This window comes from Cavia porcellus, unplaced genomic scaffold (assembly GCF_034190915.1).
Source record: "Cavia porcellus strain 051 isolate PalLab524CR breed Dunkin Hartley unplaced genomic scaffold, mCavPor4.1 scaffold_14, whole genome shotgun sequence".
NCBI lineage: Eukaryota > Metazoa > Chordata > Mammalia > Rodentia > Caviidae > Cavia > Cavia porcellus.
Window position 1 is genome coordinate 55,684,987 of NW_026947497.1, and position 72,089 is coordinate 55,757,075.

Sequence of the window (72,089 nt, forward strand, 5' to 3'; positions counted from 1 at the left end):
TTTCAAAGTGAATGACAATCAAAGTAAGATAATGAAGGGCTGTGGGATTTATCAATCCTGGATTTGAAAGCCGCCTTTCCTGCTGTTTCAGGGTCTGCAAAGGTGACCCTGTCCTCTGTGCCACCCTGAATGAATTTATAGCAATCACCTCCTCACTGTCTTTACGTCCTTGAGGGCACATGCCTAGCACAGTGGTGGCATACAGAACAGCTGGAAGGTCATCTGTTCACGAGTAAAGAATGAAGAAATGTGTAAATAAATGCAAAGTTTGGTGCACAGTGATCAGGTTCCAGCTGGTGTGGTCACTCAAATTGGATAGACTGGCTGGACTCTTCCTTGTTCTAGTTTATACTATTTCAAGTGTTTATTGTGTTATTCTGGATGCATCACAGCTTGGGAGCTTGGGCCGAGGTTCAGTCTCACTCCTCCAATCTCTTGCCAGCTGAATGTCTCCACCTCTGTGTCCACACCTCGGCTGTCCTGCGGTTTTCCGCTACCTTCTACAGATACTTCTAAAAGTCCAGCACTTGTAATCGTGCATTTCCAAAGTCTGTCTGATTTAAAGCTCCTGTTGCCCAGGCTGCAGTGACCTGTTCTCCCTCTTCGCGCTGTATTTCTTGGCAGGCTGCTTGGATGAGATGACAAATTCTCTCAAATTTCCTTAAGGCCATTCTGCCAGGCCGGGTGGAGATGAGCGCCCAGCCCGAGGGCGATGCAGGTGCCTTCAGGGCCCTCTGAGGGCTGAGAAGCCAGGGCACACAGTCTTGGGGTGTGTGTCAGGTCCAGTGGCTTTCCCTAAAGCAGGAGTTGGTTGATGGACTGGGCTTCCTGGCAGCCAGGTGAACCTGGGTGTGTGGAGCCTCCTGGCTTGTTCCTCCTGAGCACACGCTAGCATGTCTGATTCAGACAGGTGTGGCTGGGCCAACCTCTGGCATCCAAGGAGTCGGCAGCTCCCCAGCAGGCTCAGTGCAGCCCAGTGGTGAGGTCTGTACTCGCAAGGCCCTGCTAGACAGACATCCTGGCTTTGCAGAGTGCTCGGTGCGGCACCCCCCTCTCCCCATCCAGGCTGCTGCCTGCGTCCCCTCGCTGCACTTGGCTCCGTTCATCTCACCAACATCCATTGTGAACGCCTCACTGTCAATGGAGTTAAAACTTGGTACTTCTTTACAGTTTGTGCTCCGATGTTGTTTTAGTCACACTCATGAGCACAGAGCTGACACAGTGGGCCAGCGCAACGGGTTCATCATGGCGGCCGGAAGTGAGCAGCAGGAGGAGGCCAGGAGAAGCATGCTCTTCCGGGTCACAGGCCAGTCCCAGCCTCCAGCTAGGCTCTACCTCCTAAGAGCGGAAGGCTTGAACTCCTAGATGGACGAGTGTATCCTAAGTGCAAACAGTGAGCTCTACGCTGAGGTCTATCTGCAGTCCTTATTTCAAACATTTTAAAACGAGGTTGTGTGTCTAATATTTCTATATGGCCACATAACCATCGACCTAAAAACATTCATTGAGCAACCGGTTTTTCCTGACTTTAAGATGACCTTGGTTGAATATCAAGTGTCCATGTATGAATCAGACTGTTTTCCGCTTATATATTCTTTCTGTTATTCTTTGTGGGTTCTGGTAGCATCACTGCATTGCCATGAATACATGGCTTTATAACTAGCCTTGAAATTTTGTGTGCCAAATTCCTTAGATATCTTCTTAAATTGTTTTAGCTGTTTATTCAGTTTGCATTTTTGAATCAACTTCTCAGGTCCACAAAAATTTATCAAAATTTTTGTTTGGAAATTTATAAACTTTATAGATCAATTAGGGATAATAGGCATTTTCATGTTTCACATGCATTATTTACCAATTAAATTCCTGTTTTTTTGAGTTTCAATAATGTTAAGCTTTTTAACCTCTTGAAATTTTCGTCAGATTTTTTTTTTTTTTAGTATCTTATGGATTGAAGCATGTAATAATCAAATCTTCAATGAGGAAAAGCCATTGGTGGAACCCAGGTTTCTTAACCTTCTAGTCCTCCTACTAGAGCACGGTACTTGTTAGCACATTTGAAGCCTTCAGGGTTCTATAGTTAAATTGAAAATACTCAGAATAGAGAGAGACATTAAGTTTCAATTAATATAGAATTGAATTTATCAGCTACACTGGAAAAATAATTTGGGTTGTATATGCACAGGCTCCCAAAGACCAAAGAAAGAAATTTTGTTAGGCACCGTTTGCTTGGTGTATCTATATATGACTTAATTTAGCAGTGATATATATATATGTGTATATATATATATATATATATATATATATATATGTATATACATTATATATATGAAAGGCAAAAATTTGCAGCCTACGAATACTTTTCTTTATTAAATTAGTTAGTAATTTTGAGAGATATTTTGTTTTCTAATTGGACATAGTTCTCACCTCAGGAAGGCATTGCATGTTTTTGTTTTATCTTTTCAGACTTCTTCAGTAATTATGGCTGAAGAGTGATCAGGCAGGCACTGTTCTAGGTGCTTTGGGTACAAAGGTAACTAAATACAGTTCCTGTCCTTAGTGAACTTACAAGGAGATAAAACATCTAACTGTGTAATGAAGAGGTACTGGGCTGATTGGTACCTGTGGGATGTGGTCAGCATTCCCATGAGAGTGTAATTACTTCTACTAGGGATTACTCAGCCAGTCTGTTTTCCCAGAGAGACGGCTGTGATGAAAGTGGACTAGGAAGGGAAGAGTTATATAAGCAAAGGATGCAACACAAACATGAAGGGCCCTGGGATGTTCAAGAACCTGGCAGTGGTTTTTACAGGATGAGATATAAGAGCATTTCAAATGAATAAATCTAAGTAGGTCAGTGGAGATCAGGTCATGGATGCTTTGTTTCCTAAACTAGGGATATGGATATTGCAGGCTGAAGGAAACCGAAGAAGAAAACTGAGTGCAAAAACCTTCACTCTGACTAGGATTAGACAGCAACAGGGGATGCAGAAGCCTGAGGCATAAAGCCTGATCTGTGCTCTACTTCGAGGACAGGACAAAAATAAACACTACTGGTGGAAACTGAGAGTCAAGGAATGACTGGGGAGGCGTTGGAGACATGCCGAGGTGGTGGAAAGAATAGAATTTTGTTGAATTTGTGTGTGTGTGTGTGTGTGCTGCAATTAGGGAAGGAGGAGCTTTGGATAGCTGTAAACCAGAGAATATCCTTGGGGACCTACTGTAAGAAATGGGGTCAGTTGCAGCTATTTCAGCTCTAGTACTGTGCATTGTAGCTCTTAGAGATGGATGTAAGTGCCAGCACTTGGTGAGCCAGCTGTAAATGGAGTGTAGGTCTGATCTTAAGATGCACATTGTAATACATTTGAGACATTTTGTTTTAGAATTTCTACTTGGAAAAAGGTTCTGCTAGAACAACATTTGTTTAGCAAAGAAGTGCAGTGATTATTTTGCAAGTGTGAAGATTTAAAGGCACAGATCAATATCACCACCATGCTATTCTATCGCAATGGGCTGTCTCTTTCCACACTTGTTACTCAAGTTTGTCCTCTGGACATATTCTACTCATCTTGAGTTCTGGGGGTTTTCTGGCCTGGATGAAAAACTTACCTGACTCAGAGAGCCTGAAGCAACATGTAATCGCTTTTATGTTTTCTTTACTTTCAAAATACTCAAAAGACAGTAAAAAAAGACTTTCATGTTTCCTTGTCAAGCTAAAAAAATTAACACTTTAAAGTAACAAGTAAACCGGATTCTTATACAAAATTCCTCACACACACACACACAGAGAAGGGATAACCAATATTATACCACATACAAATAACCAAGAAAATGCCAGTGGTGCTGGCAGGGCAAAACATTTTTCAGAAAGAAACCTGTAAAAACAACTCTTGAGAATTATTTCAATATAGCTTGTAAATACTTATGTACTGATTAAAATTAAGAAAATCACTGTGAAAACTGGAATTTAAAGTATGTTCTTTTGTTGAAGATATTGATTTACTTATATTGTTTACTTACAAATCATTGTTCCTACTACCTAGATAAGGGGTTAGTATAGATGGGAAGATGACTAACATTTCTGTTTTACTATTGATTAGTTCAATTAACTTGGTAAAACTGCGTGATGAAGGATTTTTAATTTCTTACTTCATTTTTATTTCTATCATCTATATAAACAGATTATTAATTCTCCTTAGTTTTAGTTTTAGTTTTGTTGTGGTTGGATTAATGGTACAACTTTAGTGTTTCATTATTCTCAAAATAGTTGTGATATTATTTTAGAAGTGTTGAAAGGTTTCTACTTTTATAATAGACATTAACTGTATGAACAGCTATTAGACAGACACTTTACTTGGTAGCAATTAGTTGCAATATTCAATTTGCATAGCTTTGAGGAAGAAAGATACATGATAGCCCTTATTTTATGAAGAGAATTATTTCAGGGTTATTAATATCTTGACTTACTGCTGTTTTTCTGTTGCTCAGTTTTAAACTCATCATGCAATTGAAAAAACAGTTGATAAGGACAAGTATTTGAACATTTTGAAACTTGTGAGCTCACTTGAAAAATTAAAGTGAATTAAAAGATTTTCTCCTAATATTATCAGTATTTTGAGTAATAAATAATATTTTCAGAATTTTGTACTATAAGGAGATTACATTTGTATATTGGAATGAATGAGTTAAGAAAGCTGACTCTTAAGAAATTATGTTTTATAAGACATATAGTATCTTCATAAAATGCATCCTCATGGCCTTCCCCCACAGTTCAGTAGTTAATAGAAAACTTCTTAGAAACGAATGGTATGGCAACTATAATCTAATTAAAAATAAATAGAGCTGATTAAAATCTCATGATTGTATTGGTTTAAAATACAACAAAAACGGGTAAGATTTTTTAAATAACCCAGGTAATCTGGTGTACCTATAAGCTACGATTTTTTAAAGATCTGTTTTGGTCTTTCATATTCGCTTAAAATTCACTCTTCCTTTATCAGTGAGTTGAAAAGTATTTTCTTTTTTTATGGTAAAGTTTTGTATTTTTTTGCTTCTATGTTTCAAGCCCCCTCTCCACTTCTTTTTGGTGATTTCAGACCAGCAACAGCTCCATATGTTAGGAGACTATTCTTATATTCCTGCTAATTTATCACCAGACCACCACTTTTTTGTTGTTACGTGAGTGTAATTATTAAGCCAGTTTGCTGTGATAAACCAAGTTTTTCCTGGCTTCATTATTTCTATAGCTTGAATTGTCTGTGGCTATGGCACTTTAAGTTTAAAATACATATATTTGGGCTGCTTGATGTACAAATGTCTATCAGAATCTAAATTGAACTATAGACTTCCTTGCATATTCTTATTTCCTAGCCTCTTTAATTGCTCTCCTTTTGCAGTTAAAATAGCTATTGCTAGATATTTTATATCAAAGATACATGTATATGCATATATGTAACATGTTTTCATAGTGAAGCAAGGGATTTCTTCCATTTTTAGGAGAACAAGGCAGTTTTCTATGTGCGTACACGAAAATGACTTTGGGCAGATTTTTTAGTTTCTGGGCTGAAGAAAATCATAAGATATATTAGTAAGGGAAGAAAAAAGATGTTTTTTACTTTCTGCTTGAGAAGTGACAGAATAAAGAATCCTTGAGAAATGTGTCAGAGAGATCTTTCCCTTCTTGTGGGAGGAAAGAGGTCGAAACTGAACAGAGAAGCTGTCTTTGTGAGTCTCCCTTGCAGGCTGCACCTGCCTGGCAGAGCTCTTTGTTCGCCCTTAGTACACTGAACATCTCAAGGCGCCTGAGAGTGCCGAGAGGGAGAGGAGCAGTGTGCTGTGGGGTGGGCATCGCTCTGATTCCTCGCTTTGAGTGCAACTTCAGTGGAGCATTTCTTGGTGGCTTAATAACTAGTTCAAACTTTGTAATATTTCCAACATTTAAAAAGATTAAAAGTAGATATGGATGTGAAAATGACATTAATCAGTCAAACTCTGGGAGTTCTTACTGGTTGCAGCATCAGCAATGTTGCTTATTTGTAGTATTTGTTGCTGGAAGTGTTCCAAACTGGTCCGGTTTTGCCTGTATCTAGTGAGAAATGTGTTATGATGGACTCACTGACTTCTTCGTGAATCTGTTCATTTCTGTTACTGCATTCTCTCCTTGAATTACCAAAAAAATTAAGATATATTTCACTACCTAAAATGTATCATTCATGTAATCTAATTAAATATAGTCTTAATGACCTATATGCAAAGTATATGATCAATAAATGGGGGCCCCAGGGGAACATGTATGGGAATGAATGCTAATAACCAATTAGCATGTTAAGTATATTAAAATAATGGACAATGTATAATGAATGTCAAGGGTTACAAATTATATATAGAGAAAAAGCTCTGCTTTTTGTTTTGTAATTCAGCCTAGTTTTTATTTCAAACACCTACTTCACAGAAGTGGAAAAACTTAATCTTTGTAATTCCAGAGTTTTCTACCCAAGATAGATACATAGATAAAGGTGAGAATGGTTTAACAGAACAGCTTGAGACTTGGGAATAAGAAAAGCAGGTGCTGCCCATCTCTGTGGCAGTCCAGGGAGAGGTCATTTGCTGCATTTAAACTCTGACCTTTGATCCTTTAGGGTCAGGCTGAGATGTGCCCTGGACCTATATACCCAGTCCCTTTGGGTCACAGTGACATCTTTGTATCTCCTGGGTCTTGTTGGAACACAAAGATGAGCCCACCATTGTCACACCTTGCTGCTGACACAGGGTCCAGCCTTCCTGGAGTCATGATCTGACCACGCCACCTAGGGACGACCCTTCCCACAGAAAACCATGTTTCCCTTCCAATTGCATCTCACATGCTGGTTCCCAGTGTGGCTCTCTCAGCTCTCTGCGTCTCAGGCTGTGGTCATCAGGTTGACATAATTTTCCTCTGTGCCTCTTTCCTTCCTTTTTCTCATCCCATATGTAAAATTTTTATAATTTTATAATGTATAAGCTCCCTTTCAACTCTTGTTTTTGCACTTTTATTTCCAAGTCAGCGATGGTGAATCTGTTAGAGATCAAGTGCCAAACTGCACCCCAAAGCCACTTATTTATCCGTGTGCCAACCCTGCATTTAAACACGAATGCTGAGATTTTAGTTTAGAAAACACTTTATACTAACCTCTTTTGTCTTAAAGAAATACCATAATAACATGTGCCATAGGTTTTCTCCATTGCTCTAAGGAATTTATCTCAAGTAGAAAACTCAGAATGAGTGTTTGATCATTTTTATGCCTACCTCTTATAATCTGAACAACTACTTTGAAGTTAACAATATGCAATATATTAACCAGTGTTAGTCTGCTATTATTTTGTTTTAAAATTCTGTGTAATCATTTTAATTTTTATCATTTTTAAAATAGAAAGAAAACTCAGAATGATATTAACATTTTCCCTTTCTTAGACTACTGCTTTCTTCATACCCTTCCCTGAAGAAATAAGCATAAAACAGCAGTGTTAATAGGAGAGTGGGATGGAGATAGTATAAGAAGCGCAAATTGCACAGATTAATATTTTGGAAATACATTGTTGCATGAAATACAATAATGTTCAGTGAAAGTAAGCATTTGGTAGACTGATGTTATGGAAACAAACTTCCAGGCTTCTATTTGTCTGTGAGCTGTGAATTATTAAATACAATTACTATTTGCAGATACATGGATCATGTGCATTTATGAACACAATACTGGAATAAGAACACATAGTTTTCTGTCCTCAGAATTCCTTGCAGGGGAGTCTAAGTCACAGCGTGTGCTGTGTGGGCCGGCATCCTTCTAGACATGGGAAGAAAGGTTGTGATCTGCTGGGTGTCTGTTGCCCTAGTTGAGGAACTGTCTTTTTGGCGACAGAGGAGTCTCGAGTCTCAGGAACTCTTCTGGAAACACTGTTCCAAAAGAGAACCTTTGAAATATTTCTCTTCAATTCTCAGGCTAGCCTGTCAGTTAATAGGAACTGGGGGTTCACTGCAAGGAAAAGTGGGTTAATTTCTAGAACTCAGAATGTAGAGGTGCTGATGAAAGAATTTGATCAGAAGAGGAGTGACAGCAGTTTCAGAACCTGAGTATGTGTCCCTTTGGCTGAGTGGGCATCAGCTCTTCCATTTGTGACTGCAGGGGCCAGTAGATGACAGAGATAACCTTCACCATCCACAAGTGCATTCACTTTGCTTGATCTATCTCTTTCTTAAATTCATGATGGCATTCAATTTGTAATTGGTGCACAGCCAGGTCAGGGTACTTTAGGGAAAGTGGCAGGGGAACAGAACTCGGAGGGCTTTGAACACCAAGCTAATGACTTTTGGTTTTGTATGAACAGTTGCTGGGTATTTGTCAGCAGGTGGGTGACATGGCTATCTGTGGCCTTGCAAGGTTTGCAGATTAGCAAAATCACTTTGAAAACAATATATGATGTCAAATTTGCAAATATTTCATATCTATTCTTTTTAGAGTTTGTGCTAATTGCCTTACTGATGAATAGTTACACTCTTGGAAGAGGAAAATTAAATAACTTACCCAGTGTTATGCAAAGGGGAAGCAATATTTTGCTTTTTTCTCCACTGAATTAATGGCATCTCTTGCTGGCCATCACTGGCAGTCCAAATGAAAATGCATGAAGTCCAGCACTAAAACATGGAACTAAGTATAGAGAGTTAATGGTAGAATTCATCTAACTTGATGCTTGTTCCATGTCATGGAGAAGAGTGTAGAATCTCTCCTAGACTTTTGATTATGGAAACTGGGTAGGTATCATCACCGTCATTTGAGATTTGAATCATGAGCCAAGGATAATCTTCACTGTGTGTAGTGGAGAGCTGCAGTTCCTGTTGACCCAGTGGGCAGAGTAGGAGATGCTGGAGAGTGGGCCTGGAGATCAGGGGACTGTTTTGTGCAAGAGACAAAGACTTGCAGCTCATAGCTATGTAAGTGGTGGTTGGAAGAAATCATCATAAGAATGATTGTCTAGGAGGTGAGCAGAGAGAGATGAAACCTGAAACAAGAACTTTTAAGCAGAAATTCATTCCTCTGTGTAGAGATTCCACTGAAGGAGCATGGGAAATACATATGTGATCTCCAGGTGTTCTGCTTGGCACTTGGAGCTTTGAATGCCTGGGAGCACTACTTTGAGAAGCGTTCATTGATGAGCGAATGGATGTAGTCTGAGAGGGGTTACTAAAGTAATACAAAGAGTTCCAGGCCAGTTTTCAGTCCTGCAAGGCCAGAGAGGAAATGCTTTGTAGAAGCAAGGCAGAATCCAGGCAATGTGGAGCCAACTGCAAGTCCTAGCTACTGCGGACCAAGGGGCGGGCAATCACTTGAGCTGAGTGAGGGTTTGAAGATAACCTCAAAAAAAAAAAAAAAAAAAAAAAAAAAAAAAAAAAAAAAAAGAAAAGAAAAGAAAAGAAAATAAAGAAGTAGGACAAGGTGGAAGTGGAGGAGTAGGAATAGGAGAACAGGAGCTGGATAATGCCTTCCGGCCTACTGGCTTCCTCAATCTTCTTGTGCTTTAAATAGTCTACTGTGGAAATCAAGAAAAATATTTTAGCAAGAAGTCAGGTTGGCTGTTTTCCACCTTCCCACTAAAAGAAGAGAAACACAGCATGACACCACACAACAAAACAAGAGAGCCCTTTCTCCAAGAGTAGCATGGGCAGGAACACTTGGTTTCATATGCCCTTGTATTCTCATGTCAAGCACTCTACTCTGTCATGCTCAAAATATTTGCTTTGGCCCCGGTGTGAAGGTCCCGTGTTCCACAGCATGAAGTCCCTTGCAGACCTCCTACTCCTCCCTGGTCCCTCATTTTCCAGCCTTGTGGAAGTCACCCCGGGGTCAGAAGTGCTGAAGTGGTCAGCAAGCAAACAGCTACTGGTATTCATAAATCTCTAAGTCAAGCCTGAGCCAGACTCACACAGAACACCAGAAAATGAATCTCAGTTTAAATCAAAACAGGGATCAGGAGCTATAGCTTGGGATTTGGGAATGATTAAGTGCAGGATTCAGTGAAGAGCTTTCGCCTTTCCAGAAGATAGGAGGTAAACAGCATGTGGCTGACCTGTAGCTCTTTGATGTATTAGGCACGTGGAATGACAGATAGGATCGCGTATTGCTTTAACAGACTTTAGGAACCTTCACTGAACTGTCTGCCTCAGAGTGCAGGCAACTCAATTTTGGGCTCAACAACCAAGGTGTATATATATTCATTACTTCTGCATAAAATTGCTAGCAAAAATAAACATGGCTTTTTTCAAATGAAAAACTAGAATTAACCAGAATTTTGGGGTTTAAAGTGCTTTTGTTGTCTTCCTACAGTTTTTCCTAATGGAATATGAATGTGGATATAAAAACAGCATGTCCAAAGCCAGCCATATACCATTTAAAATTTGATTCCCACTGTTTATTTTATAACATGGGCATCACTGCAGTGCAGAAAATTGAGAGTGGCCAATTTATTATACATAACCTGTTAAAAATGCATCCGGGGGTAAAACTGGAAAGTGGATTAGAAGGAAATCCAACCCATGCTTACAGGCACATACCCAGGGGTGCCAGCCCTGGTCTCCTGGGCCATTGCTTCCCCTGGTCCCCCTTGGGGCTTCTCTAAAGGTCCATTAGGCGAGCATTGGTAACTGCACATTCCCTTCCTCTTCACCTGCATATGCACAGCCTTTATGGTTAAAGCCAGGATCCTCTTGTTCTGTCAGTAGTTTATATATTTTACTGAATATCTATTCTTTGAATACAAAATAGCATATATCCCTGAGACAATCCATGCAGAAAATTAAAGTCTTGATGTTTAAATTAACAGGTGTTAAAAATCAGGGTTACAGTTCTCATGTGCTACAGAGAAAAATATCAGCAACATATAGATCTGTCAAGAGCAGGCAGAGAATAAATAGCTGAGTTCTGGCTTACAAAGTAGTGCAGTGACCGCTGCTTTGGACTCATAATGAGATGCATGCAAAGGGCAGGAATAGGGCAGCAGGAAAATGCTTTGCTTAGCAACACACTTGTTCTCCTCTTGTTACAGACTGTGAGATGGACTTCTTCAGTTAGTGTTCCTCTTCCTGTCTCTCCTTCCCAGAGAGTTTTCTAACAAAACTAAATACCCACATCAAAGGAATGTTGGATTTTGGAGATATTTTATGCACCCATCAACAATTGTTCTCTGTGTGATTCTACTAGTTAATGTAATAGAAAGCAATGGTGAAAGCAGGGATATTGCCCATTCATTTGTTTTTAAAATTATATGTATTAAGAAATGTAAAATGACTATGAAGCCTAACTACATACTCCTTCAAAAAGATGTTTATGCATCCTTTCTGGGTAAAATGTGTTGCTTCTTACCTCCTTTACACATAGTTAGTAATGAGGTAGATGAGAAAACCAGCATTCTGGTTTCGAAAGTGACTTTGTCTGGGGAAGAAATGAGTTTATTTTCTGGGCTTCTCTTGAGCTCTCGACTCTTGGATGTGGAGGCCCTGTCACATCTACTCAAGTTTGCTCCTTTGTGCTTAGATTTACCTTTTCTCAAATACGAGGAGGTCAGTAGCTACCGTTTCTCTGAAGCCAGGAAACACTGCTGACTGGAAGGCTCTTGCTGGCTAATGTCACCCTTGATTGGAGGAAGTGGGTTAAGTTTCAGGGCCAGGTGGGGAGATTTGGAGGCAGCGCCGGGAAGACAGAATCTCAGTGATGTAAACCATCAGCACAGCAAGTGTCTGTCAGGTGCAGCTGTCCAGGAGCGTTAAAACCTGGCTACATCGGGAGAGTGAGCTTCACTTTCCAACCCCCTGAACAGTGGCAGCCTTTATTTCTGCACAGGAGAGAAGCTTCCGACAGCCTTCTTCATAATCAGCTCACGTATTTTCCTGTGCTTCTGGGTAAAAAGTTCTCCTCACCAAAACCAGAAGGAAGTGAAGAATGTTTTATTAAAAACTCTCTTTTTTCGTTGAGGATGGTGGGTCAGAGCTGGACTACAGAACCACGGCAAACTTTCATTACAGTTTAATTCAGTACATAGCTTTCTTGTGTGCTCTTCTCAGAGCAACGGGATGGATCAGAGCAAAGCCCTTCCCCTGGAGTAAAGGGGAAGCACAAGCAAGTTGCCTGCGTTTGTGTAGCGACAAATTTTTGTGGTTTTTTGGTGTAGGATTAGATGGCATTACCCATGCAGACTTAATAGTCTGAGAATGAGAGAGAAGAAGAAGAAATCTTTTAACCCCAACTGTCTTAAGTTAATATTAAAGGCACAATTACCATGAGAAAATTCAGTCAATAATTTTGAAGTACAAAGAGACTAAAGTGTGTGGGATTTTGTTTCTCATAAGTCATGTTATTTTGCCAGGATGAGTACCTGTTTTAAGGCACACCTCAAGTTTCAATTAATTTGTTTCTATTCTTTATTTGCAAAAAAGAATCTGATGAAGAAGCAGGACTTTGTGTCATTAAGTCAGATGCAAATTGCTGTTGTGTTGAAGGGTGAGCCTTAGAAGTTCTCGAATCAGAAAAGAAGGCTCGCTCATTTAACAGGAAAGGGCTGGGTTACGGGGTGGGAAAAACAGGGAACCAAATGTGCTAAAACTGAAGTTACCGAAGAGTGGGGGACCTGGGTGTTTTGTGTGTGTGTGTGTGGGGGGGTGTAAAATATTAGGTTATGTATTTAAAACCAATCATGATGGATATTCATTTTAAAAGACTTTAAAGTTAATTACTTAAGTTATTGCCTCTTTCTTCCCGAGAGTATCCACATCATATTCATTAAACATGTGTGACTCTTATGTGAGGAGGTTGACGGACCAGAGCAAGGAACCTCGGAATTCAGCAGAGCCCTTTGACTGCCTTCAACCAACTGTGATATAGGAAACCTGGCTTGATTTTCTTAGGTGCTTCCTCTTTACTAGGACAACACACATGACACACAAAGATTAAAAGCAGGAAGGAGGAAAGGAGGAAAGGTTTCAGTCCATGTCAGCTGGTTCCAAGGCAGGTGTTGTGGCGGAGGGGCTGCTGCCACAGCACCTGCCTTGGAGCCAGCTGACATGCTCCAAGCAGAGCAGACAGGAAGCAGCACAGCAGATCAAAGGAGGAGGGGGACCTATTGATAAAGACACAGGCTTCCAGCCCACAACCAGAGTGACCCCCTCTTCCCAGCAGGGTTCGCCTCTCAACCTCACCTGGCTGTAAATCAGTGTGCTTACCCAGGACACACTCTTGTGATCTGGTATCACAGACCCGTGACCCACTACTGCACAGCCATAGTCCATTCACCCCAAAAATCACACCTATGAGCAAATAAGGCTTTGGGGACATTGAGATTTAAACCATGACACTCAGTAGTGTTCATATTGAGTAGACAGCTCTGAACTGCAACACAAGTAAGAATCACCAAGCAAACAAAAACTAGAAGAGACTTTCAATTGAAGCAGACCTAGTCTTACATTCTAATGTGGTCTTTGCATAGGCTTGTGATCCTTAACGAAGTAACTTGTCAGGAGCCTCAGTTTTGCTTCTTGTTTGTGTTAATTATTTTTACCATTGAATGAGATGGAAGCTCTGTGCTGTTTCTCTCCCTGGGACTGGGGCTCATGAGATGCTCAGGAAGTCTCTCTGGCATTGAACTGAATGCACAGCTTCTGGCATGTGAGTGAGGCTATACCTGAGGAATATACAATAACAGGAGCAGAGGACAAACACAAAGCTCAAGGGATGAAAGGATCAATAACTGCTGGTTTCTGTGTTCTCTATCCGCAAAATAATGGGCGATGGTTCTAGATGACCTTTAAAGTCCTTTTTTAGCTTTTAAAGTTCTACACATTAATAGATTCTGATTCTCTTCATAGGAAAGTGTGGCTCTGTGTGGATTTTTATATAGAAAAATACCCAACTTCAATAGTGCACGCTCTCCAGTTCCACATCAAAGAGGGACTTGAAATGCTTCTCCAAACTGACTTTCTGTTAAAAACAAACACACACAACAAAAACCCTTCTTCTTTTATTCTTCTGATGAAAGCAAAGACTCAGTAGAAGTTGAGAGAAAATGAATGGTGCCAGACTGTGAGGACAGTGAACCTGAGAGTGAGAGGACATGGCGTGATAATTACAGTAACGGATGGAGCCTGCAAAGAAAGCCTTATTGGAATCACATTTGACAGCAGAAAGGAAGGACTGGATGTGAATGGATGCTGGGAAAGAGAAGGTAATAGATTACAGCACAGCAGAGGACAAGAAGAAAGGAGAAAAGGTGAGGAAAAGCATAAGCAGTTTTCTGACTAAAAGGAAGATTTCAAAAGGATAAAGGAAAGGATGATGCAGGTGATTGCATTTTCCTGACTTGACTTTTGTGCACTGTATCAGGTCCTGTGCATGAGGAATATGCTGTCTCTATGAGATTCAGATGTGAATGCCTGCTTATGTCACAGGGCCATGGGCAGAGACTCTGGTTCGTTTGCTTCTGTTGGCTTTGGAACTGGGGTTGGACTAAGGCCTCCTCAGGCTGGGTGTGTGCTGCACCACTGAGCTGCAGCGCTGCAGACTTTGCTCATTTCAGACTTAGTGAAAGACAGGCGTCATGGTAGGAGAAGGGCAGTTAGTGGGAGAGGAGACAGAGAGGAGGCTTTTATGGTGACTTCATTAAAACCCTGAGGGACAATGATGGCTCTCAGAGAGGAAGGCACTTGCACTCAGTTTGTTCTGTTTGAGGTTTTAAAAGACAAAGGCTATTAGGGAACAGGTAAATCCCTAAGAAGTTAGGGCAGCATTACCATATTAAAATTTTATACTGCTTGGTAAATGCACAAATATCAAGCTGTGGTTCTCTAAAAAACAAAATTAAGCTACAACCATATGTCAAATTATAAAATTAAAAGCACATTTGTATCCAGAAAATTTGATACTCTTTACTAGTGTATTTTTTTAGGGAATATGGAATTAATAACAGTATGTTATTCCTTGTAACTTAGTGCAGTGTTTTCTGATCAACCTGCATCTCCTGAGTTAGATGTTTGTCCTTTGTCCTCAGTTTGGTGAGTCTTTCTCTCCAGAACACACTCATGTTAGTTCCTAATTCCTCCTTGATTCTTCTGAGTAATGTCCAGAGCAGAGCTCCCATCTTAGTGAAAGCCTGGAGTGTCCACACAGAAGGTGCACTTTAGGAAGATTAATTTGAAAGATGGGTGTGGTATTTATATTATATGCACATTTCTACAGCTCTGGGAGTCTGCATATGGTCAAACTCTTGTTTTGGGGAGGTTTTTGGATAACTCTCCTCTTCAGGCTTAGAAAGAATCTTCTCATGGCTTCAGGCCAGCTCTCTGTCTTGGCTCATGTGATGGAGCTCAATGCACAGTGAAACCCTGGAAGGAAGCAGCCCACACCTCCCTCTTCAGGCCCAGGGAAGTGACTGTCCACTCAATTTTATGTAGGTTCTCTTCTAGACAGTTAGTGGCCTAAACCTGACAGCCAGTGTGAGAGGAGGGAAAGAAAACAAGTGTAGGGAGATTGGAAGAGAAAGCAGGGCAGGGGCAGAGGCTGTGGGAGCACTGGTGGATGGATCCACTGCTGGCTGTCATCCATCCACCTGCCTCAGTGTTCCTATTATCTACTTATTTACCTTGAAGTCACAGTGGCAGTTATAAAAATTCTACTACCTGGTTTTGAAGTCCTGTAACACTTTTGTTATTTTGTTTCAACTGATTTTATTCTGTTTTGTTTGATTTTATTATATCTGATAGAATGGAAAGCTATCTTGATGAAAACAGGAATTGTGATTAAAAAAATGTTCTGTGTTGACCTATAAACTAATTTTGGAGAAAAAAATGCATTTTATTTTCCCTTTGGCAGATGAGAGGTCCCTTGGGTTTAGAGGGAGGGCAGGTACCAGCACTGCCTGTTGATCAGACTTTGCTGTGCCCAAGCTGCCCATGCCACACCCAAGCTGACCACTGGTCAACACTGAGCCCAGCCTCCCTGCAAGGCACAAAGGCTCCAACCACAGCTCTGTGATGTGATGGCAGGAAGAAGGTGTGTTTTTCTCTTTGCTGGTTCGAGTTTGCTGTTGGCGGCCGCCATGAACTGCAGCCCAGCCATGCCTGCCTGTCTTGGAGCCAACTGAGTGTGTACTGAAACCTCCAAAAACTGTAAGAAATAAACGTTTCCTTTCCCAAATTGGGCATCAGGTATTTTGTCTCTGCGATGAGCCTAAAGTACCTAAGACACCCCACATAGAATCCAGGAATGGGGTAGTGTGAGGAGTCCTAAGCAAGGGGAGTTATACCTTGCTGACCCGGGAAGGAACTAAGCTAAGATAAACCAACTGGAAATGCATTCCCAGTGCTATAACAGGAACAGATAAAATCTCATCATGGAAGCTGGATCCCGCACCATTGGAAGCTGCCATTTGAATTTTCTGCTGCTGCTTCTGCGTCCAAATCGGCACGGCAGGGAGAGAGAAACCTGAAAACTCTGAGAGTGGGAATTGGTGAACGGACTTGAGAATGGGACTGGCAGGGAGCCCTGTATCAACCTGAGGTGAGTGAGCAGAATGGGGACCTTTCCATAGAGTAGGAGGCTCCAAAAGGGGACATTCTGGGACAAGCCAGAACAGGATGCTGCAGTGACTTTAGTTGCACATTCCCCCCTCAAGTGAGATTGGTGGGGAGTGCTTGGCCTGGGTGACACCACTGACTAAGACCTAGTAGGCTAGCCCAAACCAGGTCCCAGTGCCTGGAGTGCACCCTATCAGTGAAACCTTCAGTAGCTTGACCTGGAGGGGCAGGCCCAGTTGAGGCTGCCCAGGTCTGTGTCTCCCTAGTACACTGCAGTGGGCGGGAACACCTAGCTGGTACAATTCAAACAAACTGTAACAGACAAAGAGAAAAATAAAGCTGGACCTCCTATATTCGCTTGTATGGAAGGAACAAAAAGTATGGGAAGAGGAAGTAACAAGAAAGGGTCCTCGGTCCCCAATGCTGAGAACACTGATTCAGGAAAAGTAAATGCAAAAGAGAATGAAGAGAAAACATGCAATATCAGACATGGCACCAATAGACATAAAGCGATATCTCCGGAGTCTCATAGACAAGTTCAAAAGAGAAATATTTAATGAAATAAAGATATAAGTAGAATAGTTAGAGAAACGCTAATAGTTAGTATAAGCAAGATATAAGTAGAATAGTTAGAGAAATGCTAAGCACCACCCAAGAAAAAAACAGATGGTGAAATGGAAGAACAGAAAAAAAGGGGAGAATTGTTTGATGAAGAAAATAGAGAAAACATAGAATATGTGAAGCAGGTTCAAAGAGATTACCAGGAAACTAAAAACTCTATTGAAAGCTGGCATAACAGCTTGCAAGAAACTAAGGATAGGTTAGCTGAAGTGGAGGGCAGATTTGTAATGTGGGAGCATGAAATGAAAAACTTCTTAAAAATAACAAGAAAACAAACAAATAATACAAAGGCTAGAAGATGATAAGAGAATCAATAACTTAAGAATTAAGAACATAAAAGAAGAAGCAGGAACACAAACACGTGGACTACAAAAGCTATTCACAGAAATAATCCAAGAGAATTTCCCTAATTTAGCAAAAGGTAAATATACTCAGATGTATGAGGCATACAGGACCCCAGCCACCTACAACCCAAACAGAGCTACACCTAGGCATATAGTAATCAGAATTCCAGAAATCCAATATAAGAACAGAATATTAAAAGCCATCAGATACAAGAAACAGATCACTTACAAGGGAACACCCATCAGAATTACAGCAGACTTCTGGGCATAAACCATCAAATCACAAAGAGCATGTGGGGGGGAATAATTCAAGCTTTGAAAGATAATAACCTCCATCCAAGATTGATATTTCCTGCACAACTGTCCCTAGAAATTGATGGAAAAACAAGGTGCTTCCAGGATAAAGAGAAACTAGGGGAATTTGCAACCACCAATTCAGTTCTATAGAGAATACTGCGGGATATTCTAAAAAAGGAAAATACCAAGACTTCAGAAACAGTGGCAGAGAAGCCACAATGAATGGAGCAGAAAGTGAAATGAAGAAGACAAACTGACAACAAACAACAGAAAAAGAGCTCAACAGAAATGAGGCAGAGAAGATTGGATGGTAGGAACAGCTATTTTGGAGAAAACAAGACATTATAATAGCTAGTGCTGATTTAGTATCATCTTGTTTTGAAGTCCCATCAAGCTTTTATTCTTCTGTCTCCATCGGTCTTGACAGGTTGTATGTTATTGGATTTTATTATATGTGACAATATAAGCAAAAACTTTTATAGACAAGGAGATTATACAGAAACCATTGTTCATTTTTTGATAGTTGGTTCTAAATACCCTGTAATACTGTCATTATCTTGAATAGTTTTACATTGTCTTGATATGTTTGTTGCTACAGTATACGAAGTTATACTCAAAGATTTCAAGGAAATGGACACTATGGTAACTACTTTTATGTCAGGATATCTTGTGGTGAAACACTAGTTTGCTTAAACGGTTATGCTTTGACTTGTGCTGTTTTGTTGCTTTTCCCTCTTTTATCTCAATCTCCTTTTTTTGATTATTTACTTTTTTATTTTTATCTTTTTAATTATGGGAAAAATAAATAAAAATAGCAGGATACATTATAGTAACCCACTTTGATTTCCTATTAATTTGATTTGAAACCCTGTATTGCCCTCACCATCTTGTTTTGACTGATTTTCCCCTATTCTGCTTGGCTTGATAGTACCACGTTCGAAAGTACAGGCAACAACTGTGAAGACAATAAGATTCATTATGACGTCCATTGTGGTTGACCATTATCTTCTTTTAAAGTACTGTAATGTCTCCAATGTTTTGGTTTTATTCTTTACTGTTTTGCTCAATTTTATTATAACTGATGATACAGGCATTTCTTTTTAAGATATCAGGAAGCAGTATGATAACCATGGTTGATCACCTTGTGTTTTGTTTATCTGTTATCTATTATGTCCATCCTTTTGATTTGACTGACTCTGTTCTGTTATGTCACATTTGGTTTTACTCTCTTCAAAAAAAAAAAAAAAGTAATAAGAACTGTGGGAGTAATAAAACCCAAAATGTGTAATTGTCATTGTACAAAAAAAAAAAAAAAGGAAAAGAAAGTGCTCTAAAGATATAGCTGCATGTATGTTTAAGTGTATAGGATAGATAACCATATTGCTGGGTTTTGTTGTATCATTGAACAGAACTGTTTGTGTTCTCAGTGTTTTAGAGTCCACTTTGTATGCTTTAATTTTGTAACTTGAACAACTGTTTCTAAGTTAACAATATGTAATCTATTAACTGGTGATTTCCCACTGTTTATTGTTTCTGAAGTTCTGTATAACTTGTACCTTTTTTTCTTTTCTTTTTTTTCTTTTTCTCCTTAAATAAAATTTTTAAAACATGTGAAGCTAAGTGTGGATTTTCTGTTCAAAATCATCCATTAAACTTTTCTTCCCTGGGATTAAAATCTTAATTCTTTTCTAAACAGTTTTTCAAATTTATTTTTAACTGGTATATGAAAACAAACATCATGTTTCTGGAGTATGATGTGATGTTTTCACATATATGTACACTATGTAGTGTTTAAATCATGTAAATACATCTGTCTCCTCAAGTGTTTATCATTTATTTATGGTGAAATTAGCCACAATGTTTTCTCCTCGCTTTAAAATGGACACTGCCCTCTGTTACCATCTATAAATCACAAAGCCACGCATCCCACACCAGGACCACTTGCTCGTCACTGAGCTTAGCCCCATTGCTCAGCTTCTCCGCTCCCCACTTCTCTCTTGGAGCTCTAGTGACACAGCTTTTCCTTTGAGATGGCCCTGGGTGCGGTGCTCTGTCCCACACATTCCACCCCTCCCTGGACTCCTCCATGGCCGCTCCACAGCAGCCTGCCCTCGGGCAGCTCCTGGACTCTCTTGGTTTTCTTCTCTCATTCCTCACATTCCTGGGCTATCTGATAATGTATGCAAACAGTAACTTCATTATTTTTTCTGTGTTTTCTTATTGTTTTGGTGGTTTTGTTAGAGAAAGCTGCTGATACTTCTGGAGCTTAAGCAGAGGTTCTGGAATTTTTCATTTTATGATCAGCTGCCAGGCTACGAATGTATGCCATACAAAAGGGGTATGTGTCAATAGAAGGAGGGATGTGGGGCACATGCCATCAACACAGGGTGTGTGTCACGAGGAGGAGTGATGTGCCATACGTGTGGGATGTATGCCATCCACACGGAGTGTGTGTCACAAGAGGAGGGATGTTCCATACATGTAGGACACATGTCATCCACATGGGGTGTGTGTCACGAGAAGGGATGTACCATGCATGTGGGCACATGCCATCCACACTGGTGTGTGTCACGAGGAGGAGGGATGTACCATACAGGTGGGATGCATGCCATGCACATGGGGTATGTGTCATGAGGAGGGGCCATGTATTGTACGTGTGCTACAGTGGGTATGGCATGGGCTGAGCACTGCCTGCTGTGCTCCTGCAGGGCCCTAGGACTGACACTCCTGCTCCGTGAGTAGTTTTGCATGAGTGAGTTTAGCTCCAGAGTCCTTAATGTCTCTGAATTGTGTTTTCCACCATCTGCTTCATTTAACCAACCTGTAAACAGTGTGTGGTTTTGCTCTCCTTCATCTCACCTGGGGTATTTCACAGCACCTTTCTTGTTAACTCTCCTGGGTTTCTTGGAACCCATGTTTAGTGCATGTGTTTGCCCATCACTGTAATATTGTACACCAAACACCTATCATGGCGCCAGGGTCCTTAACATCCTTGGTATGAGAGCATGGTGTGGCATCACTGTCCCTCTCTTTCTGTGTCCTCTGTCAAGTCGTGTTTTGTGTCTCCTTCCCCTCCTCTTCACCTTCTTCTTGTCTGAGAATTCTCAAAACCTAGTGGTCATCGAGGGAACTTTCTGGGCTCATGGATTTGTGTGGCTGGACAGCAGTGACAGGGCAGTGGTGGACCTTGGGGAGCTGTGAACCCCTTGGGTGGAGCAGAGGCAAGGCACCCTCCTGCTTTCCAGTATGGTCCCCCAAAAGCCTCTTGTGCTTTGAAAGGTGGCTGGATGGGCACTCTGCCGGGAGGAGATGAGTTAGCTGGACAGGCAGGCCACCCTCTTAGGGCTCCTGAGTCTCTTCCTCCTGGCGGCCTGGGTTGGGCACTTTTCCATCCACCATGTACCTCTGCTGTCCTGTTTCTGACAAGAACTCATCAAATATACGGTTATGTTCCTAATGTTTTGTTTTTAAATCTTTGCTTACAACATGAGTTGTGTTGCCCCCCGCCAGCTTCACAAGTGAAAACTCAGACGTCAGTGTGAAGGCTGCATATGAATTAGATCATTTCTAGAGTGACCTCAGACCTTTGCGTTTATTTATGAGAATGAATGGAAGCAGATTGTTTTTGGAGCGTATTTAAAGTTTATCCAAGGAGCAAGAAACTATGTACATTTATGCAGACTCTAACATTTTCTTTTGAAGGAAATCAAATATTGTGGCTTATTTGTTGTTGAATAGGGTTTTCTCTGGTCTTCAAAATCAGACATAAAAGAGTAATACCTTCCAAGACGCCAGTGGAGATTTTTGTTTGGGAATGAAAAGAAAATAAATAATTGAAAAAAAATAACTCCATACTCTTCAAATTAGATTTTGGGCAGTAAAAATGAAGTTATTATATAATATTAATGTTTTTATATATGAAGAAGTGAACAAAACTATTCTGTGTGTGGCCTCAATACATTATGCAAGATTGTGACCACTGTAATGAGGATTTTATTATTGTCTGATTTATGGAGTTGGCATTTTCTACTCACTCTTTTGCATTTTCTTGCTCCTCCATCTATCCTTGCTGTAAAAAATAACTTTGACCAAGGACGGCTATATTTCTCAGTTTTATTACAGTATGTTAGGAAACTTATCACCTGGATAACTTTGGTAATACCATATACTTTCTTGTCAAATTCTGGTCAGTTTTATGTGCATCCCATTAATTTTACATGTAAAATATCTGAAATTATTTTCTTTTTGCTTATAGGGTTTCTAATAATGGACTCTCCAAAGATTCCAAAAGCTTGAGAAAAATAACTTGCTGTAAGGAACAGAGTGAAGCTAATAACAGCCTGTGGGAAGTGTGTCACACTGCAGAGGTGAGGGCATGCTGTCTAATTTACTCACTGAGTGAAAAAATGTAGGCACCAACTCACCCTGAGGCTTTGTGGTTCTAGCAGTGAAAATCTTGAACCTTAGGGACTCTGCCTCCATGTAATCAGTAAATAAGACATCAGAGCATAAGGGTGTGAGTCAACTCTCCATCCATAACCACCTGTAAGAGGATCCTTGTCCCCAGCTGTCCTCAGATGTGACCCAGGTATACACTGCCTCAAGCAGGGAGAAAAAGCAAAAAATGGCCTTTCATGCCCACAGGCATAGACTGGAACAGTGCTCTGTGTTTAATGAAACTTCATGTGGCCTGGTGCTGTTTTGTGCAGATTTTATCCTTGTTAACACTGAGGGCTGTGTCAGTTACAGAGCTGATTTCATAGCAATTGCTGGAACGTCTATTTCAGGATTCTCTCCTTACACTAATCTCATCTTTTCCCTTTGTGCCTTAGCTCCAGTATCCACTGTAATAACATGCTTCATACACATTCGCGCATATTTTTGAGAACATATGGAATTGAAGAGGTTTGTGGAATGTAGATTTTAATTTACCCAAGCATGCAGTTTTGCCCTGCTCTGATGCAGTTAATTTATTTTCTGTTTCAGTTGCTGTGATACTCATTGTCTGTGCAGCTGCTGTGCTTTAACATCCACTTCTTTGCTGGCAGATGCTTGCTTTGCCTCCAACCTTTGTACTCCAGATAACAAAGCACTGAAGATTCTCAGGCTTTCCTGAGTATTTGTCTGCATTTCTTGCCTAAGGGTCGGGGTGCTGTGTGGTGGAGCGTGGGTGTCCACTGTTCGGGCTGCGTTCCAGGAGGAGGGAACATGTTTGTTCTCTACATCCTGTGGAATCAGCCTTCTGCCTCCACTTGGCGCTACCCACCTTTCCAACTCAGCGTTTGTATTTGATGCTCTATTTTAAAAGTAAATCACATTGTTACAGGCAGCTAAGTTAGATAAACATTAATACACAGGCACAGAGAATTCGGCTCCCAAGGAAGTCGGCAGGAAATGAAGAAGACATCAGAATGAGGAAGAGCTTTGAGATGAGATAGAGATACCATGGCCTGGCCACAGTGGGGTGCAGGGCTCCTTCTCCCAGTAAACCTTTCCCAGGCTCACCCTCTGCAGGCCTTGGAATTCACTCTTCCACTGCAGGGGACCTGCCCTCCACACATCTGACCTCTAGTGTCTGGGAGTTATCCTTCTCCTGTGTCCATAGTAACAAACCCTGTGGCCAGTGTTTAGTTTTTGCCCCTTATTTATACACAATTTAGCTGCACCTGTACATTTTATTTTATAACCCAAAACACCAGAATTACAGGACGCTGGAGATACAGGTGTGTATATGGGGGAGGCCAGTGTGTCCCAGGCCGCCTGCTTTCTTACTGTTGAGGTGATATTAATTTACTCTGCACTTGAATTCCCGTGGGTCATCTCAGAACACTATACAGTTAAGACTGTGTCTTTGTCACAGCTGGGACCCAGCACCCACGGTTTAAAGGAGAAGAGGTTTATTTTAGCTGCCTGTGTTTAGAGGATCCTAGGCTCTAAGGCAGAAACAGGCAGCAGGGGTTTGGGTGGAGGAGACCTGCTTGCAGTGCAGGGACAGAAAGGGAGACAGGAAAAGGGTGATGGGGAGCCGCCTCCTTCCTCCCGATTCAGCAGGGACTTGGTCACCCAGAAGCCACTGGTGAACCCTGGGTCCCTGTGATACATCGCCCCCCCCCCCCACAGCCTGGCCCCATGAGCTTTCAGAACCCCCGGGCCTGAACTGCAGTGAACACTGCCTGGAGATATCGCTACAGCTTCCTTGCAGATATGCAGGTGGGATTTTGAACAGCAACCCCGGGAGGCCTCATCCAGGGGAGATCTCTTTCCCAAGAACTCGTGACTGGAGCTTTCGAAGCATTTATGACAGTCTGTGACTCATGTCAGCTCCGGACCCAGGTGTGGTGGCCGAGCAGGTGGCGCCCACTGACGCTCATGTGTCCCCTGCTCCCTGGCCTTGTCCAAGACCCACGGTGTCTCCCACTGCTGGCCCAGAGCCCGGCTCTCACCTGCATCTCCATGAGGCCTTGAAGCCCTGCCCTCAGCCGCAGCCCCTGCACCTTGGTTGTGTTTCACTGTGCAGTGCCCATCTCATGCCTGTTCTTGCCCTCAGAATCACACCCGCCACAGCACGGTTTGCAGTCTGCATGAGTGAAAGACTGGTTCACTGGGTCGCACATACTTGCTTAGCATATGCCAAGTGGTCCAGGATGATCTGGAGGCCTTGGCCCTGTGCAACTGAGTGGGGCACCACTTCCAGGCATGGGTCAGTAAGCCGGCAGCGAGGATGTGACCCCGAGCCCTGGAGCCTGGCAGGACAGGCCAGGGCGCTGGCGCCTTCCTGCGGATGCACGGGCCACTATGGCCAGTGCACAATGGGCTGCATGGTGCACAGAGGGATTCTTAACTCTCTGGATGCAGGGAAGTTCTGCTAACGTGCATCTCTCTGGAATAGAGCACCTCCACAATATTTGGGTGTTTCTGGATTTGAGGTCTCTAAAAAGACATGCATATTTCGAAAGCAAAAATTTTCTGCTTCTAATTTTACCACAAGAGAATTTCTGAGGAGATTCTAAATTTATCTTCTTTTTTCTTTAAAAACATGCTAACCAAAATGTCTGAAAAGTATGATGAAAACCTAAGACTATTTTAGCATTTTGGGGTGCTAGGGGAAATACAGTGGGGAAGGATGATTTATAATTTTTTGGGACATGCATTTCTATTTTTTTTCTTGTGTACTCATCACTGGCAGGTGGGCATGAAGATTTTGATTCCATTTCTTCTGGCTCTTGAAACAGTGTACAATTTTATTTTAGTGAAGTTAAATTTCAGTGGGGCAGTTTGCTCCCTGGTACTGGTTTTAAATGTGCTTTTATCCCCTTGTGTTATTCATATGCTGATTCCCTTCAGGTTTCTGTGTATCCTAGGGCTTCAGAAAGCACTTTACAGATGCTTTATTCCTGCTCATCAAAACACAGGCAAATGGGAAAACCTGCTTCATTTTCTAGTCATTTTCTGACTGGCAGCCCATAGCTGCATTTTTGTGAATAGAGCATGGTTATATTAAAGTGCTTTGTCAATTCTTTAATTTGACTTGTATATAAAGCACATCAGCTATGTTTGATTTAAAGGAAGGGAAAATGTTTAACAATGAAACATTAAATAAAACTCCCCCAGGTTATTGTTGAAGAAAAGCAATAGATTCACCATGAACTATTATTAAAAATAGTAACAATAGTTGTGCTGTTTTTATTGTTCATTGTACTTGATATCAAATTCTGTGATATCTTGGGTGCTACACACTTTACAAAAAACACTTGAATTAGTCATTGTACTGTTCTGTATAAATAAAAGGGAATGAGCACAGTGTTGGTCAGCGTTCCATTACTGTGATGAAATATGTGAGAAAAACAGCTTAAAGGAGGAAAGGTTTACATGGCTCATGGCTTCAGTCCAGGTCAGCTGGCTCTAAGACAGAGATGGCATCATGAGAGGATGGCAGAGGGACTTTTCCCACAGTGGCAGCCAGGAGTCAGGGAGAAAGGAAAGGGGCCACAGTGAGAAGGTGAGGGACAGGGCACCAGGATCTCTTGCAAACCGTGCCCGGTGACATACTTCCTCACCCCGCCCCACCTCCCACAGTTCCCACCACCGGGGGACACATAGGATGCAGAACCAAACAGGGATGCATGAAATGCATTTCTTTCCTTTGGCAAGGCTGTTGCTGGCTCCTGGCACTGTGCTTGCTGCCCATGCAGAAAGTAGTGATGTCTGCGAGAGCATTCAGGTCAGCCCCGGCCTGCTGTGGCTCAGAGGAGACCAATGGGACTCCCACAGCTGCTCCATGCCTGGAAGGCCCCGTCCCCGCACATTGGTGCTCACACACAGCTTGCTCATGTGCTGGGGTGCCCAGTGCATCCCCAGCAATGTGGACTTCCTGCCTCTTGGCTTTCCTATTTTCTCATTCCCATTCTGCGTGATTTGTACGACAATGTTCTTTATCTGAATATAACATTTGTTTCAAAATTTTTGAATAACAAATATAAATAGCAAGATTAAATTGCTCCTAATTAATTCCAGTACTCCACAGTAATTGTGGTTAAATTTTATGTGTGTTTGGTGTTGCAATCCTGTGTCATACAATGGTTTTTCATATTTCTTTTTAGAGCCAATGTTCTTTACACTTTTTCCTATGCTTTTAAAATGATTTTTAATTGTGATAAGATGTTTCATTAAAGGAATATTCCTTAGCGAGTTTTATGATTCATGTTTTAGGTGATGCACCTATTTTCCTGGTATTGGAGGTACTTGTTGATATGCATTTTTCAGTGTGATTAGCATATGTTTCTGGAAGGTCTGTTTTAGTCACATGGGTCGCTGTGACAGGAAACTCCACAGCCTGACTGTTTAGCTGAATGACCGCACTGCTCATGTGAACCTCAGCCAGGGCAGTCATAGCTTGGAGTAGGGAAGGGAAGCTGATGGGCGGGAGCTGGTTGGTCCATGGAGCCCCAGGTCAAGGGAGGTGGGGCAGCCCTGTGCCCAGTGCTCTCAGGGACCAGCTTCTAATTTTATTTAAATTTCTTGCTAAGTACTCTAAGAAATATTCACCCAATTCACACTCAAAGCAACTGTGGACAGAAGGCTTGTTTTTCCTGGACAGTGGGGGTCATAGCATAGTTCTCTGATCTGTGAAAAGGTAAGGCTGGCATTACCACTTTACAAAGAAACTTCTTGATCATTGCTGAGGTTCAACAGTTCTTCCATGAGCCTGGGCCATTATTCTATCCTTTCTGAATTACAATCTTAAGAATTCAACTATGGTTTTCTTTTAACCTATGTAGATTTTCCTTAGCAATTTAAAAAAGTTCTTTAATTAAGTTAGTAGTAGGGAGATTTTTGGTGTTAGTTTTAAAATCACTTTGTGCTTGCTTTTTAAATGCATTTAAGACATATTTTTCAAGAGAAGGCTTTCAGTATATGTGACCAAATCTACGGTCCACTGTTTTATGTCTCAGGCCCCCTTTCTACATGCCTCGCTTTCCTGGTGGGTTTTTCTGCTTTTCTCCCTTTGCCTCCATCCTTGGTCCCTCCTGGCTTCTTCCACTCTGACCCTGAGGCTGCGGCTGCCTCTTGGATGGATTTTCATGCTGTGGGATGTCAGAGCTTAAGCTCCTCTGGGTTCTCAGAATCAATGGCTTTGACGATCACCAGCAGAGAAGTTTCCCACACTCCTCTTCAGGGCCCATACTAAAATCCTTCATGTGTGCCACTCCTGAGTGAGTCAGAGACTGGGCTGCATCTCCTCCTAAGGCCCTGTGGGTGCAGTAAGTCAGATGGCTTCCCTAGGTCCTGTCATGAGCAGAGGGAACGGGTTTGCAAGACTGGCGCCTGGGTCCAGCTCCTGGGAGATGATTTTGGTGAGGCTTTTCCAGGGCTGCTTTACCTTTAAAGCTCAGGTTTCTGTCTCAACACAGCGACACCGAGGACTCTCTTGATGCCCAGAGTGAGTGTCTGGTCAAACCCTGAGATACCTGGTCTTTCCATGGCCATTTCTTCACATCCATCCTTGATTCAATGGGAGAGAATCAGCATGTACTCGAACAGAAGACTTGGCAATTCCCATCAAGCAAAATGTCCTACTTTTGCAATCGACTTTTCTTCTTTCCTTCCTACATGAGTCAGGAATTCTTGGCACGGATTAGGATGTTACAAATGATGAAACACCTCCTAGTCCTGGTGTTCCATAGCCACTCATCATTCAGCTGTCTTATCCCCGTGGGATCCCTGGGATGGGACAGAACATGTATGCCCTTCTATTGATTCACTTTCCCTATTTGTCCAACTCTTGTCCATCAAAAGCTTCAGTAAATATAGGAATCCCTTCAATATAGTCTTTTCTTCACAGAACAGTAGATTTTGGGCAAGTGAGACAATAAAGCCAAATACGGTGAATACTCATACCGTGTGGTGAGGGAATTTGTATTTCGGAATGAGGCTGATTCTAGACCTTCTATGGTCCTCAGTTTTATGCTTTAGAGTATCATGCACATGGTCAGTCATAAGAATGATTATCTTCCTACTTGTCAAATAGACACGCTCCTTACAATTCTATTACGTGTGTACTTTTTGCAGGGGGGCGGATACTCAAGATTGATCTCCTGCTATAAATATTATTGTGGGAAAAGAAAAAAAGCAAAATCTTGAGCCAGCCAACAGTTCCTTGAGGAGGTGATTTAGTAGGCACTACTAGAAGGTTTCTGAAACAGAAACATTTGTAATAATTGAAATATCATTTCCTATTTCCTTGTGGGGCACTAACTCCAACAGAACAATGAGAGGTCACTTAGAGTCACTTGTGGCCATACAGTAATAGCATAGTTTTGGCAATTGGATTTGGTATTTTCTCATTACTTTGGAGCCAGATCCAATAATTTTCTTTCTATTGACAAAGCCATTTGTACCCAGTCACAAACAAAGAAAAATTTTATATTTAGAAGACTTCAGAGCAAGAAATCCTCTACCTCTTTTTATAAATAATCTTTATATTAAAAGATCAGTATCGGAAGGTGTTTCTTTAGATTCAGTCCAAATTATGAGAAGCAACAGCATCTACAGCCCAGCATAATAGTAGTCTGTCTGCACACATCTTCAACTTGTTTCACCTTTTGTAGCATTTTCTGTAAAAATAAGAAAATAATGCTTCAAAAAGATACGAGATTTATCTCCTGTGTACAATGATTTTGAAAGTATAAAACAAAAATTTGAAAAAATTTCAAATAATATGTATGATAATTTCAGATAAAGAAGTACAAATAAATATATTCTTTTTGTTGAATATACTGTTCTTTTTAAAGGTTAAAATTCCCCAAGTAGCCATAATTTATGCCACAAAAACTAAATGAAACTCAATTTACTAGCCATTAAATTACAGTGATTTACCTTTCACCAAGGAACTTCATTCTCTGTTTTAGTCTATATAAGGTTACTCATGAAGTACTGTGTGTGTGTGTGTGTATGTATGTGTGTGTGTGTGTGTGTGTGTGTGTGTGTGTAGATATCTATCTATCTATCTATCTATTTATCTATCTATCTATCTATCTTTCTATCTACATCTATACTTTTTGTTATTTGGGAGGTGGCAGAGTTTTAAAACATTAAGTCCAATATTTGTAAGTGGTTTCTATTTTAAAAAAGAAAGATTAACCTTGTTTATTTTTATGTTAAGAATCTTTGCCTATATAAGTAACTTTGAATTCATCTTTTTAGAAACCTTTTTTACACCACTGTATTTTGTTTTTCAGATTTATTCTGTAGTAGACATTGACTGTACTAGCGCGAGTTCATGGTGGTAGGAACGGGATGGAGATGGTGAGGCCTGCACACTTTTCCATGTGACCTGTTACATGGCTCTGTAAGAAAAGGTTGGGGTGTGTAGTGAGTAACATCCCCTGCGGTACACTGGTTCCTGTGAACATGCATTTGATGAAATTCAGATTGAGTCTCTTAGGCTGCCCTTGAAATGTGGCACCATACACGGGAGGACATCAGATATCCGTAGGTCTATGCTTAGTGCTTAGTACTGGACTCTGCCCCTCCCTTTGGGGGCCCAAATGCTCGTATTCCCCATTGTAATTACCTCCTGTAATTACCTCCTGTAATTAACTCCATCAACCCTCCTGAAATTTACTGGACCAAGAAAACAGATTTTCTGTTTCAAGTGCTTTTATAATTCAGCTCTGAGCCTGAATATTTCAATTTTATAGTTTTGGTAAGGTGGAGGATGAATTTTTATAATGTGTTCTCAGCACCATTGTATATCCCGAAAATCCTGTGACTGTGATTCTATTTAATCCCCCAAATCTCGGGAAGATTGTGCATCTCTATCTCCTGCTTTCCCTTTGTGGGAAGTTTTTAGGAGTGTGACAAGGGTGCTTCTCCTTAGAAAAGTGAGCAATATTTGTGCAGAACCTTCTTCAAACTCGAAAACTTTTCCTGCAAAATCAGGATTGTGGGGTGGGGTGAGAAAGAGAGGTTTAAACTTACGGTTAGCCTTTGTTCACAGCTCTTCTGAACCTGATGGACCTTTATGAACTAAAAGTAAAAACTGCAGATCTTTTCACCTTCGCTAATGCTAATACTGTATGTGAGAACTGAGGGCACATTTGTGAACCCCACTGTGTATGTTAAACACAGACTAGTTTGAAATGCTAAGGCTTGGTTATTCAACTTTTTGCCAGAGTCACAGCAACATTCCGTATATGTTAAATTACAATTAAGAAAAAGCAAGGACAGCTGTGGGATATCCTGTCACACTTTCTCCAGTTCTGAGGGTTGCAGGTGCTGGCTCTGCTCTGTTACTTGTTAGTGAGCAGAGCTTTTCGGGAGACTTCTGTGAGAGCTATGGTTTCATCCACATGAGACTCTGGTACTCTGTGGATCTCTGTGAGAACCAAATGGCTTCATCTTCCACAATGTATTGGTTTACAGTTGTGAAACACATTTCATGCATAACCTGCCATGCTCAAGCAATTTTAGTAGATTTAACCAAGTTAGATGAGAAAAACTCAATGGGAGCCAAAGGCAGCATTCGAATGATTTTGTGTGATGCCAAGTTGGAGATGGAACTGAATGATTAGAGCCAGAGTTTAGCTCTTTGCAGAGAACTCAGGGCTTCAGGGGCACAGCCAAGTGGAGGCTGGTGAACACCTCAGGCCTGGAGCGCAGCCCAACCTGACCGTGCACTCCCAGAGGAAGGTCCGGCAAACAAGCTGACCTCCAGCTCAGTTACTTTTCAGCGGTTCCTGGCCCTCAGCGCTCCATCCTGCTAACCAAAACAAAAATGGTTCCAATAATGTATCATTTCCCATGCTTTCAGCCAAACACAGAGACCTGCACCTTCAACCCCATCATGTGTTCTTCTTCTTTTCCTGTGTGTAAATAAAGGTGCTGGGCTCGCGTGACACTGCCACTTCACCATCAGAGGACTGCGACCCAATAGTCCCAGCCTTCCTTTTCCTGCATGTCTGGTCTTTTCTTAATCTCCTGTTGCTCCTCTCAGGATCCCCCTAGCCAGTGCCTGCCCCATGGACCAGGTTTAGGCCACCAGAAGAACCTGCTTCCCATTCTCAGATGAGTGAGGGCACACATGCACTCTAAACCACTGGGCTTATCCCCCTGCCATGGCAATGCAACACCAAAGAAGGGTACAGATACCTGACCATTTGTTTCTCCGGAGTCTTCTTTCCTTTTCTTCAAAATATCTTTGGGCCAGTGGAGCCTTACTTGTATTTTAGTTACTGAATTTTATTAGGCAACAAATATCATCTCACTTCCCTCATTAATCCAGAGTACTTTTTCTGTGTTTTGAGAGTGCTGTGTCATCAGAGCCTCTCAGGCTCAGACTTTACTATTCTGCCAGTGGGGAGGGGCTAATGGCATCTGAGAAACCCTTCTCAAAGTAGCAACCCTGTCTGTAAGGAATTTTCTTCATGTAAACTTCTATTTTGAATGAGAAACAAAACATGAACAGACTGCTCCCCCCACACTATTCCCACTCCCACCCTTCTCATTTTTTGTTTTAGAAATTCTAATCGGATCCCATCAGCAAATGTATGCCTTTGGCTGAATGAGGTAAAGATCAGATACTCACAAAAGTAATCATAAAAACAAAAGGGAGAATCGCATTCACTATGGTCTATGTAGAATTCCTTTTCCTACACATTCATTTTGAACAAAATATTTGGAAGAACAGTGAAATAATTTGGTACTGATGTTACGTTACTTATAAGATCCAGGAGAAAAATATGAGGAAAACTGAAGAGAGAGAGGTTAAGAGGCAGCTCTGAGAGGATGTGTGTGACTTACCCATCTGACAGTCAAGCTGGGTTAGAGCTTAAGGTCACTTTCTGAAGTTTGGGTCCCCATGCCACTTGGCAGGAGAGCATAGATTGGTCTGTTCTGGCTGGCAACATTTAAATTCTAAAGGTGTTGGCTGCTTAATCTTCCCAACCCCGAATTCCTTGCTTCCTGTCCTTGTTTCCTGTCCTGTATAGGTTCCATTGCCTGACCTTGACTTTGCCTGATTTAGTGACCAGTAAGTTCTGCGCAGAAACACTGCACAGTCCACTTAGCAGAGGAAGTGAAATTTGTGGTGATGGCTCTGTGGGTAGATAAACTGTAAGAAAAAATTGCGGTTATTAAAATAAAATCATGATTGCTGGGTGCCTTTGCCAAGAGGTTTATTATAAGGGGATATGGATCTTGTTAATTAACTCAGTAAAAAGCACTAAATCTAGAAGGTCCTCTCTGGAAAATATAGAAGTGACAATTTATGTGCTCTAAAGAGCATTATAAAGTCATCAACTTTTTGCTTAAATATGCATTGTGCCTACAGCTTGCTGAGCATTCTACTGGTGCAGAGCTCCATGGGATGCACCATGGAGACACCGGTATGTAACATTTAAAGTCCAAAGTGAGGACCCCAGCCCCAAAAAGAATTCTTAAAGGAAATATCAAGATATGGTTTTATGACACTTGAAATTTCTGACCTAACGTGAGACCATAAAAATGATTGAATGAAAAGCAAGTAGAGATTTTTCTGCAGTAGGGGTTGGAAATAAAGATGACTAATTTCTGAATCTGTGCTCCAAGAAGCAGTTGAAGCGAGACCACAGGGAAAGGAAAGAGAAGTGAGACCTGGGTGAGCCCCACGGACTCAGGAGGTCAGGACTCCCCATCTCATGTGGCGTCGAAGGGGTTGGGGCTGCTGTGGCCCTTGAAGTAGCTCCCATATCTCAGCAATGATCCTGTGGTAGGGATACTGAACCACTGACCACTGTTTCCTTAGAGGGATTTTACCTTCAAACCTGTCAAAGGGGAGGAAATGCCCACAGAGAGGCCCCCTGCAGTACTGGCCAGCACAGGACAGTTAAGAGGGGAGCCAGTAGAGAAGCAGCTGGGGAAGTGGTGGAGGGTCTCACAGGACAGGACAGGGAGAGTCGATGCTCAGTAACTGCTTTCTGAGGACATTACTAGTCCCTTTGGATATAATACATCCTTTTCTTTTTCTGAATTAAAGTTGTGGAAGACCCCAGTTTGTAAGTGGTATTGGGTGAGGAAGGAGAAAAAAGGAGACAAATTTATTTATACCTTTCCCTTTCTGCCCAGCAATCAGGAAGCTGCTAAATCCAGACCTGTTTGTTAGAAAGGATTTCACCTGGTGATTGTCAAAGTTTTGATCATTGCACATGGTAGGATATTTTAATTAATAAAGTAAAGTTATTCTCATGGAAGTGGGTCTCAAAGTTGCCTGTCCTTCCAGAGTTATGAAAGAGAAATTCTTCCCAAAGGTTGTTTAAAGGAAGATTGGGAAATAAAAGCAAAGCTGTACCATAAAAAAATGCCACCACTTAGTGCATGATGTCTTAGAGAAATCAAGAGTGTGACCTGGTCCTTGCATTCTGCCTTGAGGCTGTAATGCCACCCAGGTAAAGGAGACTCCTGCTGACTTGTTAGGATTGGGTTAAGGTTAGGGTTAGAGTTAGGGTTAGGTCTCAGTAAGAACTCTTGGAAGAGTGTACCCAAGACAAAGAAGGCTATGGTAATATTTCCTGGAGGATGAAGCAGTGTAAATGCCAGCTACTGAGAAAATATGACAGAAGGAATAACATAGGCAACATTACAATTGATTGTTCCAGAGAGGATTTTGCTCCCACGTATCATTCCTTCCTGCTTTGCTGAATTGACCTGAGCAGGAAACAAGCTGGAAAATGGAAACCATGAAGACTGTGTGTTCTTCTCAGCCTTGCACTGGGTATGCTTTATGCTCTTCCTAACGTTCTTCTGCTCTTCACAACAACCTTTTAAATTCCTGGAATAAAGTTTTCTTTAATGCACAGACTCCTTAGCGCAAGATGGAAAATAAAGAGATCCATGATACTGCAGTTCAGGAAGATTCTCCCAGTCTTGTCAAATGAAAGTCCAGTCTACCTTCCACACCTGGTCCCAGTCTTGATATAGGAGGGTCAGTGGCTGGGGAAAAAATTGCTCACCATATGCAACACAGAGTGAATTATTATTCTTTCTTATTTATCCTCTTTCTTATTATTGATTGGGTATATTGTTTCTACTTACTTAGAAGTGTAAAAGGATTTTAAAATCATTAAAATATTAATGTAACAATTAATAGTTTAAGAAGCATTAGTGTTCATTTATGGTATGTATTGTATTCCTACAAAATCTCTATGAAAGGGAAATAATGTGGATCACATAAAGGCAGATGCTAACTAATAACCCTTATGTGCTGGAGGCCTTTGAGATTTTCCAAGAGGATAAATCAAATAGATACAGAAACATTCAGCAAAGTGCCAGGAATGCTATGTGAAGTCACAGTGAAGGAATAAAGTTTGGGCTGTTACAAACACACACAAAAATGCTGTTTTATGCCAGGATTCTGGTCTTTAAACCTTAAGAGATTCAAATTCTTGAATTTGAAATAAAAATGAGACAGAAGAGCTCTGATTTTTCAGTTCTGAATCTCTGCACTTCAGAGCCCCACTAAGAACAGTGGAAGGCTCTGCCGGGAGCCAGCTGGGCTGCCTGGAACTGGATCTACCAAGTGGCAGCCTCATGTGACCAAGAAACCCTTCAGCACAACCTGGGCTCCATTTTGTCATCTTGAAAAGGACCTTTTCCATTTCAAAATGTTGTTTTTCAGAGTCAGAAAAGTTACCACATTCTGCACTGTCAAATACTACTCAAACCCCACAGCTCTAATTATTTTAGCAACAGACCTGTTTTAAAAACCTGCATCTTGTGAGTCCTGGGGTGAAATTTTCACTTCTTACAAGCTGCACACTCTTGGGTAAGTTATTCAGTCTTTTGGGGTGTCTGATTCTATAGGTGTGAATCAAAAGCCATGCTGTCTTCAGAGGTTATTACAAATGTTAGGAGCATTCCACATGTTAAGATTCTGATCGAAGGCCTCACAAAGGCATTCAAAAAGTAACACCAGCTTTTATTGATCTAAGAGTACAGTTATGCATTGCTTAACAGAACTATGTTCTGAGAGATGTGCCATTAGTCTGTCCTTGCATGGACATCATAGATTCTCTTTCTCTTCCTCCCCCCTCCCCATCCACTCCTCTCCCTCTTCTTCCACCTCCTTCTTTTGCTTCTTTTTCTTCTTCCTTAGCCTTTTTGAGACAGTGTCTCACTCTGTGATTCAGGCTGGCCTTGAATTCACTTTGTAGCCCAGGCTGGCCTTGAAATTTAACTTGCAGTGATCCTCCTGCCCCAGCTTCCCTAGTACACCACCACTCCTGGTTTGGATTTTACTTCCTACACAAACTAAGATTATGTCACACTAGGTGACATAATTGTGTGAGACCACTGTCATATACATGATGCTACCAAAACATCAGTGTGTGGTATATGACTAATACTACTACTTATCCTTATTATTACTTGCCCTTCTGTGCTTGCTCTGACTGTTTTGTGCTGGAACTACCAGTAAACCCTGGTAATGGTCTCGAATTTCTGCATCCTGCCCTGTCTCTATCTAGCTAAGTTGGGTGATAGATGGAGTTAGCTGGAAAAGAGCTCGAGGCATCGTGTCAGCTTCATGCCAGAGAGCAGCTCCCAGTTTGTAGTTTCAGGCTTCTGTGGACATGTGTGTTACTGCATTGCTCCCATGGATCACTTCCCTCCAGCTCTTGCTGAGGGACCCCTGAGATCACTTACAAGTCACAGAGAGTAGAAAGTTTGAGTCTTAACTCTGAGAAGGGATTAGAACCTGTTCTCCAGAGAATACAGCAGCAGCTGCCCACCACTTTCTTAGCAGAAGGAAAACCCAGGTCACCAAGTTTCTCCCAGGGTCTGGTCATTGTACCTTGTACCTTGGGGACACAGAAGTCACTTGGTCACTCAGAAGCTGTGATTCTAGGGGTGGCCGTTTTCTCATTAGCAAAAAAAAAAAAAAAAAAAAAAAAAAAAAAAAAAAAAAAGAAAAACTGAGAAAATTAAGATTTGGGGAAGGATCAATAATTAGTCTTTTCATTTCACATCCGTTGTCCATATTTTGGATTCTTTTATTCTACAGTGAAAGAAATCAAAGGAACACACCTCTGGAATTAATTAGTATGACTCCCATTTTCCTGGTTGAGGTGGGTAGGTGATTTAACATTTATTATGATAACCTGCCCTACCTCTGTCTGCAAAACACCATAAAAATAGAAGCAGCACTTTGCTTGTCCTTGGGCAATCAGCAGACTGATTGGTAAAATCCAGTGAATCCTAATGCGAATATTAACACAAGCCCTATTCTTTTATCTGAAATCTTTGGGGGCAGATATGCATCTGGATTCAGAACTTCTAAAATTTGAGAGAGGAGGCAAAGATATTTGTATCACATATTAGAGGTCATTGGTAGAGAGATTGGTGGCAATGAACTATAATTAATACACTTGTATTGCTGAATCATGCAAATAGTCAAGCTGAATGAGATGAAATAAGAGCTATCAGACCGTACCCCACTTTAGGATGGATTTTTGTTAAATCCAATTAGGTTATGTCAAGTTTTGCTGTTTATATGAGTTATAAAAAACAGATTTGGAGGGTTTAAAATTTTTAGATTTTGGAATTCCACACAAAAGACTGTATCTTTTGTCTCATGCAAGCTCCTAAAATGAAAGATATTGACTGAGAGTTTTTACTTGAGCCCAAATTGGAGCAATTCAACTTACATACTTAAAAGGAAGATTTAGTGACATCATAGACCAAGCAGATTTTCTTTACTTGTGCATTTATTGAAAATGTGTTTTCGTGGAGTCCTGGGGGTGAGCTGTGTAACACCAAGACATCAGCAGTTGGTGGAGGTCTCATCCCTGCATCTGAGATGGTGGCAGAGGGGGAGACAGTGTGAGCAGTTTCCCTTTCAGAGACCTTGTCCCGTTCACGGGGCAGACGCCTCCTACCCATAGTCAGTTCTGAAAGATCCCAGGCCCTGACAATGCCTGAATTCTGAGCGTACAAATTCAAAACATAACCTGAGCTATTTCAGAATTTTTGGCCCAGTTTCATCTGTGTACCTTCTTACATGGTGATAAGATAAAATTTCAATCTTAGCTGGTTGCTGCATAAATCCTTGTCTCCGGACCCCACCTCCTGTTTCATCTGGGTGTGCCTAATCAAAAAATGAAACTTTGTAAAATGTTAACATTTTATTTTCATTGTGTGCCAGTTTTGAATTATTCATTGATCTTTTTATGTCACAAAAGTAGATCTCAAATACATTCCACACACAACTAATGCATTTCTTTCCAAATTGTTGGGATATGTCAATCAGCTGCCTATTATTTTCCAGTGACTTGTCGTTGTTCCTTAAAAAGAAACAAAATTCCTCACAAGGCATCCAGGTTCCTGGGGGTTCCGGTCCCTGCCCCTCTTCATGTCACTTCACATCTCCCCTCTGATCGGTTTTCATCCCTGTGTAATTCAGTCAGTCTGCACCATGCGTTACCGTTGGGGTGTTGGGGTGCTTCCAACCATGGTTCTCTCCACTCCTTGTCTACCTCCTGCTCAGGCTTCCTTGAATGCCATCAACACAGAGACATTTCCCCAATGCAAGACGGGCGTCTACTCTACCCTGCTGTTCCCTGGCACCTGATTATGATCTGGTTACACCCTTACTTCCCTTATTTTTTATTAACACTCCCATTAGACTTTGAGGTACACAGGGACAGCATTCATAATTCTGAATCATTTCCATGAGCTCAGTGCTTTGCAGAAAGCTAACAGGGTAGGAACTCAACAGTGGTGGATAAATGAATGCAGGGAAAGGATGGCAATGACTGACAGCTAACAAAGCAGTCACACTCATTATCATACCTAATCTCAATTCAGCTGTGAGGCAAGCAGGGCAGGTATAATTAGCTCTAGGATATAGATAAATATGCTAAGCTTAGAAGATTAAGTGATTTGATTAGACTCACAGGAAGGTGAGAATAATGTCCTGGATTTCTGATTCTTAGCTCATTTAAAAATGTTATTTTCCTCCCAGTACTCTATCTCACCATCTTTGAAAGTGAAAGTAGGTTTTCTTTGCCTGGGGCTCAGGATCTGGCTGCCTGTGGGTCTCATAAGTCCAGCAGAGGTGTGGAAGTCTCCTCTTCACCTGGGGTCCAGGCTCCTCCAGCTCCCTGTTGGTCCAGTAAAACCAGCGGAGGCAGGGAACCCCGCCCTAGGCCAGTGAACAGTTTTCATTGCCTGGGGCCCAGGATCTAGCTTCTGGTCAAAATCAGTGAGTAAGGAGGGAGCAAGGACTTCTGTCCCTGCCTGGCTGACCTCTCTACCTCAGTTGGAACAAAACTTGAAGCTCAAAAATATAGGAAAATGACAAAATGAGAGACCAAAATGCAGTCTCAAACATCCAGCCCATCCCAAGAAAGCCTAGGAGCCATGTGCATAGAAGAAAATATATGCCACATACTTGAAATACCTGAATTAATACTAACTGAAATAATGAAGCAACTCTGGGGAGCCTTAAAGGAAATCAAACTAGAAATAATCTCTCAGGTAAAAGACGAAATGATAAAAGAAATGAAGGAGAAGCTGAACATATCTAAAGAAGACACAGTTAAAAAAACTTGAGGAGATAAACAAAAAGATAGAATCCCTAGATGAATAATATAAGAAACAAACAGAATATATAAAGCAGATGCAAAGAGATATACAGGAAATCAAAACCTCTATCGAAAGTTGTAAAAACCGCCTCAGTGAATGTGAAGATAGAATTTCAGACCTTTAAGACAAGATTGCAGCCAGTGAACAGGAAAGGAAAGATCTTTTAAAAATAACAAGAAATCAGGAAATAACAATTCAACACCTGCAAGATGATGCCAAAAGGAACAACATAAAGTTAATAGGGATAAATGAAAAAGACGGGAACAACATAAAGGATATCAAGAGGATATTTAGAGAAGTAATAGCTGAAAATTTCCCAAACATGAGACTGGAAACCGATATCAAGATCAGTGAAGCATACAGAACTCCAAATAGCATAACCAAAATAAAACTACACCCAGACACATAGTGATGACCATCCCAGAAATCGAACAAAAGAATAGAACATTAAAAGCTGTAAGAGAGAAAAGACAGATCACCTATAAAGGAAAACCTATCAGAATCACAGCAGACTTCTCAGCACAAACAATAAAGTCAAGAAAAGCATGGAGCAAAGTATTTCAGATCCTAAAGGAAAATGATTTCCAACCTAGGCTGATGTATCCTGCAAAACTGTCCTTCAAAATGGATGGAGAAATAAGATACTTCCATAACAAAGAACAGCTGAAAAATACATGATCACCAAGCCAACCCTACAAAGAATGCTGAGAGACAGCCTAGATGCATCTAGGAAAAAAACCAGTAAACAAAGCAGACAATTAAACAGAACCAAAAGACAAAGATGTAATAGCAGAAAGATAACATGTCAACAATAAACCAATATGTAACAGTTATAGCCATTAATGTAAATAGTCTCAATGCACCAATTAAAAGAAACAGACTAGCAGAATGGATCAAGAAACAAAAGCCAGCCATACGTTGTCTACAAGAAACCCATCTAACCCAAAAAGATACTCACAGACTGAAAGTCAAAGGATGGAAAACAATACTTCATGCAACATGAACCCCCCACACACACACAAAAGCAGGGGTGGCTATTCTATTTGCAGACAATGTGAACTTCAAGCCAATAATGATCAGAAGGGATAAAGAAGGTCACTACATACTGGTTAGGGGAAAACTCCAAGAGGAAGAGATAACTATCTTAAATAAATATGCACCAAAATCCAGAGCACACAATAATATAAAAGAAGTACTAACAGAAATGAAAAACCAAGTTAACAGTGACACAATTCTAACAGGAGATCTTAATGTTACATCATTAACACCAATGGACAGATCAACCAGACAGAAAATTGGCAAAGAAATAAAAGAAGTGAATGACACCTGTGAACAAAAGGACTTAATAGGCATATACAGAGTATTCCACCCAACAACAACAGAATACACATTCTTCTCAGCAGTACATGGGTCATTTTCTAAAGTAGACCATATATTAATTCACAAAACATACCTAAATAAATGAAAAAGGGTTGAAATCATCCATTGCATGCTATCTAACCATAGCGCTATGAAATTAGAAATTAATGATAAAAGATACTACAAAATTCCCACAAACACATGGAAACTGAATAATACACTCTTGAGTAATCAGTGAGTAACAGAGGAAATCAAAGAAGAAATTAAAAAATACAAACAAGAAAATGAAAACACAAATACAACTTACCAGAATCTGTGGGATGCAATGAAAGCTATCCTCAGAGGAAAATGTATAGCACTGAGTTCACACATCAGGAAAATAGAATGAAGACAAATAAATAACCTGATGTTATACCTCAAACATCTAGAAAAAGAAGAGCAAGTCAAGCCCAAAGCCAAAAGAAGAGAGGAAATTATAAAAATCAGAGCAGAAATCAATACAATAGAGACTAAAAATCAACCCAAAAAAACAATGAATAAAAGAGTTGGTTCTTTGAAAGAATAAATAAAATGGATAAGCCCCTAGTCAACCTTATTAAAAAAAGGGAAGAATAAGCTCAAATTCATGCAATAAGGAATGAAAGAGGAGAAATCACTAAGACCCTATAGAAATGCAGAAAATCATCAACACCTATTTCGAAAACCTCTAGTCTCAAAGGTTTGATAACACAAAGGAAATGGACATATTCCTAGAAGCATTCAAAGTACCAAATCTAGGTCATGAAGGTGGAAAACTACTGAATAACCCAATTTCTATTAATGAAATAAAAACATGTAATTAAATCCTTACCTATAAAGAAGAATCCAGACCCAGACAGATTCACTGCAGAATTCTACAAGAAATACAAAGAAGACCTAATGCCAACAATCCTCAAACTCTTCAATGAAACTGAAAGAGAAGCAATCCTTCCTAAGTCATTCCTGGAAGCAAATATTACTCTAGTACCAAAACCTGAGAAAGACCCAACTAAAAAAGAGAACTAAAGACCAATCTCCCTAATGAACACAGATGCAAAAATCCTCAAAAAACTATTGGCAAATAGTATGCAGCAAATCATCAAGAAGATCATACACCATGACCAAGTGGGATTCATCCCAGGAATGCAGGGATGGTTCAATATACATAAATCAATAAATGTAATACACCATATCAATAGACCCAAAAGTAAGAACCACATGATCATTTCTATAGATGCAGAAAAAGCTTTTGATAAGGTCCAGCATTCATTCATGATAAGAACCCTGGAGAAAAATTGTAATAGATGGTCTTTACCTCAATATAATAAAGGCCATCTATGACAAACCAAGAGCCAATATCACACTAAATGGCCAAAAATTGAAGGCTTTTACTTTAAAATCAGGCACAAGACAAGGATGTCCCTTATCACTGCTCTTATTTAATATAGTTCTGGGAATATTAGCCAGAGAAATTAGACAAGAGAAAGAAATAAGAGGCGTAAAGATAGGAAAAAAAGAAGTTAAGCTATCATTATTTGCAGATCACATGATACTTTATATATATGATCCCCAAAACTCCATTGAAAGACTGCTAGACATAATAAATAAATTAGTAATGTAGCTGGCTACAAAATCAATACTCAAAAATCAATAGCGTTTCTATACACTAACAACAAAGTCACAGAAAGAGAAATAAGAGAAGCCACACCCTTCACACTAGCAACCAAAAAAAAAGGAATATCTAGGAATTACTCTCACAAAAGAAGTGAAATACCTGTACAGGGAAAATTATATTACACTGAAAAAATGAAACTGAAGATGATCTCAGAAAATGGAAAAACATCCCTTGCTCATGGATAGGAAGAATAAATATTGTGAAAATGGCCATTATCCCAAAACTTTTATACAGATTCAATGCAATCCCGATAAAAATACCATCAACATACCTCATAGAACTCAAGAAATCACTCCTAAAATTCATCTGGAGTGAGAAGAGACCTAGAATAGCAAGGACAGTTCTAAGCAGCAAAGGCAAGTCAGGAGGTATCACAATCCCTGACTTGAAATTATACTACAAAGCAACTGTAGTAAAATCAACATGGTACTGGAAGCAAAACAGAGCTGAAGATCAGTGGAATAGATTAGAAGATACAACCACAACTGCAAACACACTCAACCACCTTATCTTCGATAAAGGGGCCAAACAATTTCACTGGGAGTACGACAGTCCCTTTAATAAATGGTGCTGGAAAAACTGGCTCTCCATATGTCGAAAACTAAAACTAGACCCATGCCTATCACCATGTACTAAAATAAAATCTAAATGGATCAAAGATCTAAATATTAAAACAGAAACACTAAATCTATTGGAAGACAAATTGGGTGAAAACCTTGAAGATATAGGAGAAGGTAGAGAATCCATGAACAGGACTCAAACTGCATGGGAAATTCTTCCCAGAATCAATAACTGGGATCACCTCTAATGAAAAAGTTTCTGCATGTCTAAAGAAGTCTCCAGTGTGGTGAGAAGAAAACCCACAAGCTGGGAAAAAATCTTAGTGAACTGTCCCTCAGACAAAGGACTTCTGTCTAAAACATAGAAGAATTAAAAAAAAATCAGACCCCCAAAATTCAAAGACCCAATCCAAAAATGGGCATCTGAGATGAATAAACAATTCTCAGATGAATAAATACAAATGTCAAATAAATATATGAAAAAATGTTCATCATCATTGGTCATTAGAGAAATGCAAATCAAAACCACACTGAGATTTCATCTCACTCCTGAAAGAATGGCCAAGAATAAGAAAACCACCAACAACAAATGCTGGAGAGGCTGTGGAGAAAAAGGAACTCTCCTGCACTGTTGGTGGAAGTGTAGACTAGTGCAACCATTGTGAAGGTCAGTCTGGAGATTTCTCAGAAAACTAGGACTGGAATCCCCATATGACCCAGCTATACCACTTCTAGGCATATTCCCAGAAGAACTGAAAGCATCATACCACAGTGATATATGTGCACCCATGTTTATATCAGCACAATTTGTAACAGCCAGATCTTGGAAACAACCTAAGTTTCCATTGACTGAAGAATGGATAAAAAAGTTGTGGTATTTTTATACAATGGAGTAGTACTCAGCTATAAAGAATGACCGCATTGAGACAATTATAAATAAATGGATGCAGCTTGAGACCATACTCATAACTGAAATAAATCAAACTCACATGTATAAATACCAAATAGTTTCCCTAGTGCAAGAAATGATAAGAATACATAAAAGTATGTAGTAATCATGACTCCCAATCATATTGGTTTGAAGCCATATAATGTTTTCATTCATTAACCACAAAGGTTTTAACCTGAGTTGTTCGATTTTAGTATCTATGATAGCACGAATAGCTATTTTGAAGAAAGCAACACAACATAAAAGCTAGTGCTGATTTAATATCATCTTGTTTTGAAGTCCCATCAAGCTCTAGTACATCTGTTTCCACTGGTTTTAACATGTTGTATCATACTATATTTCACTATATGCTATAGTATAAACAAAATTCTTTATAGGCAAATAGATAATATAGAAACCATTGTTCGTTCCATATTAGCAGGTTCTAAATAACTTGTAATTCTTGCCTTCTCTTGAAAGGCTTCACACTGTCTAGATATGCTTGATATTATAGCATGCAAAGTTACACTCAAATAATTTAAAGAAAGAGAAACTACGGCGACTACTATTATGTTAGATTATCTGGTGGGGAAACACAATGATGCTTGAATTGCTTGATTCTGCCCTGCATTGTTCTATTCCAGTGTCCTCTCTTATCTCAATCTTCCCCCTATTTTTAAATTAATCTATTTTCTCTCATTTTTTTAATTAGGGAAAACTAAATTAAAGAATAACGGGACATATTATAGTAACTTTTTTGTTGTCCTATTTACCTGACTTGAACCTCAGTATTTCTCTCCCCATCTTGTTCTGTCTGATTATTATATATTCTATTTTGTTTGATAGTATCAAGTTTGAGGACATAGGCAATCACTTTGAAGGCAATAAGATATACTATGATGCCCAATATGGATTGACTATCATTCTTTTTTTTTTTTGAAGTCCTGTAAGGTCCTTAGTGTAGATTCTATTGGTTTTGTTCCATATTGTTTTGATCAATTCTATTATACCTGATGATATAGACAACTCAGTGTAAAAATAACAAGAGGCACAATGGTAACCATTTTTGATCACCTGGTATCACATGCTATGACAACCCTTCTGTTCTAACTGACTCTGTTTTGCTTAGTCACATTTGTTTTTATTCTCTTCAAAAAAGTAGTAAGAACCGTGAGAGTAATAAAACCCTAAAAGTCTAATTGTTAATGTAAAAAAGAGAGGAAAGTAAGGTGGACTAAGGGATATAAACGCAGGTATGTTCGAGAGTGTAGGATGGAAAACCATATAACTGAGCTTTTGTTGGATCATTGAACGGAACTGTCTCCAATTTCACACTGCATGAATGTTCACTTTATATGCTTTAATTTAGTAATATGCACAACTGTTTCTGGGAAGATAATATGTATTAACTGGTGATTTTGTACTGTATATATTTTTTCTAGAAATACTGTATTATTTGTACCCTTTTACTGCATTGTTTTTTATGTCTTTTTTTTCTCTCTTTAAATAAAAAAAAAAAAGAAAGTAAAAGTAGATATTTGAAGTCATATGAGTAGAATGCAAAAGTTCAGAAAGGGATAAAAAAAAAAAGATAACTTACCTGAGAACCCAGAAACACATTTACAAAATGGGGAGACAGACTGTGTGTGGAGAGACAGAGACAGAGACACAGAGAGAGAGAGAGGTAGAGAGATTTAAGACTGAGATGGGTATGCAGCCCAAGGATGGAGAGGGGTTTGCCTAGCATGTGTGAGGTCTGGGTTCAATCCCAAACACCAAAAAATAGTGGGAAAGACCTGCTTTGCATTCAAGAATTTGTTCACGGATTAAAAAAAACCAAGCAATTTGAAAATCTGTCTATTGGACTAAGACAATGCACTTGCTTTGCATTCAAGAACATGTTCAAGGATTAAAAAAAAAAAAACAGTATGAAAGTCTCTCTATTAGAGTAAGACAAGATAATTTGATATTAAACAGAAATAAAAGCACTTTTAATTATTTGCATGAAAAATCTTCATGTGGCCTTTTTTGTTGATTAAAAAAATATTCTTTAAGTTTCCCACATGGTAAAACCCTATAGACACATTTTCTTAAATTACTTAATTTAAGTAATTAAACTATTACCCAATGACTCTAAATGAAAAAAATAAATATAGCTGTATTTTTAATGGAAAAGACCCTCCAAGCTGACCAGCTTGCTCTTGACCTTGCTTTTCTTGTTTATAAAATCGCTGTCTCACTGGAGCTCCGCCCAGCCTGCGGGAACTTTCGCCATGACCTGGGGAGCCAGGCTGGTTCCCCACCAGATCCGGGGGCCAGGCCAGTCCAGAAACTGTAGCAGCTGCGACTGGGAGCTCTGCCCAGCCTGCAGGAACTTTCTCCCTGACCTGGGGACCCAGGCCAGTTCCCCACCGGACCGGGGACCAGGCCAGATCAGAGACTGTGGCAGCGGTGGCTGGGAGCTCTGCCCAGCCTGAGGAGACACTCTTCCGGGCCTGAGGAGCAGGCCTTAGTTCCCTGCTGGGTCCAGTGAGTGGGGCCATCTCAGGGTACCCCATCCCAGTCTGGTGGATCTCTCTCCCACACCTGGAACAACACATGAAGCTCCGAAATACAGGAAAATGACAAAATGAAAGTCCAAAATGCAATCTCAAACATCCAGCCCATCCCAAGAAAGCCCAGGAGCCATGTGCATAGAAGAAAACACGTGCCACATGACTGAAATACCTGAAATAATGGTAACTGAAATAAAGAAGCAAGTATGGGAAGCCTTAAAGGGATTCAAACTAGAAATATTCTCTCAGATGAAAGAAGAATTGATAAAAGAAATGAAGCAGATGCTAAACATAGCTAAAGAAGAGGCAGTTAAAAAATTAGAGGAACTAAACAAAAAGATAGAATCCCTGGATGAACAATATAAGAAACAAACAGAATACATAAAACAGATGCAAAGAGATATACAGGAAATCAAAAACTCGATTGAAAGTTGTAAAAACCACCTTAAGGTTTGACATTTCATAATGTCAAATCAGTCCCTAATATTATTTGATATCAATTCCAGAATAGGAGAGAGCTATTTCTGCTTCATTTCTGCGTTATTTACAATAAGTAAGCTGAGCTATTTTTCACGTACATATAATTCTATTTTAAAAGTTTACAGGTATGCTAAGTAGAGGTAAAATTCTGTTTAAAACTTTGACAATTCTACAAATCAGATTTGGCCATCTGTGCAGTGCTGGGTCACTGAGGAGCACCTGTCTTGGTTAGTTTTCTTGTTGCAGAGACAAAATATCTAACAAGCAAAATTGAAGGAGGAAAGGTCTATTTCAGTTCAGTGTTTGCAGAGACCTCAGCCCACAATCACTGGCTCCAAGGCATGGCAGCGGCATTGCTGAGGAGAACCAGCCCACAGCATGGCAGGCAGGAAGCAGCAGGCAGCAAGTAGCAGGCACCATAGCCACAGAGAGCCTCCCTTCTCTCTGTCCCTTTATATTCCATCTGGAATGCAAGACTATTGACTGATGCACCCACTCCCAGGGCAGGGCTTCCCTTATCCATACCCTTAATCCCAATATCAGGCCAACAATCCACCTAATCCAGCTGCCTTTGAAACTCCCCACCCACACCCACACGAGGCTTTGGGGGGACATCTGGATCCAAGCCATAACAGAATCTCTTAATTGTACCATGCATCAGCAATGGGCTGATAGGAAGAGAATGAAGTATGTGGCAAAGTCAAGCCAGCTGTTTCCAAGAAAAGATATTCCAGTGGATCTTGGTGCACACTCTGATCTCTTCTACAAATGTGGAAAATGTCTTCCAGGGACATGTCTGGAAATCTTATGGAAATCTCCCACAAGACAGGCCTAAGTGGAAAGCAGGTCTAGGCACACACATTGAACTGTGAAGTCTCCTTGTTCCTGATTCATGCTGGAGAGTGATATAGCTAAATATCAGGGCCAGCTTGGAATCTGCTATCCCAGAGGTACAGGTTTGAGTTCCAGCTTTAGAACTTGTACTTTTGGTGATGTTTTGAATGCATTACTCTGCCCATGCTTTAGTCTGTAAAATTATAGAAATCTATCTTTTTAAAAATAGAGGAAGTGATGCTTGGATTTCAAAATGTTACTCTTTCACTCATTCCTTAGTTAAGAAAACTTTTACATACAAACTAGTTAGACTTACAGGTTACAGTTAAATGAAAGAAGAGAGAACTATTTACTGTTCACCAGGTTACTAAGAATGTTTATTTTAAGGCTTGGTTATTTTAAATTGATCTAATAGTGGGTGGTAATACATTTTTTGGAGGTAATAAAGAACTGCCTTAATCAGACAATACCTCTGCGTATTGTCATTTTGTTTACTTAAGCTCCATTTGTGTGACTGCCTAGGGGTGTCCCCAAGGCTCTCTGGGCACTGCCATTTATTCCCTCTGGCCATGGGGTTATCTTTGTCTGCACAGTGTCAAGCACAGTGTGGTGATTGTGCACGCTTGTGTATGCTTTCAACATGTCCACTCTTCTTCCAATTTGTTCCCTGTAAGCGATCTCAGTTTAGTCCTCCGCTTGAACGTACCATGAATATTAACAGGCACTGAGGTTGCTAATGGCTACCACTCTTAATTTCAGAAAGTATTTAAGGCAGTTGCCCATAAATTCCAAGCCAAGCATTTCAGTTACTGAATTCTTTGCATGCTGTTCCCAGGAGAAATCATGTACAGATATTGCTCTTGATTACCTGGATATAATTAGAAGCTTATTGCTGGGGAAATAATGTAAGAATTAGCATCTTACAGCAGGCACAAGTTTGGATGCTTAAGGAGAGAAGGAAGCAAGTATAAGCCCTTTAAACAAACCCTAAATTTCAGGTAGTTTGCAGAGGAAAACAAAGGAAGACATATGATTTTTGAGAGATGCTAATTTTATGACTAAGAATTTGACTAGATTTTTAGGAAGTCTTAATGTGGACATCTATATTTTGTAGCCTACAAATTGGAAAACTAATTTTGAAGTGATCTAGAAGCATGAAGAAATGTGACAGAAACAATAGACCACGTATCAAATTTTACCACTGTGGTCTCTTGGAGCTGAAGGTTTCCAAAGTATGTATCAGAGAACCCAAGCTCTGGAAATTACTCAGGTTTGCCAATTGGTTTCTTAAGTAATTTCCCTAAGATTGTCATTATAGTCCATATGGTCATATTGGAAAATTGGGAGGATCACTAGAGTAACGAATTCCTCTGAATTTTGTTTAATCAGTGATTTCTAAGAATGGTTTGTGTGTATTCTTACTTTCTGGAGTTATAAATGCTATGAAAATGGGTGCTACAAAGATGACAAATTCTGGGTTAAGTGGTAGCTACAGGTGGAAATTCATTGCACATATTTACCTGTTCACTAACAATCGAGATCGCTCAACTTTACAGCATCAGTTTTTCACCTGTCATTACTAATTAATTTTTATATTATAGGGCCTGCCAAGAATAATATCCTAATGCAGTGTGGATAATAAATGCTATACCAGTAAATATTACTTTGGAAAGTTTCTAGACTATCCAGTAATATGCAGCATTTTAAGTATGTTTAATTTTATTTAAACCCCATACCAAATCTAAAAGGCATATAGATATTATTTCTGTCTTCTAGAAAAGAAATGTAAATGTTAAATAACATGAAATGTGATGCCATTAATTGGAGCAGACCTGATGACCCTTTCCATGTTTCCTGCCTGTGAGTTATCTGGGAGAGGGAAGGGGGTTCCCCACAACTTGGAGTCTGTAGGTAGCCAGGGACTGAACTCAGCTGAAAGATCTCTGGCTTCCTGGAGAGGTTTGGCAGGGGGAGATATATTTGGTCCAATTCATAGTTTGTCTATGCTAATACTAATTAACATTAATTTGAGTCCAAGATTTGAGTAATAGAACTCAAATAATTTCCTAATTTTATTTCACATATAGATTTTTTTAAATTTTATTTAAAAGGAAAAAGAGAAATACAAAACAAAACAAAGCAGTGTAAGGGCCCAAGTAATACAGAACTAAAAAACAAGCAAACAAACAAAAAAACAGTAAGAAATCACCAGTTAATAGATTACACATTATCATCTTAGAGATAGTTGCTCAAGTCACAATATCAAAGCATACAAAGTGGACATTCAAACAGTGAGACTGTAAACAGTTGTGTTCAATGATCCAACCAAAATCATTAATATGGTCATATATTTAACACCCCTAAACACACATGCAGTTGTATCCTTTAGAGCACTTTTTTCCCCGCTCTTTTTTACAACAAAATTTATACATTTTGGGTTTTATTACTCATTAGTTCTCATTACTTTTTTTTGGAAGAGAATAAAGTCAAATACGGCAAAACAAAGCTGTCAGTCAAAACCAAGGATAGACATAGCACATGATGTAAAACAGAGTACAAGGTTATCAACAATGGTTACCATAATGGCTCTTGCTTCCTTAAAAAGAATTGTCTATCTCATTAAGTATTATAAAGTTGAAAGAAACAGTAGAGAACAAGACCAATAAAACCTAAACCTTGTAAACATTACAGTACTTCCAAAGAAGATAATAGTCAAACCAGAATGGGTATCATAGTGAATCTTATTGCCTTCAAAGTAGTTGCCTATACCCTCAAAATTGATACTATCATACAGAATGGAACAGAGTCTAATCAGTCAAAACAGATTGTGGGAGTATTACAGGACTTCAAATGAAGTTAATAGGAAATCAAAAAAAGTTACTATAATATATCCTGCTTTTTAAAATTTTTCCCCTTAATTAAAAGTCATAAAAAATAACTAAATAATTTTTAATGAATAAGGGAGAGATTGAGATAAAAGAGGACATAACAACATAACAATACAGGTCAAAGCATGACTGTTTCAGTGACTTAGTGCTTCACCACCAAATAACCCGACTTAATAGTAGTTACATTAGTGTCTGTTGTTTTCCTTGAAATATTTGAATATCACTTCATATACTTCAAATATTTCCATATCAAGCAGCCCAGAATAAAGCCATTCCAATTAATAAGTGAAAACTTTATAAGGCTTCAAGGCCACATAATGGGGAATCATGATTACCACATACTTTTATATATTTGAATCATTACTTACATTAGGGAAACTATTCAGTATTCACATATGTGAGATTGATTTATTTCACTTACGAGTATGGTCTCAAGCTGCTCCCATTTATGGATAAATATCTCAATGTGATCCTTCTTTATAGCTGAGTAATATTCCATTGTATAGAAATACCACAAATTTTTATCCATTCCTCAGTTGTTGGACACTTGGGTTGTTTCCAAGATCTGGCGATTACAAATTGTGCTGCTATAAACATAGGTGCACATATATCACTGTGGTATGATGCTTTCAGTTCTTATGGGAATATGCCTAGAAGTGGAATAGCTGGAACAAATGGGACTTCCAATCCCAGCTTTTTAAGAAATCTCCAGACTGATCTCCACAAATGTTGTACCAGTCTACACTCCCACCAACAGTGTAGGAGAGTTCCTTTTTCCCCAGAGCCTCTCCAGCATTTGTTCTTGTGGGTTTTCTTGATCCTGGCCATTCTTTCAGTAGTGAGATGGAATCTCAGTGTGGTTTTAATTTGCATTTTCTCTGATGACCAATGATGATGAACATTTTTTCATGTATTTATTTGCCATTTGTATTTATTCATCTGAGAAGTACATATTCATCTCAGATGCCCATTTTTGGATTGGATGTTTGAATTTTGGGGGTCTGAGTTTTTTTAATTCTTTATATGTTTTAGACAAATGTCCATTGTCCGAGGGGGATTTCACTAAGATCTTTTCCGAGCTTGTGGGTTTTCTTTTCACTATGCTGGAGATTTTTTTGATATGCAGAAACTTTTTAATAAAATGTGGTCCCAGTTATTGATTCTGGGAAATATTTCCCATGCGGTTTGAGTCCTGTTCAGGAATTCTCTACCTACCCCTATGTCTTCAAATTTCTATCCAATTTGTCTTCCAATAGATTTAGTGTTTCTGTTTTAATATTCAGATCTTTGATCCATTTAGATTTTAATTTAGTACATGGTGATAGGCATGGGTCTAGCTTTAGTTTTCAGCAAATGAAGATCCAGTTTTTCCAGCAACATTTATTAAAGAGATCCTCGTTCTTCCAGTGAACCTGCTTGGCTCCTTTATCAAAGATAAGGTGGTTGAGTGTGTTTGTAGTTGTGGTTTATCTTCTAATCTATTCAATTTATCTTTGGCTCTGTTTTGATTCCAGTACCATGTTGATTTTACTACTGTTGCTTTGTAGTATAACTTCAAGTCAGGTATTGTGATGCCTCCTGCTTTGTCTTTGCTGCTTAGAATTGCTTTTGCTATTCTAGGTCTCTTCTGGTTCCAGATGAATTTTAGGAGTGATTTCTCTAGATTTATAAGGTATGTTGATGGTATTTTTATTGGGATTGCATTGAATCTGTATAACAGTTTTGGGAGAATGGTCATTTTCAAAATGTTTGTTCTTCCTATCCATGAGCAAGGGATGTCTTTTCATTTTCTGAAATCATCTTCAATTTCTTTTTTCAGTGTATTACAATTTTCCCTGTATAGGTCTTTCATTTCCTTTGTAAGAGTAATTCCTAAATATTTCATTTTTTTGCTTTCTAGTGTGAAGAGTGTGGTTTCTCTTATTTCCCTCTCTGTGAATTTGTTGTTAGTGTATATGAATGCTATTGATTTCTGGGTATTGATTTTGTATCCAGCTACATTACTGAATTTATTTATTATATCTAAGAGTTTTTCAATGGAGTTTAGGGGATCTTCTATGTAGAGTATCATGTCATCTGCAAACAATGATAATTTAACTTCTTCTTTTCCTATCTTTACCCCTTTTATTTCTCTCTCTTGTCTAATTGCTCTGGCTAGTACTTCCAGTACTACATTAAATAGGAGTGCTGATAAAGGACATCCTTGTCTTGTGCCTGATTTTAAAGTAAAGGCTTTCAATTTTTGGCCATTTAGTATGATGCTGGCTGTTGGTTTGTCATAAATGACCTTTATTATATTGAGGTAAAGACCATCTGTTCCATTTTTCTGTAAAGTTCTTATCAGGAATGAATATTGGATCTTATCAAAGGCTTTTTCTGCATCTATAGAAATGATCATGTGATTCTTACTTTTGGCTTTATTGATATGGTGGATTACATTTATTGATTTACATATGTTGAACCATTCCTGCATTCCTGGGATGAATCCCACTTGGTCAAGGTGTATAACGTTGTTGATGATTTGCTGCATCCTATTTGCCAATATTTTATTGAGGATTTTTGCATCTGTGTTCATTAGGGAGATTGGTCTATAGTTCTCTTTTTTAGTTGGGTCTTTCTCAGGTTTTGGTACTAGAGTAATGTTTGCTTCCAGGAATGACGTAGGAAGGATTGCTTCCCTTTCAATTTCATTGAATAGTTTGATGAGTGTCAGCATTAGGTCTCCTTTGTGTTTCTAGTAGAATTCTGAGGTGAATCCATCTGGGCCTGGGCTCTTCTTTGTAGGTAAGGACTTAATTACATTTTCAATTTCATTAATAGAGATTGAGTTATTGAGCAGTTTTACACCCTCTTAATCTAGCTTTGGTACTTCATATGTTTCTAAGAATCTGTCTATTTCTTCTTTGTTGTCAAATTTTGGAGAGTAGAGGTTTTCAAAACAGGTGCTGATGATCTGTGTTTCTGTAGAGTCTGTAGTGATTTCACCATTTTCATTTCTTATTGCATGAATTTGAGCTTTTTCTTCCCTTTTTTAAAATAAGGTTGGCTAGGGGCTTATTGATTTTATTTATTCTTTCAGAGAACCAACTCTTTGATTCGTTGATTCTTTGGATTGTTTTCTTAGTCTCTATTTCATTGATTTCTGCTCTTTTTTATAATTTCCTCTCTTCTTTTGGCTTTGGGCTTGACTTGATCTTCTTTTTCTAGATGTTTGAAGTGCATCATCAAGGTATTTATTTGTATTAATTCTGTTTTCCTGATGTGGGAACTCAGTGCAATAAATTTTCTTCTGAGGACAGCTTTCATTGCATCCCACATATTTCAGTAAGTTGTATCTGCATTTTCATTTTCTTGTAGGTATTGTTTAATTTCTTCTGTTACCCACTGATTACTCAAGAGTGTGTTATTCAGAACCCATGTGTTTGTGGGATTTTTGCAGTATCTTTTATTATTAATTTCTAATTTCAGAGCACTATGATTCGATAACATGCAATAGATGATTTCTACTCTTTTGCATTTGTTTAGGTATGTTCTGTGAGCTAATATATGGTCTATTTTAGAGAATGACCCACGTACTGCTGAGACGAATGTGTATTCTGATGTTGTTGGTACGAACATTCTGTATATGTCTATCAAGTCCATTTGTTCGCAGGTTGATTCAGTTCTGGTATTTCTTTTCTCGTTTTCTGTCTGCTTGATCTGTCCCTTGGTGTCAATGGCATATTAATGTCTCCTGTTACAATTGTGTTACTAATAATTTGAGTTTTCATTTCTGTTTTTTATTGATAAAAGTCCAGTTTAATTCACACTAATGAATTTCCACTATCACACTTTGCTTCAAGCAAATTCAAACTTTCAAATAACAAATTTGAATTGACATTAGAAAAAATTACATTATAACCAATGTACTGTCAGTCTTTGAACAAAAATAAGTCACAGCATTGTATGGGTTTTAAAAAATCTGGTACAGGGCACAAGAAACATTTTCCAACAGTTACCTGAAATAGTTTACACAGCTGGGAAATTAAAATAGTGCTTTTTTATTAGAAGGACAGCAGTACACCCTTTAGCCCTTTGTTTTATATAACTGGGTGTTCTGGAGTTTGGTGCATATATATTTAAGATAGTTATCTCTTCCTCTTGGAGTTATCCCCTAATGAGTATGTAGTGACCTTCTTTGTCCTTTATGATCGTTGTTGTTTTAAAGTCACGTTGTCTACAAACAGAATGGCTACTCCTGATTTTTTTTTTTTTTTTTTTTTTGGATTTCTGCTGCATGAAGTATTGTTTTTCATCCTTTGACTTTCAGTCTGTGAGTATTCTTCTGGGTTAGATGGGTTTCCTGTAAACAGCATATGGTTGGATTTTGTTTCTTGATACATTCTGCTAGTTTGTTTCTTTTGATTGGTGCATTGAGACCATTTACATTAATGGTTATAAATGTTATATGTTGGTTTATTGTTTACATGTTATCATTCTGCTGTTGCATCTTTATCTTTCTGTTCTGTTTAATTATCTGCGTTGCTTAGTGTTTTTTTCCTTTGTGTATCTAAACTGTCTCTCAATATTTTTTGCAGAGTTGGCTTGGTGTTCATGAAGCTCTTCAGCTGTTCTTTGTCATGGAAGTATCGTATTTCCCCATCAATTTTGAATGATAGTTTTGCAAGATACATCAGTCTAGGTTGGAAATCATTTTGCTTTAGGATCTGTAATACTTCACTCCATGCTCTTCTTGACTTTATTGTTTGTGCTGACAAGTCTGCTGTGATTCTGGTAGTTTTTCCTTTATAAGTGATCTGTCTTTTCTCTTTGACAGTTTTAATTATCAATTCTTGTGTTGGATTTCTGGGATGGTGATTATTATATGTCTGGGTGTAGTTTTATTTTGGTATGACTATTTGGAGTTCTATAGGCTTCACTAAATCTGATGTCGGTTTCTGATCTCATGCTTGGGAAATTTTCAGCTATTATTTCTCTAAATATCCTCTTAACATCCTTTGTATTGTCCCCTTCTTTTTCATTAATCCCTATTAATCTTATGTTATTTTTCTTTGCATCATCTTGCAGTTGTTGAATTGTTATTTCCTGATTCCTTGTTATTTTTAAAAGATCTTTCTTTTCCTGTTCACTAGCTGCAATCCTGTTTTCAAGGTCTGAGATTCTATCTTCACTTTCATTGAGGCATTTTATAAGGCTTTCAGTGGAGTTTTTTATTTCTTGTATATCTCTGTGCATCTGCATTATGTATTCTGTTTGTTTCTTATATTGCTCATCTAGGGATTCTATCTTTTTGTTTAGTTCCTCCAATTTTTAACTGTTTTCTTTAGATATATTCAGAATCTCTTTCATTTCGTTTATCATTTCTTCTCTTACCTGGGAGACTATTTTGAGTTTGAATTCCTTTAAAGCTTGCTGTAGTTGCTTGTTAATTTCAGTAGCTAATATGTCTGATATTTGAGGTGAATGGCATATATTTGCTTCTATGTACATCGCTCCTAGGGTTTCTTGAGATGGGCTGGTGGTTTGAGGTTGTAATTTGGTCTTTTGTTTTGTCACTTTCCTATATTTCTGTGTTTCAAGTATTATTTGAAAGCTTCTTCAGGGTCTGTTGGAAATCCACTTTTATGTTCGCAGCTCCTAGGACTCTGGCACCCAGTTCCCCCAAGCCACTGGGCCTCTAGAACCAATGGCCCTCTTCTGCCTGTTTAGAACTCTGTAGTTCCAGATAAGCTGGGCTCCAGGGACACTGTGTGCCTGCCTGCTTGCTGGAAGCTCCACAGTTCTCCAAGCACAGCCAGAATGGGGAGGCGGATGTAGATGCCTGGAACCCACTTATCCACTTCACTGCACTCGGAAGCCTGGAGGGTCCCGAACAGTCTGGGCTTGGGGCAGAGTGCACTGGACACTTACCGCAGGCTGCAGGCCCTCCAGACCTGGTCTTATATATAGATTTTGATAAATTGATTTATAAATTCATCATATGGGTCAAATTTTCTGAAGAATTTCTCCCCAAAATGCCCTATTTTGCAGTGATTTAGCAGATGATAGTGTGCATTAATCCTTTAATTAAATAATAGAATTTGTCTAAATGATGGTTGGTTTATAATAAAGAAAATACTTTCCCAATGTAAAGTCTGTGGTAGTTACTCTTAATTATGTGCATTTCTCAATATCATTTAAAAATTTACAGAGATAATCTTGTAATAGTAGTGTCTATTGAGTTAATGAAATCAATACTTTGAGTGTTGATCCATTCTGCATATGAGTTGGTGTGTGATGAGGGGAATTATACTGGAAGGTTAGAAGGAAAATAAACCACAAATCTCACCGACAGGACAGTGAGAAAACATACAGGATTGTAAATTTCTGCCTTTTAAACAACATTTATCCATTGTTCATGACTAATCTGAGACCAAGACCAATCACGTCCACTTTTGAACTCTTCCCCTCAGCCAGTGGTCTCTTCACTCCTTGCACTCTCCTTCATCTTGTGGGCATTTCTGGGACTCGGCTGCCATCACCTTTGGCATCACAGTCTCTTGTGCATCAATCCCAGCTCCTAGAATTTTCCCAGGATGATCTTTGAGAGGCAGCTCCAAGTTCCTCACTACTCACTCTAACCTTTGATGGTAAGGTCTGATATCCTCACCCACTGTCCATCCACAGCCTCACTTTTGTACTCATTTTGAATATTCTCCTCTCTGCACACATGTCTTGGCTACAGGCAACACTTCTGTCTCTCAAGCACAGCTAGGAGTCATGCTGCTTCTCTTCAGTTTCCTTCCTGAGCCCACCTCCGCTGGCTGGATAGCACTCATCCCAGCCTATCCTCCTATCAGGACAGGGACAGCTGAGCCACGTGCCTTTTTGATAATGTGACACTGTTGGATTTAAATTGATTTTGCCTGTTTCTTCACTGCTGTGTAGGTGGGACTTTATCATTTATTTCTGAAACCACACTAGTTAAATCAACAAATGTTTAGTAACTTTCTGAGGACAGCCAGTGGTAGACTGTGAGTTCCAAAACAAGTCCTGAATTTCAGGAAGTAATAGAACAATTGTAAACAGGGGCATAAAGACAGTTCCAGTACCATAAAGTGCACAGTTGGATCAGGCCTCAAACACTGGGTAGGGCAGGATTGGGGCCATTCCATTGCTATCACCTCAATCTTGGAAGACAGAGTATGTGGGAAAGATGGCGGCATCACCCACCACTTACTGCACAGATGCATTACCCAAGATGGGAGGAAGAGCAGCTCTTGTAGACAGTATAGACAATACCTGACAGCATTGGCACCGGCAAGCAATCCGCTCAGGTCGACAGCATTAACTGCCTTTATGTATTTCTTAATCAGAATGAATTTCAGGGCCTTGGGATTCTTTTTCTAAGAAAAAAAAATTGTACTATTTATAAATCTATTATAGTTTTAAGAAATTTTATGAGATTAGATTGATTTGCATATATAATTTATTGACTGTGACATCTCAGAGGGTGATGTTCACTTGAGTCTGAGGCATCCATAGGATCTTTGGGAAAGGGCGCTGGGAGTGGCTGTTTAGGTCTCCCAGGAAGTGGACAGTAGCATTCTGGACGTCAGGTCACTGTTGGAAGGTGATCATCGTTTAGCTCTGACAAGCCTCTGACCTATAAGAGAATGGAGAGCTGCAGGAGAGGAGATGACTCTGTCCCATTGGGAGGAGCTATCAGGAACAGGGATGGACCTTCAGTTTCTTCTGCTGTCTCTCGTTCTGTTCTGTGGAATAAAACTGCTCTCCTGATAATATTTCTCTTTTTGTATTGAAAATATTGTCTTCAGAGTTATTTTCTCTGAGAGCAAAAGTAAAAGAATATAAAATTTCACAAAGATGTAAGAAGTAATGAACAATGTCTTTCCTGTAATAATACATTTTGGATTATTCACTCTGATCAAGAATAACAAATAACTCTGCTTCTGTCCCTCAATGAGCATTTATTCTGGATAAGCTGATATTGCTTTGAAAGCTTAGAAAGCCCAAGTCAACAAAGTGTTCTTTAACCAAACAAATGCAAAATAAAGTCCAGTTCTTACAGTTTCTACTTGGCCCAACCTTATGTTACTTTTTTCTCCAAATAAAATCATTTATAATAGAAAAATATTATTTTTAAAGTTTTAGTTAATAGGTTAAGTTAGATTATTTCTCCATTTTAAAGGTTAGGAAAATACATAAGGAATGCATTCAAACTACTGCATTTAGCTATTTGAAGATGTGTAGGTTACTGGGTATTACTTCTCACCTGAAATTCCCCTTTTATTCCAGTGGAAACCTTCACTAGATGTTGAGTTTTCAAAGTACATTGTTTTATAATTACCTGGAAGCTACATATTGGTTTAACTGAAATTGATACCTGTCAGTTGTACAAGTTTAAGGAGGGCACTATGATACTTGCATAGATGTGTACAATGGGTAATGCTCAGCACAGGGGAGCTGCCTCTTCATCACCCTGAACATCTGTCATCTCTCGGTGTTGAGAATATTGAGAGTCCTTCCTGCTGAGGGTGATTAGAGACCTTCCTGCTATTCGGATGTGGCCTCTGCGTATTGTTGGTCTCCTGTGTCCTAGGCCTTGGTGGGCAGTCCTGGCCAGCTGTGCTTGGCAGCTGTGGCCATTTCACCTGCTGCTCTATGCTGTGGCCATGAGCAAAGCCGTGACACATGGCTACTGCAGCTCCAGAGCTGATGGTGAAGCTTGCTTAAATTTCATCAGAATTAAAATTAATGTAGTCACGTTTTATGTTTCTTTAGCAACAATTTATTCATATTTTCAGCTTCTACTCTGTTCTTTCTGCTCCTACACACCTTCAGCCTGGGGATATCAAATATTCCTTAAGCAAACTCCTTGCATGGCAGTCATGTCCTCCGAGCATCCTTCCGATCCACAGTTCATATGACCCGTCTCTGAATCTGCCCTTTTCAGCATTATGGAATTCATCTAAATTGGTAAACCAAGATGCCTCTTTCCTGCTGTTTTGTCTTCCCGAGAACTGCCTTCAGTGCAGAGAGAGAAGGGTTTGCACAGCTGCTGAACTTAGTATTAATAATTTATGCGACATTCTATTGGTGATAATAAAGACACTGAAATGGTGGCGAAAGCATTCTCCTGATCCCACAAAATCTATGCTTTAGGAATCTTTTCCACATTCAAAAAATTAGGCAAATAACCAGTTGCTTTGCAATAACCTAGCTTTTAAAATATTACCTAGAAATGCTTTAAATAAGTGATAAAAGCAAATCAGGTCAGGCTGTAAATGTTTGTCATCTCCTCCAGGGCAGGCCTTGTCACTTTTAGCAACTTGTGTTCTCTAATTATAATTGCCAGCAACTTTTTCTAGCCTATAAAAGCCAGCTCAGTGGGATAATAAAAAACGCAGCCAAATAGCCTCAGATGAAAAATCATTGATAGAAGGGAGAAAAGAGAAAAATAGGAGATAGGAGGTAAAAGAATAGTGAGACATGGGAGTGCAGGTAAAATTGCTCATAGAGGCCTCTGCGGAGGAAGGTGGAAGTTGGGGGTTCAGAAGGGTTCAGTGTAGGGAATTACTTTGGAGCTGGGCTTTGAGTGAAGGAAAGGAGAGAGCACTTTGGAGAGGACACCTAAGAAAGTGTGACCTCCCAGCAGCCCAGCACTGCCCGAGTCAGCGGTGTTTTTGGCCAGCGATGAGCATGGATGCAGAGTGTGCAGCTGGGGAAAGCTCTCCCAGGACCTGTTTTAACAAGGCCTGAGAGGTTTTTTCTGCAGTCTATGGGGAAACAGAGATTTAGAATTCTGTTCTGTAAAGTCCACACGCCAACTCGATTCCTTTGCTTGTGGACGTCCACTGTGTGGCATGGAGATTGCGGCCTCCTGAGTAGCAGGTGCGGCCTGCTGCTTTACTGCTGCCCTGAGGGATTCTGGCATCACTGCTCCCAGCAGATGTTCACATATTTCACTTTGAGCTGTCCCTACCCCAGGCTCCACATGGGTGTGCAGGTACCTTCCGGAAGCCCCAGGGCACAGTTGCCAGGGCTCAGACTAGACAGGTCATCACGTCCGTCTGCACAAGCTTCAGAACAAGGACCATGTGCTTGAGGCCCTATGCAAGACCAAGTTCAAGTTCCCTGGGTGCCAGAAGATCCACATACTAAAGAAGTGGGGCGAGGGGCTCACTGAGTTTAGCACTGATGAATGTGGAGATGGTGCCCTAGAAGCACCCTACCCCTGATGGCTGTGGGGTGGACTCATCCCGAGTGAGGTCCCCTGGACACTTTGGGCACTCACAAGGCTTCCTCTGTGCCATCCCCTTCTGCATAGCAAGTGCTCCAATAAACCTCATCTCTGCCCATGTAAAACCATTCTGTTCTTCAGCTAGATGTCAAAAGCTGTCTTCTACAACATGAAGTTTGAGAAGTCACACATCAGATTCTGAAATTGAAGCAGCTCTGCCTTCTGATAGTTCACCATTATTGTGACCAACAGAGACCCTGTTCCAGTGATGTCTGACTATAAAACTCACTCTTCCCTGTCTAGGAGGAAGCTAAGCCACAAAGAGAATTAGTGCTTTTCATTTTAAAACAAATAAATAGCTTTGTGAATCCTGTTTCCATGAACATTAATCAGATCTTCCTCCAGATGTTTGTTTTAGAGTAATGTGTAACAAGATACCATGAACTCAGTGGTTTGTGAAGAGCAAACATTCGTTTCCACCATTCTGAAGTCAGGAAGTCCATGACCAAGGTACTGCTGTGACAGTGACTGTCAGCTGGGTGTGTCCACGCTGGGGTGTCTCTCCAGGGCCTCTTGTTTACAGGCACCAGTGCCAACTGCTAGGCTTTTGCCTTGCGCAGGCATCTGCCTTGGGGGGACACACATGCAGATCACAGGACTGGAATTTTTCTGGGTTTAATCATTTATTGGTCAGACCCTCTCAGATCCTGCATACTCAGGTCTCTCACTATAATATTGTTGATCATTGATTTGTTTAAATCAGTAGATCCAAGACTTTGAAGCAATAGAGAGATGTTCGGGGCTGGAGGTTTAGCTCAGTGGCATAAGTGCTTGCCTTGCAAGCAGGCAGTCCTGAATTTGATCCCTGGTACCGATAAAAAGGAAAAAGACAAAAAAAAAAAAAAAAAAAAAAAAAAAAAAAAAGAGATGTTCCTTCAGATACATGAATTTAAACTCTTTAAAAGTTATAATAAACATAGCCACCCAAATAATCTTTTGTTTTCCCATTCCATTTCCTGACAAACCATGCAGGTAATCAAAACAGAGAAGTTGTCTCAGATCAGTTCACATCATCTCTAATTTTAGACAGAAAGAATCTCTGTCTTTCTGTGTTTAAAACGGTTCATATAAAATTTGGTTTTCTTTAAAAATTTTGATTTTCTTAAATGAGAATATATTGAAAATTACTCTTCTGAAAACTTTTACTGTGGTCATCTGTTAGTTTGATGTCTGAGTAAGTAACTGAAATGAACTTTCTCAGTGTTTTCACATCATGCTTCATCAGTGTGCTTAACAGTGTCTTCGGCCTGGTCTCTGCATTTTATGTAATTAAAATAAGCCATTAATGACATAAGTGGTTTTATTTTTTTAATGTACTATATAATGCTGGATACATTCAGAAAATGTGAAGTTATGAAACATATATTTGAAATATAGGTCATGTTTACAAACATATTTAAATTTAGAATTATAAAAATATATAGTTTCAAATCTAGGTAAAATACAAAATGTATGAATTTGAATTTTAAAAACCTGTACTGTTTGGAAAAATAAAATCAGGACTTTAAAGAACACATTGGGAAGAGCCAATGGCCAAATCTGGGCATTGACCCTAAATCCTCTAACACAGCAGAGCCCCAGGGACCAGCTCCCCACCATGCTTGTGTAACCCATCCCAAGTGGCCCTTTCTCCTCTAGGGACTCTCGGCCGATCCAGGTCTTTGGTTTATGCCCTGGATGTGCTTCCTTAAGCAAAAGGTGTTCACTGAGGGTTATGAAGGTTCCTGCACTTGGGCAGAGTTAAGCACAGAGGTCGGAAAAGTCAGGAGCTGGGAAACGTGGGCAGGACAGGACTCAGGGTCCATGGACAGGGCCACCTGCGGGAAGGACCAAGTGATGAACGTGACCTCCAGCCTCAAACTGTGATGACTCAAGGTCAGTGACAGGAAGCATCTGATTAGCCTGCTTGGAGCTTTGCCGAAGCCGGAGTGGATTGTCTTCAGCTGCATGGAGGGAAGTGGCTGTCACCTCACAAGATGACACACAAGGGATGATTTTCTGAGAGAGAGGATGAGAGAGACACTGCAGTGAGGGGTTCAGGGTTGGACACCTGCATTTGTCCTTTCGTCCCTGAAATACGCACAAACACTATTCAAGCTACTGGAAACTTTGGAACTGCTTTGGGTGGCCGTGCTGTCCACCTCGTCCCTGTGCCCACCTGAGGAGGTGTTGGCTCTGAACTGAGGCAGTAGGAGGAGGAAACGCGTGTCAGTGATGGCTCCTCCGAAATGGTGGAGTTTTCCTCTAGGTCCGTACTTTTTGTTCCTGTTTTAACCTCATCCTTCCCATCCTCCCCTTACAGTGCCCTCATCTTTACATTGATCTTATTCCCCGCCCTTGCCATGCTTTCTTCTAAGCTTTCTTCTCACATGGGCATTTGGATGGATACACTCACCTGGCTTCCTCGCGCCACCCTGACATAGACCCCCCTTCCCGGATCTACTTGAAGGGTTTTATTTGGGAGGTTATTGCAGAAAACTTTCTCACAGAGTGCAGGGGTAAGAGCCTGAAATGCTCAAGCTACTAGTGCAGAGAACTCCATGGGGATCCCTTGGGAAACTGGGCACCAGTGCAGACACACATGCACCAGGAGGACCCCAGGTCTGGACCTCAGGCTGGAAGGTTTTAAGCCTTGGCTTCCGCTGGCCTGGTGTAGGGCTATTGGCCTCCATGCTAGTGAGCACACAAAGCCAAAGGCAGGGCTGAATCTCCCATGACCTGAGTTACTTTGCTGCACTGTGCTTCACCTGGCAATCTTGAGGGCCAGTGGTCCGCTACAGACAGGAAATGGCTCTCCAGGCGTGACTGATCAGAGCCCTTCCCTGCATTTCTAGTACCTGACCATCCCATCCCAAGGCCAGGAGAGACCCTGGTGGGCAGACACTGGGGAGACAGGTTCAAGTGGGGCCCTGAGGCAGCCTGTGACTTGGCTGTAGCCCTCTTAGCAGATCTGTGCCCCACCCCCTTCTTTCCCAGGGCCAAAAAGAGACCTGGACCTGGGGCTACTATCTGCTTTGCCACAGAGGGAAAGAATACAGTGAGGTGGCAGGAATTCCAGGTGGCGTGAAGTGGAAGGTACAGAGGGGTTCTAAGCTGCACTGGGGTCCTGTTAGGGCAGTCTGCTCCTCCATCTGCAGGTGAGAGCCTTTCCTTAGCTCTGCACTAGCTCCGCCCCCTGGAGTGAACAGCTGCAGGCATCCATTAAGCTGTCTGGATAGAGGCTTTAAATCCAAGTGGTGAGTTTCCTAGGGAAGGGAGAGTTAAGTAGCCTAGTGCTGCAGTATAGTTGAGCAGCATAAAGAGGGATACAGAAAGTCCCCAAAGCTGGTCCCACAACAAGCCAAGGTGGATGCCAAAGGGCTCTGCACCCCAGTTCCCTTTCTATACTGGGACCGGTGTCTCAGGCAGCTGCGGACAGCACAGCCCAGCCTTCTCTCTTGGTTGCCCTTCAGGTTAAGCCAGCACCAGAGGGAGCCAGTGTCCCAGGACGCTCAGCACATGCCTCTCCCTGCTCTTTCTCAGACATCTTTGAGGGGCCCCATCTTCTCCAGAGCTCATGACTTTGGGTGAGGTCACTGCTGGAAACACACCAGAGCTCCATGCTCTCTCTGCATCACCTGCACTGCTGTCTCTCTGAGTCTGCTTCTGGTTTCCCCCCAGAAGGGAGACTTTGTTAGAATCCTGTTCCTATAACAAATACTCAAGGTGATCAGTTTTCAAGAAGAATGCAGTTCACTGCCTCTGTACGTCCAGGCCACAAGTGGTGCCCTGTGTGTTAGGCTTGTACTGTAGCAGAATATCCCCCAGCCCACACCAGCCAGACACTTTAGTTTCTTAGGGTCCCAGGTTTTAGTTCCTGTTCCAGTTGCTTCTGTCTCCTAGAAACGGCTGGTCACTATGAGGCACAATGTAAAAACCAGTTCCTAATTGAAAAGCCATTCTGCCTCTGTACTTCCTGCTTGCTTATCCCATATAAGCCCTAGATCACCAGAGATCAGGTCCTGATATTCTGGGCATATCCTGATCAGTGCCCACTGATGTAAAATAGATCTACTTCCAAATCCTGCGTGTCATTTCAGTGTCTCTGCCCGTCTTTGCCACGGCAAAGCAGAGATGGCGTTACTGCATGGCAGTTCAAAACTGCTCCTCTCCAGGGTGGAAGCAACATAATATAGGGAGAGGAAGGCACCAAGGATCCTCCAAAGAAGGTCCAGCCCTCTTGATGGCTTTATGATTGCCTGCTAGGTTCGCTTCTTCAAGGGTTCCTGAGCTCCCAGTAACACCAAGATGGGGACGATATCTGTGCCACAGCCTTAGGTGAAACAGTCCAGGACTACATCACTGCAGTGAGCATACCTGTGAGCCTGTGAACAGACTTCCTGCTGCAAACAGATTTCCTGGGGGCCCCAACTGATGCAAAAGCAGGGAGTGGATGACTGACAAAATTGGGAAAAATGACTCCATCTAATTCCCCTTGCTAGTTATAATCCTTGCTACTTGCATTGCTTTCTGTGACATGGACAGAGACGAGTTCTGCTCCCAAACTCACCCTGACTTCATGGCAAACATTTGCCTCCACTCTGCCTGCACACTCTGTCTGCATCCTACTGCTGAGCACCTGTGGCTTACTTTGATTTCAACTATCTGCAAATACCAAATAAATGTTGGCCTGCAGAGCAGATGAAGACACAATTGTTTTATGGATTGTTATAAATATAAGCAATTCAGAAAAGATTTGGAGAGCAAAAACAGGGTTGTTATCTGGGGAGATTGGAGTTGCTGAGTGCATCATTCATTTGTCAAACCTTATTTTGTTAGTGCCAGTCTTATTTCTCCCCGTGCTGTTGAGAGGGAAATGCTGCGCAGGTCAGGGCAGTTAGTTTTCTGTAAAAATAATGACCTGCATTCCCAGGAATCTTAATGCCACCTTGCTATTTACCTTTCATAGTTTCTGGCTTCACAGGCAATCAAAGTCTGCCCTGGAATTTGCAGACAGGTATTTTAGAATGAAGTTTCTCTTCGACTCCTGGCCTCGAATAGAAAGTTTCTATTTTGCAGTGATTCTGCCTCACTCAAGCTGTGAAATCACTTTTTACTGTATGAACTCAATAACTTGCTGAAAAGGCTCTTTTTTGCTTCCCAGTTAAAGAATTATTTCTCTACTATTTTTCTTAATAGGTCTCACTGTCCTTCAGACCAGGGACTGGAATGACTGTGAGGAAGGCAGTGCTCTCCCCAAGGCTTCTTTCCTCAGCACTGGAAGTGAGGCCTGACCTTTCCCCTGCTGAGTGGCATGACATAACGAGCATGGTATGCCTCTGAGAAGTTGCAGATCATTTCAGGCAGCCTGGGACGGAAAAAGCCTTTCTATGCTCTAGCAGGAAAAAAAAAAAGCATCATTTTCCCAGCCATATTACCTTTGGATAAAATGTTTAATGAGACCAGAATCTTGTGTGAACTTGTTTGGTGCACATTTCTGCATCTGGTCAGGAAAGTAAATGAGTGGAGCTTTGGATTCCAGAAAAGGGATCTCTTGTACATAGTGAGGTTAACAAGCTGGAATTGGGCTCTTGGGCCTAGAGAAAATTCCACTTATGAAAAGAATTTTTAATTAAGCGGAAGTGCCTCATCTAAATAGCACAATTTGCTAGTCAGAGATAAGAGAATGAGACAGAGGTGGGAAGGGAGGATCACACCTCAGGAGAGTGGTCCAAGGTTTAGGAGTCAAAGTTCATTTCAGTGCTCGGGTGCCCCTCTGCATCCTGGCACAGCTGCGGGAGAAAGTCTTTGATCCTCACAATCAACTCTGAGATGCATCCTTGTACCCTGGTGGGTGGTCTGCTTTGCAAATCTGCGTGGATTCATTTTCTAGGACTGTGTTATAGTCAGGGGTTTCAAGGAGAACAATTATATATAGGACAAAGAATTTATAATATTATTCATAATGATCACCCAAGGAGTCACATACAAAGAAAGTGCCAGAAATCTGTCCAAAACATGATAGACCTAGAAAATTCAGCCACTGGCCTGGATCCCATGGCAACAACCTTCATGAGTTCAGTTGAAAACCTAGGGCCCAAGAATATAACTCATGCAAGTCCATCCCACTGATCTGTACTGGGAAGGCCCAAAGGTCGGTGGTGAAGCTAGAAAATCTGTGCCAATGGGGTGAAGGATCTGTGCTGATAGGTGAATGTTCTGCATTGGAGCCAAGAAGCAACAGTCAAAATAATGGCAAGGGCTCCCCTGAAAAGTACAACAGCCATCCTCAGTGACAATGAGGTCCCAAGGCCCTTTGATTGATGACAGCCAAGTACATATCAAAAAGCCAGTGTGATAATCCTGAAGATTAAACAGCACACATCTTCCCCTCTGAAGCCAGGAAGTGATGCTCAAAGTAAGGGCCAGAGCTCCCTCAAAGTGAACCACAGCCATTCTCAGTGGCAAGGTCCTCCAGTCTTCCCGTGATAACAGCTGAGTTCATGTTAGGGGAGCCAGCATGACAAACTCCTCCAGGAGAACAAACAGCTCCAAACAACAACACTTAGGAGAACCCACTGTGCTTCTTTTTCTTCTCCAAGTCTCCTTTTTTATGATGACAAGGGTTCTCAGGTGGGCCATCCATGCTCAGCCCCACACTGATTCAGTTCAGCTGGCATTTAAGTGGATCACAGGTTACCAATCCACTATAGATGCCATGACAAATTTCCACAGAGCCACTTAGAATAATGTATTCTCTCACAGCACTGGAAACTGCAGTCTGAACCCCAAGCGTTGGCAGGCCCTACTAAACTTGGAAGGCTCTCAGTAGGGTCTTCCCTTGACTCCTGCAAGCATCTGGGAGCCACAGATTTCTTTTCCTTAGCTTGTAGCATGGCTTTGCTTCTGAGGTTGCATGGAAACTCCCATTCTTTCTGTCCTGTCTCTCTCTGGATGTTTTGTCCTCTTAAAAGTATGTAAATTACTGGGTTAAGGCACATTCTAATGGGATGTGACCATATCTGAATTCAACCATATTTTAAAAGCTATTTCCTAGTAAGATCATATTCACTTCCTAATGATCTTGAATTGTTGCCAGGTGTGGTGGGGAGATGTTATTCAACACAGTCCACTGTGTTAAAAGAGAAAACTTTCCAAACCAGAACATTTCTTCACTTTAAAGGGTGAGATCTTGTACTCCTGTCCCATCCTCTTTGAATATGTCTGATATAATAATTTAAAATGAACAAAGCCTTTGTGTTATGGCTTGTGTCTCTATGTCTCCCTCCCCCAAAGCCTCATGCACTTGTAAACAGGGCTTTTCTGAGCTGGCTGGATCAGGGTGTGTGAATATGGATTAAGGTTGTGTGGTACCTCATTAGTACACTGATTGGAATTAGCATGGTTCTGAGTGAGTGTGGATCTTGACAGCCCCACCCTGGGTGTGGGTGGCACCAATGAATAGGTTTGGAGCAGGGTGGAACATAAGAGGAGACAGGAAAGGCAGGCTGGCTGTTTCATTTTCTTTCCCTTGCTTTATCACGCACTGTTCACCTCTGCGATGCCCCTCTGCCATGCCACCTGCTTTGGAGCCAGCAGAGTATGAACTGAAACCTCTACAAACTGTGAGCTATGATAAACTTTCCTCCTCTAGCTTGTGAGTGCCTGGATTTTGTCTCAGCAGTGAGAAAAGTAACTAAGATAATATGCATGTTTGAATTTCCTAATTAAAACTACAAAGACTTCTATAGCAAAACTTTTTCAACCTGTTACTTAAGCTATTGTGTTTAATATTTAGTTTGGAAATGAGAATGGAAATAGTTTCTAGAGAATCAGAGGTATATGCTGTTAAGTTTAAATTTCTGCTTAATTTCTAAAGATACCAGTGAAATAATTTATTTTAAATATTTGTTTTATTTTAGATAATTAATATATTTATTGAAAAATTACAAAAATTCACAAACTTACCATAACTCAGTTTCCCTAATTATTAGCACCTTAACTTAGCATCTAAGATTTATTATGATTTATGAATTAGTATTAATATATCAGCATGAGCCAGAAATCATATTTTATTCATATCTCTTTGTTTCATTTTTTTTGTTATCCCAGAATCCAATCCAGTATGCTTCAGTACCTATGGAATACTTCTCGGTTTCTCCTCATTTTCAGTGATCCTGACAATTTTGAGATCAAATTTCTAGTCAAATTGGGTTTGCTAACATTTACTTTTTCATAAGTAGACCAGGTATCTTAGTTTACTTTCTTGTCACAGAGACATAATTGCCACCAAATACTATGGCCCGCTGCCCTTGAGGTTCATTGGGTAAAGGACCACAAGAGGATGAGAAATTACAGAAGAGATAAAGCTGGGGTTATGTGGAGCCCCTACTCTCCAGATGGGAGGAAAAGAACTGCCCCTCACTGCAGGGGCATTTATTTATACATTTTAGCAACTTAATGTCAGGGGATACGTGTTGTCCTACCAACCCACTGTTCAGATAGTCTTGTGGCTGGGTGTTCTCTGGGCTGATGCAGCTTCTTCTTGTGGCTTGCTCTGAGTGCTTTTTGTTTTGGGGGCAGCTATGCTCCATTGTTGCATATGTGGTCAATTTTAGCTTCAATGAATCCCAACAAACAACCATATTTTAAAGTGTCTCACAGTTTGTAGAGGTTTCAGTCCACAGTCTGCTGACTCCAAGGCAGGGGAACATGGCAGAGGGGCATTGCAGAAGAGAAACAGTCCTTAGCAGGGCAGATGGGAAGCAGAGAGGGCAAGTAAGGAGAGAGGGTGATCTTTGCTTCCAGGCCCCTCCCAGTGACTATATGCTCCCACTAAGCTTCACCTCCCCAAACACATTTAGCTAAAGGCTCATCAGTGGATTAAGCCCCCCTGACCCAATCATCTCCCCAAAGCCCGACATGGGAGTGCATGAAGCTTTGGGGTTGATCTAGACATAAAGCATATCAGAAGGGCTGTGTGTTTTGGGAAGAAAGCCCACAGAGATAAAGCATAGTGTGGGTTAAATCATGTTGAAAGCATATATACTTTCATCATGACTTACTGATTCTATCACCTGTCAGAGATGGTGTTTGACAAGTTTCTCCACTGCAGTCACTGTTCTGCCCCTGTCCTCATTGCATTATTTGGAAGAGACTGCATGTGCAGTCCATACGTGAGGGCTGGGACCTGTGCTGCATAACCTTGCAGGTGCAGTGTCCACATCAATTATGTGGCATTCTTCTGTACTAGGCCTGTCTCTGGCTTCATTTTTGTATGTATTTTATCACTTATTTATGTCAGTATATTCTCAGGGTATTTTGTGCTCTAAATCATAATTCCATGATAGTTTCTTGTTTTGTTGCTTGAATTCCTCCATCCTTGCTCCTGGGGAATTTCTTGGTTGGCTTCTGCTCCCTTTGACACACTTGCCTTGTTCGTGTCTGTATGCAGGTTTGTAAAGCACAGCATTTCCTTATGTTGGTATTAAGTGGTGCTCCAGGTTTGCCTCTCATATTCCATTTCTCAGACCTAGATTGAGCCCTTATTCATTTTACTGCAGAAAAGAATCAGTAAAGATCTCCAAGCCCTGGGTTCTGGGCATGTTCACTGCATCTTGGCCTTCCCAACCAAACAGTTCAGAAAAGCATGTGCACATCCTTAACTGTCGGTGCCCATTATCTGTCAGTATTTCTGAATCTCTGTTTTTATGTGAGTTACACACATGTTTAGAGTGATGTCATCAATTCTATTCCATTACTTCAGGGCCCCTTCTTCCCTTGTATCTGTAAACTCAGCATGGTGAAATCCAGCTCCATCATTTGTCATTGGTTAGTGTATTGTTCCACCCTGGTAGGCATCTCTAGTGAGCTCTGGTGTGTTAACCTGGATGCCTGCAAAAAATGACCATCCAGGGTACAGTGCATACAAGCAGTTTCCTTTTTCTGTTGTCCTACTGTTTCTGCATTTACAAATGCTCTTCCATGCTCATCAGCATATTGCATTTGTGATACATTTGGATTCTTTTTTATTTTATCAGAGTCTGTATTCCATATTTGGACCACTGATGTCCTTGATTGGTTTTTTATTGTTTGGGGGCTTTATGGTTCATTTTTTGTAGTAAAAATCCCTGACTTTAGACAAATACTCATTAAATATTATACAAGATAGTAACATCAGTGGAAAAACTCCTTCTTATTTGAATTAACCGCTTGATCAATCTGACGCCTAGACAGCCACTGATCTGATTTCCTCCCTATGGTTTAGGTTTTGCTAAAATGTCATAGACATGAAATCATGTGTTATGTTAGTGCCTCTTTAACATAACATGTATTTGAAATTCAGCCATGTCTTCATGGATTAACTTCTCATCCATTTGTAGCATTGAAGACTATCTCTCCCTATGGAATGGAAATGTTGCTCTATCCAGTCACCTATTTTGATTGCTTCTAAGTTTTGATTGTGATGAAGTTGAGATAAATATTCATGTGCATGTTTCTGAATGAACAAAGTTTTGAAATCAGCTGTGGAAAGCTGGAACTAAATGATGGTAAAATTATGTTTGGCTTTGTGAGAAACTGCTAAAATGCTTTCCAAAGTGTGAGAGCTTGCTCACATCCTAATGAGTGAGCACTCCTATTGCCCAGGCTCTGGCAGTGATCACTACCTTCACATACTGGATTTCAGCTTTCAGTGGATGTGCACTGGGACTTTATTGTTTGGTTTGCATTGATCTGATAGCAAATGATACTGCAGATATTTTTAAAGGCTGTTTTTAATTTGTGTTCTTTTTTGGTGAGTTTTTTTTTTTTAGATTATTTGTCATTTAAATTTTTTTTATTTCACAGTTATAAGAGATCTACATTATTTTGCATTAATGTATTTTATCTGCTCAGTGATTATGAGTTTTTCCTAATACAGGGCCTCTCTTTTTATTACCTTAACAATATTACTTGAGTAACTTAAATTTAAAACATTTAACCAGTTCCAACATCTTTTCATTTATGGATTGTAATTCATCAACAACCCCAGGTTTTCTACAATGTAATCTAGAAGTATAAGTTTTCATTTTATATTACATCTCTGGTGTAGTTTGAATTAACTTTTGTGTAAGCCCCTTTACAAAGTTAAACATTTTCAATATGTAATGACACAATGAAAACATTTTAATTCCAAAAGTTAAAACAATGGGATACAAAGGATTGGGACCACAGCAAGTCCAAAATCCAGCAGGGCAAACATTAAGTCCTGTAGTTCCATGTGCATCATTTGAGGCAATCTGTGGCAAATTGTGAGCTTCAAATAGCTTGTGTAGCTCAATCTAATGGTACTTATGGTGCTTATAGCTCCCATGGCCTCTTTTATGGGATGGTTTTGCTCCTTCTTTGTGAATTTCTTTAGATGATCCATGTTCCTGGGGTGTCCAAACTTCTGGGGTCTCCACTGCACCTTTTGATTCACACACACACAACCTCATACACTGCCTTCTCAGGAGCACACAGCCTGCTTTCCAGGCTGTCTCCTGAAATCTGGGTAGAATCTTAAC